This window comes from Wolffia australiana, chromosome 12 (assembly GCF_029677425.1).
Source record: "Wolffia australiana isolate 7733 chromosome 12, ASM2967742v1".
Classification (NCBI taxonomy): domain Eukaryota; kingdom Viridiplantae; phylum Streptophyta; class Magnoliopsida; order Alismatales; family Araceae; genus Wolffia; species Wolffia australiana.
In genome coordinates, this window is record NC_135846.1 from 12199685 (window position 1) to 12271180 (window position 71496).

A 71496-nucleotide genomic window follows, 5' to 3' on the forward strand; every position below is an offset into this window, starting at 1 on the left:
TTCCTCACCATCATTGAGAATATTGTGTTGGGTTTTGGTGCCTTGATTGAATGATATAATACACTTTATGTGCCACAGAAGCATTGATCAATTCCAAATAAATATCTAAAACATAATACATCACATGTACCTTATAGGGAACTTGTTCCACCCTTGACTTGCTCCATTTGATATAACTAAGGGGCTATTCTTGTGCAATCACGTTGCTCTTGGATCTCCACGTATTCTCGACCTCTTCTTGAAAACCTTGTAGACCTTCTAACCATGAAGATACTCAGTTTGGATTATTGGAGAAAGCTAAGAAGGAAGATATGGGGTGGTTGTGCGGGGGGGGGGGGCGGAGGAAGCTTTGGTTGGCTAGTCTAGGTGTCCCGTCCCCTATTTATATTTCACTTGATAGTGTTCCTTAAAAACCCATTTAAGTAAATATATCCACCAATGCCCCTATGATCTTATGTGTGTGACCCTCTAGCCCATATAGTGTTCTAATTAATAAATTTACTAGCCAAAAAAAATTATTAGCCAACCTTATTAATTAACTAACGATCAATTTAACCCAATTGATAGGTTAAGTTTTTACCTTGGGGGGTGCGAAGCTACACCTTGTGCTCTAGAAGATACTGAGTAGTGTTTGAACTCTCTCTTGAAATATTTACCATCATCGGTCAATGGACATGTATATTCCTTCATCCGTGTGAGACTTTCGAATGCTTAGGGTACATAAATGATCATCAAACCCTAATATGACATTCGATTAGTACTGATGCGTTATAGTGATCATTGGAGAGTGCCTTCTCCAATATTCTCACTACCTTGGCCTAGGATTTAGCTGCATTGTCTTCTTTGAGTCAATCTCCTCCTATAACGAGGGAGGGTGATCCCGTCTTGACTACTTAATTATCTCCATGGGCTTCTTCCTATCTCCGAGCTATGACTTGTTTGAATCCCATGGTTAGAGACTCGTAAATCTTTGTCAAAACATAATTGTCCATCTACGAGATGTCCTTGGTGTCTCAGGTCAATGGATCGCTCATACAACCTTGGCATGAATCAACTTGACTAATTTTTAGGTATAATACCATTCAAGGTTCATTCGGACCAACTTAGTAAACTCTTTCTCCAAAGAGCACCCACTATTTGTCCTTAGTGTCGCCACACTAACAGCCATAAGATCAACCATACTTCTCATGCATAATCATAAATATATGCATCTATATGTCCATATTTGCATGTTATCATGCTTTAAAATGATTAAAATTTCCTTAAGTGTGAATGTATGATTTTTCAAGATTTTCTAAAATTTTGACAGATTTATTTGACTTTAGATTCATTAAGAATTTAAGTTTACAAGGCAAATACTACTTGTTCATAATTACTAATGGTGTTTCCTAACTTTTATTAACTTTTTTCCACATTTTCTCACATTTTCCAACACCAGATTTGGAGAGAGATTGTTTCCCTCACGTGGAAGGGAAATTGAGCTGGCGAAAGCTAGAGGAGAGAAAAAATGAAGAATTCAGACGGCCATGATTCAAGAACAATAAAACCTTGATATCTCGATATTCGACTGTCAGATCAACCTGAAATTGTGAGGGTAGTTCTGTATTTTTCTTCTCTTTCAATCAAACTGGAGGGATTTGTAAAATAATGTCAGGAAGGGGGAGAACCACTTCAGACCCCAACCCTAGTTGGCTAGGAAGGACACAACAAGCTTTTGGAGCCAACTATTTCTGCAATTCTTGAGTTCATCTAGTGAGTTTATTCTTCCCTCTTGTTCTACTTCTTGTTTGTTGACAAATTGTCAAGCATGGTTGAAATATTCATGCTCTGGGAGGAGTTATTGAAGGAAGAGCATCACCTTAGTTCAAGACTGCAATCTAAAATCAAAAATAAATTAGATAGGTCATCTACCATTTCTAAGATCTCATTTAGATTGAATATATTAGTAACCGCATCTTTTTTAGCACTTATATTCAGTTTCCCTTTAAGATCTTGTTTCCCTCAAGGGAGAATCAATATCAAGAAGGGGTAGGATTTCTTTCCATCCATTTCTTTAGTTAGGTATTGATCCTTTAAAAAGGATCAATCCCTAAACACTACAATCATTCTTATCATTCATTCAGGTGATCTGAATCTTGAGGAGAAGGTTCCAGTTTCTTTATCCCCTTCTCTCATTTAGCATCATCTCTATATTTAATAGGCATTGCATTAGTTCATACAATTTCTAGCTCCTCAAACCATAAAAAGGATTCAGATTTTAAGGATAGCTGTCTCCCCGTGGATCAACCCCTTTCTCATTGTAGAATTTCAATATTTTGAAAAAAGGAATTTTTTATATTTATTGCCTAAGCTTAAATGCAAACGACACAATTAAAATTGCATTTAATCACACCATTTTTAGGCTTATTGATAAGCCAAAAATAGGGGTAAATTTTATGCAATTTTAAAACCTTGTCGTTGTCAGTTTAGCTTATACAATAAAATCTTCTTGAATAATTTGAACCTAATCGAGGTTAATTTAATCTTCAACAGAGATTAAATCACCCTAATTAGATGAGAAATTTGAAAAGGGGGGTAGAAGAGATGAGAGGAGTAGATGAAACAAGGGCTCTAAGTTGAATTAATTGATCCAATTGAAAGGATCAAAGAATTCAATTAAAGAGATTAAGAAGAAAATTTAGAAGTGTTTTGGTTGGTTCTTTTAGGTTTGACAATTCACTAATAACTACTCTATCGGATAATGAAATGGAAAATTTAATATCCTAGAATGTTAACCCTTTTTATAAGTTTTTTTATAGTTTTCTTTTATATGCACTTGGAATAGCTAAGAAATCTCTCAATTTCTCCTCTAAATCCTAGTCAGGGCTTGTACATTCTGCTCAAGCCAAGCGATTTAGAAGTTCAGACAAGGATCAAGAAGAAATATTAAGAAATTCAACTAACAACATCCAAAATACACCAAAAGTTAAAATACAAAGAAGGAAAAAGTACCAAATAAGTTGATCCAAGCTGGAGCTCCTCTCTATCTTGCAGTTGTGATAGAGCACCATCAAGAATGCCCCCTCCTCTCGAAATTCGGCTTTTATACTTAGGTCAAATGGTAAAAATTACCATTTTACCCTCAATTAGTAATTACTTTTTTATCTATCAATGTAGATATGATCTAAATATTCCAACTATAAAATAGAAAGAGGGGATCAAGATGAGCAAATCCATAAAAAATCCATCTCAATCGGACTTCTGGATCAAAAGTTATGAATAAATGAATTTAAACCAATTTTAGCCATTGGATTTAAATCCATTTATTTATAAATTTTCTTTTAAAACGCGAGCTGAGGTGTCATCCTCTCACTGGCTCGTGACCTTTCAACTTCTAAAGGCGGGTTCATTCTCGTTGTGCCACGTACCCCCCTGGCGAAAATAAAAACAAAGAAAAAACTCATAAGTCGTGAATTGTATACTTTTTGATACGCACGCACGTGTGCGTTTTATCTTCGCCCTAACGACTTGGAGCTCGCCACATCACCGCCCGCGTGTTGTACACACCGTGCGGGCAGTGAGCTTACCTCTCGGCGCTGATCCTCATCAAGCGCCATTGGATTTTCATCCAACGGCCACGATGAGGCCACATCGATTGGTCGAAAACCTCCCTCGCACTTTTGTAATAAAGCTCTTCCTAAAAACTGGAATTGCCGCTTGACGCCGCCCACAGGTAATTGTGTATATGCCTCTTGCACACTCTCTCTCCTCTGGTTTCTCCTAAAAAAATTAAAACAAATATTAAATAATTGCAATAAAACCCTGGAACAGTTTAAATGATATCTTTACGCCTGCAACCACAACCGAGAGCTGTTTTTAAGGGCATCATTGCAACTAAAATTTACGAAAAGCCCCTAGAAGAGTAGAACTTGCTTCAACACTTATTTTCTCATTATAAATATATCCTTTTCCTCTTTAAAAATTCATTTCTCACTTAAATAAATCTCGAAAAATCAAATTAAATCCTAAATAAATTCTAAAAAATTCTTTAAAATTTTAGAAAATTCAGTATTTCATCCCCATAATAATTAAGCTCAAAATTAAAATTTAAACCTGCCATTTTCATTTAAAAAGAATTATTTCAAGCTCAAATGAATCTCAGATATTCATAAAATTAACAGAAAATTAGGGAAAAATCAGAAATCACTTGGAAACATTAAATTTATGTAAATATATGATAACAACCCCATTTTAAGCTCTTTAAATGCATAAAATTGTGCTAATAGCATGAAATAAAGACCGAATTTAGGGTGTTATCGCTTATCACATCTCATCATAATTCACTATGTCATTGCATGTATTAAGTGACTTCATTATAAACATTACTCTGGAATAAAGATGCAATAATATTTCATTCAATGAACTTAAATAAAAACATGGCGGTGTGATCTGTCTTGAGGGCAGCACAATATCCATCGTAATGGTCAAGATATAGTGAAATTCGATGTCCTAGACCCATTTTTTCTAGCTCCTAGATGAACTCCTCAAACCTTAGATGGGGTCATCTGGTCGTTGGGATCCTCTAAGGCCCATTGGATCACCTCTCGTAGGCCCACGTGGCTCGAGATAGCCATCCATTTGACAGAGTCAAAGACCCAGGTCAAAGGTGGACAGATTTCCCTTGGCTAACTATTCACATTAAGAGAATATCCAACGGCTGCGATTAAATCTCAGCTGTGGAATTCCCTTAACTCTCATACACTGACTAGCCATGTCAGTAGGCCCATCGCCATCTAGTCAGTCACCCCTTTAGTGCTTTGTGCTCTGATTCTCTGTCATGTGGCCCCCATGTCCGCAATAGTAGCTGCAGCCAATCACAAACCTAAAAAAAAAGAAACAAGATAAAGAAAAGGTAGATATAACACAAACCGTCTAATCTCCTTACCAAGATTGGATGGTCTTGATTTAATGCAACTTAACTTTTCGCCCCTTATGACATGTATTTTGGTATGGGTCAGATCAAAGCCTAGTCATCTTTGTTGCTTATTATCTTGAGATCGAGGCCAATTAGGCCGTCATCCATCTCCTCATTTGCTGGCCCAGCCTATGCAACCTTAAAAAAACATGAAGATATTTAATCCCATATCGGAGACTTAAAAATAAATTTGTGCTATATAAACACTTAGTCCCAATAAATTATGAATTTACTGACAACTTGGTGTCCTTGTGCTGCCTTGTGCGGTGCTGCTACTTATACACTAGCGCTTTGTAGTGGTAGGTGGGCTTGCCTGCTTGCAAAAAGCTTGAGAGCTACTGTGCCTAAGCGGCTTTGTTGCTGCTTGATAATCTCAAATTTAGGGTTTTAATTCACAATTGGTATTTCAGATTACTCAATAAAATTATAAACTTGTCTATAAGATAGGTACTCTCCCTCAATCTCTGGAGCCCGGGCCCGATGGTGTGAGTCCTTGGCAGGTGTGGCCGAAATCCTGCAAGCGATGCCTGTCCGGTGCTCGTCCCATCAACACGTAGCATCCGCGCAGTCCGAGGTGGAAGGACTGGCCTCTCGTGGCTCGGACTGCCAGATCGTGGAGGTCCGAAGGCTCAGGAGCAAGCGTCCGGTGCCTGTGGCGTAGGTGGCGATATGCCGTGGCGAGGTGGGGCCGGCAAACTCTAGGCCTTGGAGGGTGCTTAGAGAGCAGGGGTGGGAGGAAGAAGGTGTGCTCCGACCACGAGGCACTCGAATTGGCTCGGGTGGAAACAAACCCACGTGGTGGCCGACCCATCCAGCCGGCTGTCGCGGGTCTGTATCTGCCCACGGCAAGCCGGCGCCAAGGAGCATGCAGCCGCGAACATGCGGGTCGAGATGGAGCCTGGAGCTGACCATCACTAGGTCTCCACGCGGCGTGATCTGGCGTTGTCGATGTCTATCTGTTCATTGAGCTCGCGCTGCGGGCAAATGCGCTACTGTCGACCCTGGAGGACATGATCGGCACGAGTCCGACCATGCTGCGAAATGCCGCCAAATGCTTTGGAGGATCTTGGCAAGTCGGCGGCCCCGTAACACCTCCCATTTTACCGTGATCCAGGCGATCCTTATGGGCTTGTTTGTACAATGCATTTTGCCGCGAAGCCCGACGGAAGTGCGGGCTGGAAATGCCCAGGATCCGGCACGAGGAGAGGCCTCCGACCGTGGCGAAGCGGGCGCATGCGCGTGAAAGCCAGGGTCGCCGCTCAACCGCGCCGCTGGCTCACGAGGCGACGGTAGGCCAAGCGCGTCGTATGACACCCCGTCGAGGATCCCGATGTTGCCTACGAGCGCGTAGTAGCGCGGACGAGCCACCGAGGAACCATGGATGGTCGGCCGACCTTTCTGCTCACTGAAACAAATCGCTCCACGAGCCGTGCGATCAGGCTCCGAGATGAGTCGAAGTAGGCCATCTTCGAAAATTGAAAGTCGATGGACCAGATCATCTCACGTCGTGCATGGGGCATCGGATCTCAGCGAAAGAAGATAAAGGCGCTCTTACGCGGCGTCACGCAACTTCTTCGCGAACGCAGCGGGGCGCCATTGAATCGACCAGTAAGCGCTTTAGCGCGGATCGCCAGCTCTTATTCTGTGAGCACATGCCCAAAACGGGCGACATGCTGCGTGAGTCCCCTCGGCGCGTACAGCGTGGCAATGAGAATATCGGCATGACCGCTCGCAAGTGCCCGCTTGGACATTCGCAGCCAAGGAGGCGCGTCCTATCTTTGCCAAGTATGTTTTAAAGCCATCTCTAGGGTGGCCTTACCGGCCTTGAACGACCGAAATCTCGGCAAAAATCGGTACTAAGGCCCCGTGATGACATCCGCAGAGTGAAGTCACGCGGATAAGTGTGCGCGTGAGCGCTCCGGTGGTTCAAAGTCTGAAAATTGAGACCTTGCCTCGCCATATGCACACAGTTGGTGGGGCCGTCTTGCGGATCGCCGACTGCTGGGGCTGTGGCCGTTCTGGACTGCTGATATCGGGCGGTCCGAACCAAAACTCACCTGCCGAAAACGTTGACGCCGATGGCGTTGAGTGGCGTCGAGTCCTCGGCCGAGGGCGCTTAGCACGAAAGTGTCTCCGACTCTTCTTGTGTAGTCACACGCGTGCTATGACCCACAGGGTACTCGAGCGCGCACGGGCCCTGCTTTCTCCGGCACGCCCAAGCCTCGTGATCCTCGTGACCCTCGAACTCCGATGGCCCGATGTAGTGTCTCGAGTCGCCATGCCGCCGGCGCAACGTCCCACCGCCACAGAGAACCTTTGAAAGCAACGCGGCATATCGGTCGCCAAGAACGACTCCACCTTTACCGCAGCCTGACGAGGCGCCTCGTCTGGATGCGGGGCTCGCATGTGGGCAGAAAGTCGCCCGATCTATAATATCCTAGGGTCAGCGCTGTGTCGTCATGAGCCCACGTGAGCTTGCCTGAGACGGCGCTTCGAGCGCGCGCGCCGGGACCTCGCGCTGATTGGATAAAGGCGTGCAACGTCTGAACCCGTATAGATAAAAACCACAAGAGTGTAAGTCTCGGACGCCAGGAAACGTGCGGTTTCCATTCGCCGGCCGGGTAAGCGTCGCGTCGGATGACCCGACCTTCGGGTGGCTACATGCTCGCGGGATCCCCGAACTTCGGGATGGCGAAGGCGGACCCGACCAATGAGGCCCTTGAAGGGTTGGGGCGCCCTTGCTCTGCAGTAGGATGGTACCGGGCGCTGTTGAAGGTATCCTTTATATGTCTCTCATAGGAAGTGACCGAGGCCGGGTTCGGAAATTATGAAGTTCAACCTTCCCTGGTCAGATCGCGGATTTGATGGTACCTCGCGTTGCATCTCACTGAGGTCTTAGGAACCCGCCATCCATAGCTTATGATGTCGGCGGGTACTCCGCTGTCTTAAGTGATGTTTGATCGTCGCCGCCCTTATCATCTTTATCTCGGTACCATCTAAGAGGGTCTATCTTGGCTCATGGCATCTGGCCGAGGGGGTCGAATAGATCCTGCCGCAGGCCCTTGGCGAAAATGCCAGCCCAGTTGCGTGTCACGATCCGCGCAGGGAAGCTTTTATCGGATCAGTGCGGTCCGGAAGATGTTCGGGCAGCTTCGGAGTGCCTCGCGATGTGCACCCTTCGGTTTCCTGAAGCCGTGCTCATCCCCGGGCTATGCACCGGTTCTCTCGCGCAGCTCCATGGTCGCGCGATGGTTGGGCAGCCCGCCGGTCGCGTCGATGGCATCTTGTATCATCGGGATGAAGTGGCGTAGAGTCCCTTCGGGAAGATATTCAGAACCGACCCCAGCGGTCAGCGGGCGGGTGCGAGGGGACACTAAGGCATCGGTCACGTCGTGGCGCCAGTGGCTCGCCTGGCCAGGGTCCTCGCCCTTCACGCGGAAGTGATGGTCAAGGTGTCTCCGCTTAACCTTCCTTCCCTGGTGGTCGCCACGGCTTGTGGCCCCTCGTGGTGGTGTCACCGGGTGCCGCGTAACTCGTGCTGCGCGCGTGCGTACGCACCATCATGCTCGTTCACCGCCGACATGGTGTCAACCATCGGCCATAGCCCGATGGCGTAGTCATGATGCTACCACCGCGCGAGTGAAGGCGATCTCACGACGGCCGACACCTCGTATATAGGCCTCAGATGCCGGCGCTACCCACATTTATGCTTCGATGAAGATGATCACTCGATCTATAAACCTGTATCACCGGTGTGGTCCTGAGATACGGATCGCTGCATCATCCTCATCTCCTCGGGCTGTACAGACGCATGACCGCTCTCCGCGGCCCGCGTACCGCATGATCCGCAGTCTCGCGATCCGCTCGGCGGCCTCACGCATTGGCTATCGCCGAGCGGTCGCAACCCGGCGTGATATGGGGCAGCCGGCCGGAGGGGTCAACCGCGGTGTGTTGGCTATCTCTCTCGACGCACAAAGATCACTGAAAAGCCCGTGTCCAGCGTCCGGGCTCCTCCGCCCGTCTCTATCACTCGTATCCGCGTCGCGCCTCGATGATCTCGCTCAAGTCATCGTGGCCATCGGTGCCCGTGCCAAAGCATTCCTGCGTTGTTCACGGGATGTCGCGGCCACAGAGATGGTCATTAGGCATTGCATCGCCAGCCGAGGCCCATGTTATGGCAAGTGGAAGCATAGATGGGCATTGGGCCTTGGCCCGATGCCCCTAGTCGCACCAGTTTGTAGCACGGTGAGCGTGGTGCGTAGTGCCCGTGAGGCTGCGGCGGGCGGCCTCGGCATGTCTTAACCGCTGAGATAGCGGTGGTGGAATAGGTGGTAGGAACATGTGGCCCGGGGTGCGGGCCGGTGGCAAGGTGTAGGGTGAGACTGTGCCGGGTACGGGCCCACGTGTCCCTTCATCAAATGGGCCGGCGCTGCGCGCGGTCCCTGCACGTAGGACAGGTGGGAGGGCCAAATCCACCGAAGCCTATGCCTCGATGATGACGCCGCGGTTGGCGATCAGGACGCCGCGCCCCTCGGCGTGTCACGACACCGAGGCAAGAAGGCCGATTCGAGCTTCCTTAGCTCGAAGGTCCGGCGGCGGATCCGGCATGTCCATTCTGTTCCGTGTTACCAGCGCACGGTCTGGCTTCTCAAGTCCATTTCTGCCTTGAAAGTGCCCGCTGTCCGTTCGCCGAGAAAAGCTGATCCTCCATCTCCACACCGCTCTGCCCGCTGTTGCCAATGGGCTGCTAGTCAATGAACCTTTGGTCATCCTCGGCCTCGCCTGGAATACGACCGTTGACTTTGATCTCAGCGTGCGCGGCGCGGGTGAAGTCATCCAGTGCCACCGGCGGCGCACTGCCGCTGCGGGAGCGTTCGCCCGGGATCCTTCCGCGGGCGGCTCTCGTCAGAACCCCGGCCGCCTCTCGGGCGACCACGCATCCATGGCGACGGTCCCCAGGCGCCACGCCGTGTGGTGCGGTGCATCATGGGTAACGGGCGTATATGGGCGGGCGGTCATCAGCGGTCGGCATGTGGTCCATGGTGGTGGGATGGAATGGGTGGGCACGGGCCAAACGGGGCCTGGACAGCGACCCGTGCCGGGGTGCTCGGGCGGCGGGACCCGGACGAACCGTGGACAGTCCGATGCACCGGACCGGCCCGCGGACGGGTGGAGCCGCGCGTGCGTCAGTCGCGCGGCTCGTGCGGTGGCTCGTGCGGCGCAGATGGCATCTCGCGTCGAGACCGCAGTCCCGTCATCCACGCGGCCACGGTGTTTCTCACCCGCGTAAGCATCGTCCGCCGAGGCGCCGGACCGTGGTAGCCGCACGTGTCGGTGAGCAGCGAGGGGCGTGCGACCATGTCCCAAGCGCGCGCAGCCTGCGTGGCGGGGTCCGGGCTGGCTCCTCGTCTCCGGGTGGGCGGTGTAGGGCCGGCGCAACCGCTGGAGCATCAGACCTGCGGGGCCCGCCCGCGATCAACTTCGAGGCCCTGAAGCCTTAGCGTCGACGCCGGGGTTCGCCTCAGCTCCGTTCTTTGACACACCGGCTCTTTGAAGCGCTCCTCCGAGTCCCCATCTGGCGCCGGTCGACCGGGCCGTCGCCGCATTCGCCGCGGGTTCTCGCCTTAGGGTATCGGCGGAATTAGCCGGACGATCCGTCTGCGGTGGCGTGGAAGAGTGCTCGGTGGGAAGTGCCGCATGACGAGTGATTTCCAGCGTGATGTCGCCTTACCGTGTGGCCGAGCTGGGTCGTGCGGCCGGGAGTGCGTGGAGGACGGGGATTCGGCGACGGGAGTGCTGTCATGGCGAGAACCGGGGCGCGCGCTCGTGATTCCAGGTCATCGACGCTTCCGTCGGATGGAGTCTCGGCGTTGAGAGCCGATATCGGCGGATGGGTAGGTTACGCCATTCCCTGGCGGCGAAGCCGAGGCGTCCAAGGCGCGTTGCCTCCCTCGTCTCGCTGACGATGCGAACGCCGCCGGGAGAGATCGGCGACCCTCCGCGGCGGCGTCACATGCGGCCGGATCCTCGATCTGATTCCCTGGGATCCGATATGGCCAACCGGAAGAATCCCCGGAGATAAGGAATCTAACTCGGATCGGCTGACGCGAGGCGTCAGCGATCCAGCCACGCCGATGGTGGTAGATGCGCGGACGTGCAGTGCAGCTCGCGCGGGTACGACAGATCCGAGGACCGGCTCGGTGGGCGCGACTCGCCTGTTCGGATTCGTCACGAGGTCCGCCCGAGCCGAATGGCGGTAACCTCCATAGAATGCCTGGGCGGGCCCGGGGCGCCCACACCGCCCGTACAATCGGCGCCACGGCCGCCGGCTCGCCCGGGCGGTTCGCTGGTTCTATCTTTTGTCGCGGGCGCCTCCGAGTGCGACGAGGTGGGTCGAGTAGCACGCCGCCGTCGGGATCTGAGTAAATTGGAAAAGATACCGGGCGTCGGGCGTCGAGGCTCGCACTAACCTTCAAATGGGCTTCGGCTTGATTGCGCCGCCAAGTGGTTGGCTGCGCGGCACACCGGGGCGCGGTAAAATGCGGTGAAGCGGCGCGGGAGCGCGCGTTGCGCCGGGGGCGGCGCGAGGAGATGGGCGGCGGGGCGGCGCGGCTCGCGGCGGGCCGCGCACCACGGTGGGCGCGGTGTGGCTCGCGCGGGCGAGCGCGCGCGGCGCGGAAGCAGCGCGCGCGGCGGCGGGCAGCGCGCGCGGGGCGCGGCGCGCGGGCGCGGTACTTACTTAGTAATTTTTAGCTTGTGACGAGTATGGATCATCTTCACAAAGAGAAAATATTATGGATTTAATATTCTTACTATGGTGACTATTGAGATGAGAAGAGATAATTCTTATTAAGAAGTCAAGTGAAGAGGAAAAACTAAGAGAGATAGTGATATCGAGTCAAGGAGAGTAGTCAGTGATAGTTAAAGCAGTAAGCAGACAGTGATAGCAAGTCATGAAGGGGGTAGTGTAGAGAACTGAGTCGAATACGATAATTAATCAATAAATTAATGGTACGACAATCGCAATCGCATTTGAGATCGTAATTTGAAAATCCAGAGGACTTTCCAGGTCTAAGAATCACGAAATCACCTGAAGATGCTGGTAAGGTAACAGTATGGAGGTGGTGTGACGGCGAGATGCGATTGGAGAACGAATTATGCTACTGATGATGTCTATAAAGAAAAATGTAAGGCGAAGATGCTTACCATAGATCCTAATGTCACGCCAAGATCACGGTGATCTGTGAGTGATGGTAAGCTCCCCCTCTTCTATGTTGCTTATTTCCACACACCTACGGCACCAAGAACACACTTGATGGATATTTAATACTCACTATCTTTCAATCAGCCCACATGAGTAGTAACCAAGTTTAAGGATGACTTTTATAGTGATCCCCACATCTATTTATAAAACAAAGGGAATGTATGAAATCTATTTCTAAATTTCAGCTTAATCAGACATGTGGATTGTCAGACATCACGTTTTGAATTTGGAGCAATCTTAGCCCTTCATTTTTCTCTCTCATCACCATCGTCACTGACGCTTTCTGTTTTTCCATTTTCAATTGAGTTGTCCAATCATCATATATTCGTAATGACTTTGATCCCGTCATCTTCTGTGTTCATGCACTTCAAAAGTTGCCACATGTACCTGCAAGAGAAAAAGACAAAATTCAATTTTTTTTTAATTCCATTATTGTGTGATGTGCATTGCATTACCGCACGCCATGTCACAAGATTCTCTTGTTTTATTTCTTTTTTAGTGAATGATATGTTGTCATGCATTATTCGTATCAGAAAAAAGCGAATATTCATGTATCATTATCTGACATAACATGTGTTTGTGCATGCCACATCAGCACCTTTTTTGCTTTTTAATCGATGGCAAGGGTACACTTGTGCACCACGTGTACTGCCAGAATTTCTGACTTTGTTTTTCCTCTTTTAGATTATTTTCTCCCTCGATTCTCAGATCGCATTTATTGAGAATTCAATTGCTTTTTTCCATTGGTCCGTGTCGCCTCCTGCGAAAAAATGCATCAAAGTATCAGCTAACAATTGGCACATTTGGCATTACTATTCACGATGCCATAATCATGCCTTTTTGCAATGATTAGCACAGCTAATCATAATGGAAGTGCGTTATTGGTCGCCGTTTGAAGAATCGAATGCCGACACATGGTGGTGGCACTTTTAAGCCAAATTGATTGATAAAATATTGTAAAATGAATACTAAGTCATAGAAATATAATAAAAAATATTGATAAAATATTAGATTTACTTAGAAAATTTATATCTCTTTGAATATGAGTTTTAAAAAAATTATGAATAATACACTTGGAATCATAAAATTAAGTTATTTAAGGATACGGTGTCAGAAAAATCCTTCAAATTTTGGTTAAATCCAAAAAAATCAGAATATCAATCTAAAATAGATTTAATACTCTTAATCTTCATAAAATATATTTAATTAATTTCATGCATAAAATATGTCATTTTAATAGAATTAAATCAATATTTTGTTTCTTATCAGTCCTATTAATTAAAAATCATTTTTTATGTTCTCTTATTCTTCCTTCTTTATTTTTTATTTATTTCTTTAAATTTTACTTCAGACCTGAAAATAATAAAATAAACATACTATGTAGAGTATTTAAACTAGTTACCATCATTATATTTAAAACATATTTTCAATGAGAATTAATGGGCCTGTAAAATCTGTAAAAATGTTTTTTAACCAAATGGCACATTTAATGCATGAAATGAGAAGTCATATCAAAATGCAAGACAATATAATTAAAATAATTCCATAAAATTTTAAAATATATCGGATTTAATGCCTCAATTTGGTACATTACTCTTACAAAATTAAATCTTCATTTTGGCCAAAATTCATGTTCCTAAATACTTATCTTTTATTTAGTGATACTTGACAGTGATAGAAATCTTCTTGACAGCCATTCGATGCCATGGATATGGCAATGTACATGTTATTTTTTTTATTGAAGTAATTTAGTAAGAATTATTCTGGATGATGCTCTATCACAGCTGCAAGACAGAGAGGAGCTCCAGCCTGGATCAACCTGTTTGTATCAATGTCCTCAAAGCTTCTCTCTCCTCCGTCATTGGCGATCTGCTCATAACTTTTGCATCTAATCTCCGATTGAGCTGAAATTGGTCCCATTGGATTTGGAAGGGAAAAATCTAAAGGAATTGACACCTCAAACGGATCAGTACAGCTCATTCTAGAGGAGATTTAAGATTCAAGGTGAGTTTTTCTTCTCGAAATTTATTTTCAAAAATTCAAACGTTACAGCAGACCAATCTCCGTCAAATTTGGGCTTGGATTGTTCGTATTGGGGAGCTGAACAGCAAGGTATACTTTATTGTTTATTAATTTATCTGATTCCTTGTTAATTTTGATGTTTCAGAATCCCTTACCGCAAAAAATTGGAAAAAATTGTGGCCTGCAATCCAACGCAGGCCACCGATTCACATGGGTCACCTAGCTGGCCAACTGGCGTGGCATCCACGTCAAACAGCGAGCTAGGGCCACCTGCGCTATTGGCAGCACCAGCGCATGGGATTTCTGACATGTTAAACACGTTAGAGGACCCTGCACTGGACATGTCAGCCGCTTGACACGTCCAAACAATCGGATCCGATAGTCCGGACGGATCTAACGCCCCTATAATTTGAAAAAGCAAAAAAAAAATATTCAAAAAAAAAAAACGATAACCCCGCCCTGACAACATTTAATGTTGTCGGGAAGGAGACTATTTGTCCATCTATCTGGATGGTTGAAAGCCACATAGGTCGTGATCCTGGCCGTCCAAATGATGGACTCAAGGTTCACCCTCCTGTGATTCAAAAAATTGAGCCGTTGGCAGTAAATGCCGACGGCTCAATAACTGCACCTTTACGCATAGGGAGTTATGACATAGCCACGTCAGATCTAACGGCTCTCATTACTCATGAAAATGAGATGGATCTAATGCTGATCGTCGAATCTGACAAGTCAGTGGCACCCAAAATATTTGACTATTCTATGAAACTTGAGCCGTCAAATCCATCAATGGCACACCAAATGCACGGTGCTAATTCGCCGATGCACCCGCCAACTCAGCTGCCAACTCAGCCGTTTGCTCCATATGCTGAGTCAGCTGAGAATGCACACGCTGACTTAGCTGATGCAGCCAAATCTACCCTAGTCGACTCGGCCATTTCATGTCGGGCTAACCCGATCGAAGCGGTCAGCTCCGACCCGGTCGTTTTGGCTGAAACAGATCGGGTCGATCTAGTCGACTCGGCCGGGTCCGACTTGCTCGACCCAGCCAACCCAGTCTAGATCAGCCTGATCAACCCTAATCGAGTCTACTAGGTCCACTCAGTCAACCTTGACCAAGTTGACCAGGTTGACTCGATCAACCTTGACCGAGTCAACCAGGTTGACTTGGTCAACCTGACCAAGTTGAACAGGTAAACTCGGTATACCCTGACCGAGCCGACCCGGCCGGGCCCGACCCATTCAAACCGGCCAAAACTGACTGGGTCAAGCTGGTCGACTCGGTTGGGTCAAAATCGGTCGACCTGGTTGATCCAGCTTGGATCGATCTGATCCTGACCGAGTAAACCAGGTCTACTCGATCAATCCTGACCAAGTTGACCAAGACGACTAGGTCCAGTCGGTCAACCTTGACCGAGTTGACAAGGCTGACTCGATCAACCTTGATCGAGTCGAGCAGGTTGACTCGGTCAACCCTGACCGAGTTGATCAGGTTGACCTAGTCAACCCTGACCAAGTAGACTTAATCCACTCGATCAATTCTGACCATGTTGACCTAGATAAATCACGCGACCGGGGGGGCAGGCGTTGATCGACCCGGAGCAGCCTGAGAGGGCTTGACCAATGAAGGCATGGCTGCTTTGGTGACCCACACTGTGGTTACCCCCCCTACTCTAGACAGAGTCGTACCGCTCAAACTAGAATCCACTAGCTCGGCGGCACATAGAGCACAAAAGGAGCAAGGACAAGCGCATGATGAGACACTACGTGGACGAGCTCCACCGGTGACCTGGGAAGCGAAAGTGGCGGGCACTACACACGGCTATCACTCACCCCTCCCCAAGCCCACACTTCCCCCTCTTTATGATGACACGACCCCCAAACGGGGTTACATTGACTCTGAGGGAATGCGAGTAGTAGCATTCTCCAAGGAGGTCTTGAGGATGGTAGCACCATTTGCTTACACCTTGGTAGGGAGATTTGCTACGAAACGTCCACTTATTGACGATATCATGAGGGTATACTTAACAGCGGGGAATTTCCTCGGATCGGTGGTTATTGGCGCCTGCCACCATCGGAGTGTATTCATTCGCTTCCAATTGGAAGCTGACTATAGGAAGGCTTGGAGTTGAACTACGTGGACAATCCGTGGCTCCACCATGCACATCTGTCGCTGGGCGGCCGAACAGATGAGTACCTCCCGAGAACATTGCCCCCACTCTGCGCCGATATGGATAGGTTTCCCAGGACTACGGCCACATCTCTTCACGCCCACTGCTCTTGAATCTTTAGCTGGTGCAGATGGAACATTTAAACGTCGTGATAAAGATGTACATTTGTTCAATCTCCCCCGATATGCGTGGGTTTGTGTCGAGATAGACCTACTTGAGCCCATTCACAGCATGATCCTCATTCGCAACGGCGATGAGTCGATACGCCAGCCCATTGTGTATGAGAACCTCCCACAATTCTGTACACATTGTATCCTCTTTGGTCATATCCTTCACACGTGTCGCCAAAAGGTGTCGCAAGCCACCTCGACCCTCGCGGAGGAGTACCTTCCCCCTTTCTCGTACAACAATTATATAATAGCAGCAAAATCCCCTACCCATGACCGTCGCCATACCTAGAGGCCACCCCCGAGCACACGTCCCACCCCCGTATCGCAGGGTGTGCCTAGTGCCCTGCCTCCACAAGACTCTCTATCGGCTAAGCCGGACCCTGCCAAACCTGCCCCGCCCGCCTCACAATGGGTGAAGAAGGGTGCTAATACGCGCCCTCTAACCCTATCCCTAACCCTAGAGGCCCCTACTACTAGTACTCGATCGAGCAAAGGTAAAGAGATAAGGGCCCCACCTACCTCAAATACTTTTTCCCTTTTAGATGTGCTTGAGAGACATGATGGAGATTGCATGGAGGTTGAACAGATCCACTCTGGTATATCATCCCCCCATCCTTCATCTTCGCGCCCCTCGCCCTCGACCTACATCTTCACATTCCTCTCCTAGCCCCCGGTCATCCCCCTCCCCCTAACTTGCAAATTAACAAGATTAGTTGATGAATCTTACATTATGTTTATGTGTTTTAATGACCATATTTGCAAGTTATCATATTAAAATGAAGATAAACGACTTACACTTTGATTTTATTATTATTTCTAATTTTTATCATTTTTTATATGGTATTTAACTTCATTTCATTGAAGAAATAGTTTTTATACGGCCTCAAATACTTGGCTAAAGGTTGGTAAGGGTTTCCTAATTTTTCTGGAATTTTTCCATATTTTTTTATATTTTTATGACCAATATTTAGCCTAGAAATGATTTTTTATGAATTTAAATAATACATATCTTTATTTATTTGGCATTTTATTATATATTAATATTTATATCACGTGCATCCACATTATTCGCCCAAAATTTGGGCGAATAAGTGGATGTAAATTTTATACTCAAGAGAGGAGAGAAAGCATTATTGGGTCATTATGGCATCAAGATTTGTGATGCCATAATGAGCAAATTATTGGATCAAATGAAGGTACGTGGCGCAGTCGGCGATAAATTATTTTTTAATTTTATTTTCATGCAATAAATGCATGCAGAGAATCAATCTCCGCGTGCATTTATAATGTACTTCCTCGTACGTATAGTTCGTTAACTGTGTGCATTGATTGCACGCGGTAGCCGACATGCACGTGAATAAATACTTTAAAAAAAAATTCTTCTATACGGCGTCGATTCACCGCATGCATTAAATGCACGCGGAAATCATCACCGCATATATCAAATAAACGGCAGTGACTCACTTTTTTATTTTTTTTATTTTAAAAGGAGTTGACGAAGGTGACGTGGAGCATTTCTGGCCATTTAAATGCAGCAATCATTTCCAATGATTGCGCGCCTTGGACGCGGACAACAAAGCGTCAGTGCACGATCCGAGAAGGTAGAAAACGAGAAAAAATGTTGCAACCAATCAGAAAAATTGATTTTTTAAAAATATAAAATGATCCAATGGCCTAGATTAATCTGCAGTAAAATGACGATATCTAGAGATCTAGATGTCCGATTGGGCTGAAATTTTGAGGGCATGTTTGTCTTTTCCCCGTCTACAATCCCTACAGTTGGATCTTTAAATAGATCTGGAAAAGGGCAAAAATCACTTTTTCAAGCTCTCTCCAAGGATTTGGCCAGGAAGGACACAAGAGTTGCTTTGGAAGTCGACAATCCTTGATTCTGCACTCAAATTTATAACTTTCTGATTTGTATTTCAACCTTCATCTTGAACGATTCTAAAACACCAAGGCATGGGCGAAATGTACATGCCCTAGAAGGGGTTTTGAATGAAATTAGCACTGCATTTTGATTTTGATTCAAGATCTGGTTTTTAATCTTTAATTCTACATCAATTTGAACATTTCTGTATTATTAGACTTTTAATTTAGGGTCGGATTTCACCTCTTCCCCAATTTCTTTGCTTTCTCTCGCTAGGTTAATTTGTCTAGTTTCTCTCTCTAGATTTCAATTTTTATTCTTTGGAAATTTAATTTAATATATAAAAAACCTAAAAACCAAATTTGATTCGAAAATTCATTCATCTTGAAGTCCAATTTAAAAGTCCCTTTCTTGATTATTAAATTCCCAAATTTAATTCATAAAAATTGTCTTAAAATTTTATAATAATTGGGAAATTAATAATCCGAATTAATCTGATCTTATAATTGAAATAATTCTATCTTGAGCTTTTTGACCGAAATAATAAAAATCAAAATTAAGTTTTTTTACTTGATTTTGATTAATTAAAAACATTATTAAGCATAATTAAGGTTTCTTAATTGCAAAATTAATTCAGATTTGAATTAATTTATTAAAATTGGATAAAAATTCTTACTTGCTGCTTCCCTGTGGTTTGACCCCTTGCTTGCTCTATATTCTATATTTAGTGATTAAGGGTATAAAATAAATTTATAGTATAAGTCTAAACGTCAAATCAAGGACATATTTACAAGCAATTTTTAGGCTTATCAACCCCCTCCCCACCTCTCCCCCCTCTAGCACCTTCCCCTCCACCATCCCGCTCTCGCCCCGTCCACCGCCCTCCATCACCACCATCCCCACCACCTCATTCCCCTCCACCTCCATCTTCCCATCCTACCTCCCCTACGCCCCCCACCCTAGTTCCATCCCCATCCCCGAACCTTCTTCCCCCTCGGATTCACTCCTCACTCTACCACACTCTACACCCATCCCTAGCTTACCGCCACACCCTAGCCGCAATCCTACCTCCCTTCCCCCGATATACTCACCTCCCTACCCGACCTTCACCCATCACATATCCCTTTTCAGCGGGAGGATGGCTTGACTAAGTGTCAAGCCTCACTCCCTGATCTGAGGGCACTTGTAGGGACACTAGTGGCCACACTTCTACAGGAGAGGAGGACGATGATGCCTCCATCTCCGAGGAGTCAGACACCGACACCCCATCTCCTTTAGGACATCTCTCGGATGCTCCTCATACATGTCGCATCTATAACACCCGAACGCGGGTGCGTCACGAAAGCCGATAGTTTTATGATTCTGAGTCTTATTTGGAATTGTAGAGGGATCAGCAACCCTCTAACCCAGCCACATCTCCTCTCCCTAATCAATAAACACATCGTAGGGATAGTTGGGCTTATTGAACTGATGACTACATCAGATCACTCCCATTCCATTGCGAGGAAACTCGAAATGCACCATGTTTACTGCCATTCCTTGAATAAGCTCTGGCTTTTTTGAAAGCAAGATTATTCGTTGGAACTACTAGCAGAAGGGACCTAGTACGCCACTTTTGACGTACCGCACTCCATGAAGCTATACACACTTACAGTAGTCTACACATCATAAAGACACCTAGTGCGGGAGGCCCTCTGGGAGGAGCTCACCTTACATATCCATGCCCATCCACGGGTTGTGGACCTACCTTGGTTTATCGTTGGGGATTTCAATAGCATACAGGCACTCCGAGAATGCCAGGGAGGCCGCCCACTTCGGTCATGATTTATGGAAGTGTTTAATGACTTTATCCATCAGGCATCACTCGTGGATCCACCTACCATCCGTGAGAAGTGGACGTGGTGTAATGAGCGTCAAGCAGATGAGCGTACGTATGAGCGGCTCGACCATTGTTTTACTAATATCACTACGCTGATGCATTGCACCATCACGATTGAGATCTTACCAAGATATTACTCATATCACTCACCGATCCTCCGTCTCCCAGACTTGAGTAATCGAGTCCGCCATCATTCATTCCAATTCCAAGCCATGTGGTTAGACCGTAACGACTTCCATCATTTTGTACACGCTCATTGGCATGGAACGATCTCTACGTCGCCTATGGAGAACCTCAGTTTTAGGCTGAGGAATCTCAAGTTCCACCTGAAATGCTGGAATCGACATGTCTTTGGAGACGTACACGCACTGGTCGAAGCACTCAAGAAGGAACTAGCTACTGTTGAGCGATAGCTGCAAGATGGTTGAACGGACGACATGGGAGAGCGCAAACTTCGACTTAGAGAGCAGCTTGAGGATGCTATGCGGCGTCAAGAGATTTTCTACCTCCAGAAATCACGAGATTTTCTACAAAGTTGCATCCAAGATCAATACAAATAGACTAGGGAAACTTCTTGATAAACTTATCTCGCCTGAACAGTGTGGTTTTGTCAAGGGTCGACAGATCCATGACAGTATCATGCTAGTTCACAAGCTAGCACAATCATTAAATGCTCATATTCCGAGCTCAAATATCATTATCAAACTAGATATGGATAAAGCCTTTGATTGAGTTGAATGGAATTTCCTTACCCAAGTGTTACGTCGTTTTGGGTTCACCGATGCGTTCATCAATCTTGTCGATGCCTGCATTAGAGATAATCATTTCTCTCTCCTAATGGATGGAAATTCCACTGGCTTCTTCACGGCCATGAGAGGTCTACGGCAAGGTGATCCTATCTCACCCACCCTTTTTATATTGATGGAGAAGGTCTTCAGCCAATCCTTCACACATGCGATTGACCACAGCCTCATCCAACCGTATTTTACAAAAAGGGGATGCCCGATCCTCTCGCACTCTCTATTTGCAAATGATGTCATCCTTTTCCTCAATGGATCTAAAAAATTCACTAAGGAATTTATGAGTATCCTCACAGCATACGAGCATGCTTCGGGCCAGCTCGTCAATGCCTTAAAGAGTAGTTTTATAGTTGGTCCTTCCACCACTATAAAGCGCTCCCAAATACTCCAACACTATACCCGCTACTCACGAGTTTGCCTTCCTTTCGACTATCTTGGATGCCCTATCTTTCTCGGACCCGCTAGGCTTCATTATTTTGATGCACTGCTTGCTAAACTGAGAAAGAAACTAGAGGCATGGACTTTGTTTTCTATCTTCTGGAGGATGTATCTAACTTATTTGACACGTCCTCCATGAGTATCCCGCTGCATACCCTTGTGGTCCACTCACTATCTCTCACAGTCCTCTGCTCAATGGAACGACTATGCGCACATTTCCTATGGTCTGGTCACCATCAGGGAGAGTGTCACCATCATTGGGTCTCTTGGACGAAAGTTTGTAGGCCGACAATCGAGGGGGGTCTAGGGATCAAACGTCTCTTGGACGTCCAAGACATGCTTCAAAAGAAACTCGTATGGCGTATGCCCACCACATACTTCGTATTAGGAAGGTTTGTGGTGGCGACGACGTCAACGCATCAACAGCGGACGCACCGCCACCGTCATCCGAAGTCAATGCTATTGCTAAGGACATGCCGCCATCGTCACCAGACCAAGTCAACATGCTAGCATCAGGCACGCCTCCACCCACGCACGCCCCTTCACGCGTCCTGACACGTCGCCAAAGACAAATCAAGAACTGCCCCCTGACGTGACACGAAACCACGTCTCTCATTTTAATTTTAATTTTTATTAACTGTATTTTCTCTTTCCTCCAAGGCCTATATGTATAGTCCAATGTTCCAAGAAATAGTTAGGCAAGTCATAATTCAGGAATTGAGTTTTTGTTAACTCTTCTTGGAGGACTTGCCCTAGCCTCCCCTTCTCCTCAGATCACCACCGGCGTCACTGCCCTCGTCGCCGCCTCTAGTTACCACCTACCCTCCTTTCTCTCTTCCTTTCTTCCTCTCTTCTTTCCTTTCTCTCCTTTCCCTCTCTCTTTCTTTCCTTCTCTCTCTCCCGCCAGCACCAGGGCGCCCTGCATCGGCTGCCCCTCTCAGGCTGCCCGCGCCAAGCATCCAGCGCCGCCCGCCCGCCAGGCTGCTGCTGCGCCTAGTGCCCAGCTGGCCGCCCCGCCACTTAGGCCACGGTGCCAGGCGCCTCGCCTGCCGCCTCTCGAGGCCGCGTGCCTAGCGCCCAGCGTCGGTTGCCCCGCTCAGAGCCGCCCACGTTTAGTGCCCGCGCACGCTAGCGCTCACCGGTGCCAACGCACGCCAGCGGCCGCTAGTGCCAACGCACGCCAGCAGCCGCTGGTGCCCACGCACCCAAGCGCCCGTGCACGCCGCGCGCCCAGTCACTCGCACACGCTGCGCGCCCGGCCACCCGTGCCTCCGGACGCCCTCGAAGTAACTTGCCACGCTTCCAGACGCCCTCGAAGCTACTTGCCGCGGCGCATACCAGTTGGATCCGCGACCCCCGCCAACGATGCCCCACGCCCAAGCACTCCGGCCACTGAGCAACCAGGCTTAGTCCGGCCGTCTCGTTGCTAGGGCAGCTCAACGCCAGGAACATCAAGATATTTCATCCAGTGGGCCTTACAACGCCCGGATCGCCCAGTCACGTCACGACCTGAATTTCCCTCAGCCTCATCACGCACCCCGCTGTTGAGGTATGCCTGAACTCTTTAGTGTCGAGTGTTCTCCGTCCAGTATTCCTCGAGAATTCATCCACCGCCATCGAATTTGCTTTGATATCTTGGAATTTCAACGAATAGTGGATTAGGTCTTACCATAAGTTTTCCTTGCGGACGCAATTCGAAGGTATTGGATTTGGTGCTTCGGCATCGTCACGGTGGTTGAAGACAGTACTCCCGCCCTCGACGAGGAAAGGGGCTGCGCCACCATTATTTCATCGGCTTTACGTTTCTGAAATCAATCGTGTGGATTTGTGGACTATTTATCCCACCTTATGCTCAACCCTTCCTACAACTTCCACACGTCGTCGTCATCCCCATCTCCCTTAGTCGTCAGCATCCATTCATCTAGTTGTCCAGCGTCATCCTCGAGTGTCCTACATTATTTTGTTTCTGCCAAGTATGGCGAGTGGGCCTGTCGAGAGATGGATATCCGGGGCCCTCGGTGATGGAGGACTTGGCAAAAACACTGGCTTGAGATAGCTCAGGTCACACGTTAGCAGGTTGGCCGAGGTGCGATCAACGCCTGGTTTGACACTTGGCATGGTGACGAACCCTTAGCTGGCCATCCACACTTTGTACCTCATCGACTAAGACTAATATTGGCCCAACTGCTCATGGACAACAAAGGACACCTATGGGAGCAGCATAGCCTCCCTTCAGACACACTCTCCCAAGTATAGAGTACCCGTATAGGGACCACTCTCGACCGTGCAATTTGGACGCTCACACTTGATGGAACCTTCTCCCATAGATCTTCTTGGGAGTATTTTCATGAGAAATCCCCCACCAGCACTGGGTTCGTCGCATTTAGCATCCAGTGATCCTCACACGTGTCTCCTTTTTCCTATGGAGATTCTTACATCGTGACCTTCCGACTAATGATCAGGTGATCCGAATAGCTCACTCCCTCAATTCGCGTTGTCACTGCTGGCCCGCATCACCACGGGCTGAAACTATGGAACATCTATTCTTCCACAGTGAGACAACCCTAGACTATTGTCGTCACATCACACACCCTTGGCGTCCACTCCTTCCCATCCGACTGACCCCGTTTGAGTGTTTTGGCAAGATATTTCTGTCACCAACACGCTCTAAACGGAGTCCCATCCTACACATCACCATAGCTTACTTACTATGGGAGATATGGAAAGGGCAAAAATTTTCTCCTTATGCAAGAACGCCAATGTGTGCCACAGATATCACGTGTCGAGACAAGCTCTAGATACGGCGCACCCACCATCTCATCTCGCCTCGCGATCGCATCTCAGCCCTCACATGCGGCTTCCTTCACTCTTGGGGCATTTTGGTGACCTTTGCCCCTGTCCGCATTCAGCTATTGGTCGTCTATTGGCTTCCACCGCCACTCGGCATCCTCCAACTGAATGTAGATGGTGTGGCCAAAGGGAGCCCGTGGCCAGCAGTGGGAGGTGGTATCCTCCGTGATCATAAATGGAATATTCTCTTTGCCTTTTCCTCTTTCTATGGCATACAAACTAATACAGTAGCCGAAGCTATGGCGATACGTGATGGTTTACTCCTCTACGAGGAATGAAACCTTTGCCACATCATCGTAGAATCGGACTCACATGCGTTGGTTGACATGCTTCATGCAGGTACACGCTCCCAGTGGCGCCTACATCGCATATGGCAGGAAATCATGCGGTGTCGCCCTTGCACAACTAGTATATGTCACCAGATGCGAGAAGGCAATCAGACAACAGATGCCCTGGCCAACCATGCGGTACATACACGACACCCCTTCTCTCTTTTTCTTTCTTAGCAGGCCCTCCCTCCCTCAGCTCTGGATGCTATCGCGTGGAACGCCTCGGTTTGCCGACTCTCCGTATGCATCACATACTACCGAAGGAGGGCTCACAGGTGTGGCCGATTGAGTGGAACACGCGAGGTGGGTGCGCCCAATCTCTTGCCTGATCAGACGACTTTCACAACGGCGGGGTGGACTGCGCACACTTCCACCATCATAGCTGCTCCCCGGCCACCGCACTCTCCGCCCCCACTTTTACTCGGAGGGAGCATGGACAGGTGAGGTCGGCACGCGCGAACTTCTCCGAGCTCCTGCTAGGTATCATTTATGTATCTTTTTCTCTCATGCACATTGGCGTGGACGAGGGGATCCGAGTGTAATTGGGATATTTATGCTCGCTCCACACCTATAAACAATGATAAACACTCCACTTTATATATAAAATCCCCCTGGGTGGCATCTAGGGCACGACTGGATTGGACTACGGGCACAACCGCAGGGTTGGCCGTACCTAGCACCGTGTTTTTTGCTATAAAAATAATAAATAAATAAAAATTCTTAGACTTAATATACAAGATCATTAGTAGGTTGAAATTTTGGGCCAACAATGAATTGAACATTTGTTTGGAATCTTGATTGATCATTGAGTAGTTGTATATTATTATTTCACTTAGCTTCAGAATTAGTCCCAAAATAAATATTAATCAAAAGCCATAGGTGACATAATTAACCTTAATTTATGGATGATCAGCTATTCTAATAGATCCTAGGAATTCGATAGATAGAGGGGAGACATATAAAGGCACCCTCCAATTTTTATCCCAACACTTCTTATGGATTCTCAAATTTCGGATCTGTAAGTTGGACCACCATTACTCATTGCTTTTTTCATCTCCATATGACCTTGGATTCATTCATCTTATGAAACTTTAAAACATGTGATTCATTCAACTCTTGTTTCAAACTTAAAAAAAATTAATCCATGGCTTTTCTCTTCTCAGATGGCATTTATTGGGATTTTAATCGTAATCTTGTAATGTCTCGCCACATTACTATGTGCACTAAAAAATGAACCAAGACACATGATTGACATATTACCACATCGCAAATCACATTGCCATACACCACTAAATCCGGATATAAGACATTAAATCCATAAAAGCAGGTAGATAAATCCAAAAAAAACATATCCCGACTTGCAAAATATCTCTTTATGATGATTATGGATGATGCGCGTTATCTACTCGGGTCATCTAGTTGACGTCAACTGTCCATGACACCGTCAACGTCAGAGACAACCACTCTGGGAACAGTCAACCGTCAACGATGATCGGTAGCCATTGACATTTACTGATGCTGACCTACACAGAGTTGAACTATCCACTAATATATATATAATTAGGACCCAGCTACATGGGCAACCGGTTGCCCCAAAGGAATCTTGGGCAACCGGGACACGTGGAAAAAAAGCCACGTGTCTTGCAAGGATTGGGCGTGGAAGCCCGGGAACCCCCAAATACGCTCTCTCTGGAAGTTTTTCCGGGCAACCCGTAATCCCCTCTCTCTCTCTCTAACTTTACTCTCTCTCTCTCTATAACTTTACTCTCTCTCTATCTCTCTCTTCCCGGCGATCCTCCGGCGATACTTCGGCGATTCTCCGGCTTCCGGAAAGCCCCGTTAGCGCATATAATCGCCGCCCTGACCATCAACGCCGAGACACGACTACTGGGCTACGCGATGACGGACCGGGAAAGACGAGTCCAGGTAGGACCCTGCTTCGTCCGCATTTTCCGCAATCTCTCCATCTATCTATCTATCTATCTATCCATCCATCTATCTATCCATCTATCTATCTATCCATCTATCTATCTATCCATCTATCTATCTATCCATCTATCTATCCATCCATCCATCTATCTATCTATCCATCTATCTATCTATCCATCCATCTATCTATCTATCCATCTATCTATCTATCCATCTATCTATCTATCCATCCATCTATCTATCCATCCATCTATCTATCCATCTATCTATCTATCCATCTATCTATCTATCCATCCATCTATCTATCCATCCATCTATCTATCCATCTATCTATCTATCCATCTATCTATCTATCCATCTATCTATCTATCCATCTATCTATCTATGAGGGACATGAAGAGAGAGTATAGGAAACCCTACAAATTGATTTTTTTTAAGGAAACACAAAATCAGATAATGAAACATGTTGTCTCCACTATTTTCGGCAATGAAGGGTGTTGAAGCCGCGGTTGCTACGATCTCTGAAGACGCAACTGCTTCATTGCTGCCTCAAGCGATGTTGGTCACCGGTAGCTCCTTGAATGAAGATGTTGGCTGTGCTAGCACGGGAGTATTAGATGTTGCTCCAGTCGTCGAATCGTCAATTGCTCAAGCTTGGCCTGCATCATCTAGTGGTGTTCTAAGGAGTTTGAACAATTGTAGAAACTTGATTTCGGCTTCTGTAGAAACTCAGAAAGTATCCGTTGGAGATGTCTTTGAAACACTCAAGCAAGCACGTGAGAAGTGTACCGAGTACGACAACTGCCCCTTTGGTCAGAAGAGTTCCAAGCACTTGAAATTCATTAGGTTTCTTTGTTTTCGTGGTGGTCAGGCATCGATGAAGCAATCCTCAGTTTCTACAGAGTTCCAAAGAGAGAAGAGGACATTGAAATTTCAATGTCCATTCGTAATTAAGTTACGGTTAAATCAATCCTCGGGCGTCTATGAAGTGTATCAGATAAATAATCAGCACAATCACGATCTTTTTACTGAATTTGAATTGGCCCAAATGCCACAAAATCGCTTCATTCCGGACGAAGTGAAAACAAAAATGCTGGAGTTAAACGAACTTGGCATGCTCAGGTGCTCTCAAATCAAGACATTGATAGAGCAGGAGCATTTCCCAGATGTTCCAGTTACGTGGACAATAAGAGACATACAGAATTTGTTACAAAAATCTTCTAGCAGAGCTCGCGAGACTAATGATTTTGTCAAATTATTGAAAGAGAAGTCCAATCATGGTTGGTCCTTCAATTTCCAATTGAATGATGACACACTTCTCTTGGAGAGAGTTTTCTGGATTTCAGCTAATGGCAAAGAGAAGTATGTGCAGTTCAACGATGTTTTAGAAATCGATGCTACATACAATACGAATCGCTTTGGCATGCCTCTAGTGCTGTTCACAATGATTGATAACCATGGTTTGACAATATTGACTGCTAGTTGTCTTTTGTCCAACGAGCAATTTGACTCCTACTCTTGGGCTCTTCAACAATTTCGATCATATACGAATCTCGATCCCATCGTCTTGTTTGCAGATGGCGATATGGAATTGGCCCGAGCTATTAAGGACATTTGGCCCACTACAGTCCATCTACTGTGCAGATTCCACATTTCCCAGAATATCACTCGTGCGCTAGCTAGCTCTTTGAGGGCCAAACTCAGTGGATTCATGGATGGTTTCTGGAGGGTCAGCTCCATTGAAGATGTTGATGAATTCGAGATGGAATTTTCAACATTGAAGTCAAAATGGCAAGCGGCAGAATCCTATCTTCGAGTTCTCAAGGAAAAAAAGAAGCAGTGGGCATTCGCCTACACCCATAACAACTTCTACACAACGCCAAGAGATGGTCAACTGTCAGATCAAATCCGCGTTATTGTCAAATTCGTCTCTATTGCGCATTATTGATGGTTTCGATGCAGCCAAAACACGATCGTGAGAGAAGTTGTCCCAAGCTAGCCTTTCCACTAAGTTCGCCGCAGCAACAATGGATCCTCTAATTAATGACGCTCTTCAAATACTGACAAATTATGCCCAGGTTCTTCTCAAAGCTGAATCAGGAATGTCGCTTTCATATACCTGTGTTGAAGATGATTCCAAAGATCAAGGATAATTCCTAATCAGTCACAAAGACTTTCCAAACAAATTTCGTGTTGTGAGGATATCCATTGGCTCCATTGAGCAAAGTACGTGCTCCCGTAGGAAGGCAATTGGGCTCAGTATTGTATGCAAACACATGTTGTGTCATTTTCGCCACAATAACATACTATGATGCCCTGTCTCAATGTTTAATTGACACTGGAAAATGGACTGTGAAACTGTGGATATTCAGTCTGTCTTCATCGATACTGCGTTGGCTACGCGACCCAGCTCTGAAGTCAGGGCTACACAAGGAATGACCAAAGATCAACGTCTGTTTGAACTAACGGCTCTGACAAAGCCCATTTTACACCGTTCAATTGGAACTGAGAGCACATTTCAGCTGTACAAGGCATCAATGATTTTTTGGGCGAAACTATTGAAATAAACCTACAGACATCGCACCCTGCGTTGTCTGATTTAGAGGAAGATATTGTTAGAAATCTGTTGAAAGCTCGTTGCAAAGGACGACCCAAAATAGGGAACAAGTGCTACATAAGCATGGTAGAGCAGCTGCAAAGTAAAAAGAAACAGAGGGGTGTCACTTGCTATAGCTGCAAGCAGCAAGGGCACAATGCCAGAACTTGTAAAACAGTTTGATTGTATCTTGGTCAACTCCGTCAACACCTATTCCGTGGGTAATTCAAGAGCAGTCTCGCCTTTCTCAAGAAAGCCATGAAGTCTTGAAGTTACGGGCCCAGGTTAGTGATTACTGGAAAGATGAAATCGACGACTGTTTTAAAGCCAAATAGAGAGAGATAATGTTTGTTATTATGTTGGATTCTGTTAGGTCGAGAGTCTCAAGTAGCGATGCGAGCTACAAGAGCTTGATCTTCAGGCAACCACCAGGAAAGCCAAGGAAGGAGCCGTAATGGCCGCTGAGGAATCTGCCACGTCAAAGGCTGCCAAAGCGGTTATTAAATCTCTAACCTCTCAGTTATCTTTTCATAGCTCTTTTTTTGATGTTGTCTAAGGCAACTATTTTATACTGATTCAACCTTCTCTCTGTTTGTCAGCTCAAGGACATTGCCGAGAGGCTGTGTCATGCGTCATCCTATGCCTACAACGGTGTAGAGCCAAAGTCAACCCTAGAAACTCTGCCATTCATAACAAATTGGAGGCAGATGCAAATGGAGGAGTGCAGAGGAAGAGAGAGATCTCACCTGTTGAGAGTGATCGAGAGGGTGGAGCTTCTTCCAAGAGTCAAGAGAGTGCGATTCAGGTTAATATAATCTTAACCTGAATATCATGGAATAAATGTCTGCTGGCTTTGGTCTTCTCCCATTTTTCTTGTAGTCGGAGAAGGTTCGTGGAGCATCAAGCAAAGGCATGGTGGTCAGAGAACGAAGAGAAGGTTTATCAGATATACAATGTCCGGCGCCTGGATAGACTGCTGCCATGATCATCCAGGAGTTTGGAGAGAATTGTTCATCATCCTCATTTATAAATTCAATTTTTTAATGTCTCTTTGATGTATTCATGGTGTATATAATGAATTAATTATTAGGATTGGAGGAACTTCTGCAGAGATCAAGTCATAATCGATCGAAATTTCACCTTCTATATCAAATAGATAGATAGATAGATAAATGGATAGATAGATAGATAGCTAGATGGATAAATGGATAGATAGATAGATAGATAGCAAAGCATATTGTTTAAAAAAAATTTCATTTGTGTTCATGCTATGGGAAATATGGAAATATCGAAATAAAAGAAAATGGGAAGGTATGACTGTCAATGACCAAACTATTATTCATGCTGTAACCAATATGATGAGACTAACTGAACATACTATCACCCCTACCAAAATAACATCTCCCACTGATTGGAGACGACTATGCAATTGGAATTTTACATTCGGGCATACATTGTATATTTACATGACTCAAATTATTCGTTGGGTATCACCCCCATCTTCAAAATTCAAATTGAATATAGATGGTACTTCTAAAGGTAATCCAGGATTATCATCAGGAGGGGGCATACTTAGAGATCAAAGGGGAAATTTAATTTTTGCGTTTTCAAATTTATATGAACTAGGAACCAACATGGTAGCCGAATGTAGGTCCCTATTGGATGGACTTGAGTTATGTGAACAATTTGGCTTTCATGACATTTGGGTGGAATCAGATTCAAAAGTAATGTGTGATATGATCAATTCACAGAAATACAATATATGGAAACTGAAAAATTGGTGGAATAAAATCCTAACACATATGCATCGAATTAAACATATCTCACATATTTTCCGCGAAGGTAATTCTGTTGCTGATGCTCTTGCTAACCATGCTTTAGTTCAGAAAGAACAATAAGTTTTTTGCACGGAAGCGGACTTGCCCACAATGGTTCGTGGGAAATTAAGGACAGATCGTCTAGGGATGCCCTATCTTAAAATTCGGAAGCACATACAACGAGCGCAAGGGAAGACATGAAGATAGAAAGTGCAATCGTTGAACACTGCAAATTTGAAGTACAGGCCAGCAAGATCATTCCTAAACACCATGTTGAGATAAGCTGAGTCCGGAAGCAAGCGAATCAGGTGCATACTTTCCTTAATCGAATCACCTTACATACAGTATCTACATGATGTTAATTCCTAATATCTAGTATTGCATCATAATTTGAAAACACACGCATTCCAGTAATATTGCATACGCATCATGAAATTCTAATGCATCCATGATCATAATTCTGAATTTAAACTATCCATACATACACAAGAAAGTATCCTTACTATCCTTGATGAGCTAATATTCCATAAAAGATAAGGGAGAACATTGGACTCTTTCATGACCATTATGGAAATAACTGCCCTAGTTTTCAGCATGATACACCAGGTCCTGTATCGTCAGCTACATATAGTGTAAGCTTGTATCCGTAGAGTCTTTGATCAATGCAGCTGAAGGCGACCGGAGGAACCAATACATCAAATGGGGAGAAACAAAGAATTCATGCTATAGAACAGAGTTCAATAACCTAGAAGCAATGGCATCAAAAGAGATGCATGCAAAGTGCAAAACACCAAAAATCTAGAAGCGGTGACATCAAAAGAAATGTAGGAAAAGCCCAAAACACCAAAAATTCAGAAGCGATGGCATTAAAAGAAATGCATGAAAAGCCCAAACAGCAAAAAAACAAAAAAATTATAGCCAACAAGAAGCTGAGGCACAAGATACTATTGATCATACCTGAGGGCAGCATATCAAAGCCGCCCAAGAGCTAAACAATACAGTTCTGCTATCATCATATATCCAATTCACTCCCCAGGCAATTGATGCTAACTCTCATCCAATCCAGCTGTCTTTGGGACTGGCTTTGGGGAAACAGGAGTATACTATGTGCAGCTAATTGGTAACGTATCTGTTGTGTCCTGGAAGCATAGGTTTCAGTCATGACCACTGTGGTTATGATTGTGTCCAGCTATCCCCTGAAAATAATATGGAATATGAAAATCACAAGGATAGTAAGGTCATTTAAACACTACAATCAAATAAAGAGCTAAGAAAGTTTTTCATGGAAAAATATTTTTCCCATATAAACTTTATTCCAAACTCTCTGTTGCAAGATCAACATATACATCTTTACAATTACATAATCATCTTTTTGGTGTAAATGACAGATACACAAGATTACGCCATGGGGGGAACGTGGATCCCAACAGAGCTGCAAGCGCAAAAGCAACAAGATACTAAAAATAGCAAAGGGGATAACGAGAAGAAGTATCACACTATGGACAGCAGGGTCAATGTATCAAGCACTCGCTACCTTCCATACACTTCATGATAAGAAAGATACCACCAAGAAAAGAAGCTACACGCAGAAGATAAACTCCCCACAACAAGTGCTTACAAGGAGGCATTGAAGAAGAAATACAAAAAGCATGAACGAAGCCAATGCAAATTCCCATCAACGAGAATGATAAAGCATGCATATGGTTCAAATTTCAAATTTTACTGATCACAGAAATATTCTATCAATCATGTATGATCATAGGGCATTTTGAACAATGTATCCTCACATTTATATCAATGAGGAATTATTATAAAAAAAAAAGATAGATAGATAGATATATATATAGATAGATAGATAGATAGATAGATAGATAGATTGATAGATAGATAGATAGATAGATAGATAGATAGATAGATAGATAGATAGATAGATAGATAGATAGATAGATAGATAGATAGATAGATAGATAGATAGATAGATAGATAGATAGATAGATAGATAGATAGATAGATAGATAGATAGATAGATAGATAGATAGATAGATAGATAGATAGATAGATAGATAGATGGATAGATAGATAGATGGATAGATAGATGGATAGATAGATTGATGGATAGATAGATGGATAGATGGATAGATAGATAGATGGATAGATAGATAGATGGATAGATAGATAGATGGATAGATAGATAGATGGATAGATAGATAGATGGATAGATAAAAGAAAATAATGTGCTTGAAATCAGAGAGGAAAAAAGATTTTCTAACCTTTTTGGACATGGAAGCTACTTCCACCTTTGGTTTATTAGGACCGAGGATTTTTTGATGCATCTTCTCAAGAAGTTACTAGCTAAGTACTCGATGATGCAACCCACCTATCCGGAAGTGACCAGGAGAACCAATACCAAAGTCGGGGGGGAGAGAGGAGCCAACAACGAGGTCTCACCATAAGCGTTCAAGCAATCAACAAAGGCAAACCAAATGACTTGGAAACAATACTTCACAGTCAAAGTCAATATTGAAAGATATTCAATTGCGGTCAAGAAAGGACAGAACAACAAGGAAACAACAACAAATCAAACTCAAAGCCGAACTTGATTTGGAATTATATTCAGCTATGATCAAGAAAGATCAAGACAACAAGCAGACAACAACAAATGGATAAACTTTTCTACAAAAAGCTTGAAAGTTTGCACCAATAAAAAACAGCAAGAATCAGTACAAGTATCAAAAGATGACAATGAGGGAAATGTACAACGGTTTGTGGATTATTTTCAGAAAAGTGTTGAAACCATCGTATGAAGATTCTCGATCTCCCGAGGAATGTGATGCTAATCTCCATGACCACCGGATAGTGTTGGGCCAAATCAAAGAAGAAAGAGCGACACATCTTTAAGGGTAGTGCATCAACATATCATTGTACCCTAGGAGACCAGTGGAGGTGGTTTGTATTGATCCCGAAGGCATGGAGAAACTATTTTTATCTCAGATTTCAGCACATAAATCATATATTGATGTAAACTTATTATGTTAGCATTTCTTTTAGAAATGATAACATAATTAAATGATACTATAATTTCTTTAAGAAAACCAAAATTAAAAAATGGGATACCTATCTTGCATCTTAAAGATTTTAAATTTTCTTATCTATATTCTTGTTTATGAACTAACCAAAATTTTATTAAAGTTCAAGGTTAGCCTTGAGACATAGCTTGATAATTTCAGAAATAGGTAAGAATTACAGCACCGCAACGTCCCAAGAAGATTTGGTTGAGTCCAAGCATCCGCGGTGATCGAATACACTTTAAATACGAACCATAGGGAACAACCACGACATACGAGAGAAGACAACAGGAAAATAACGTGACAGCCAACAAATGAACCCAAACATCAACAAAATGAGGAAGGAAAATCTGACAAGGAAAATGATTAGATTACTCTACTTTGGTTTTAGCTGAAGGGAAAAGAAACAGGGGAGATGCTGCCAAATATTTTTTGATTTTCTATCCCATCTCTCTCAGGTGCTTGACATCTGGTCAGCTCCAACAAACTGATGTACAAATTTTTATATTTGATGAAATTTGCTTTAAAAAAAAAAAAAAAAAAAGATGGATAGATAGATGGATGGATAGATAGATGGATGGATAGATAGATGGATAGATAGATAGATGGATAGATAGATAGATAGATAGATGGAGAGATTGCGGAAAATGCGGACGAAGCAGGGTCCTACCTGGACTCGTCTTTCCTGGTCCGTCATCGCGTAGCCCAGTAGTCGTGTCTCGGCGTTGATGGTCGGGGCGGCGATTGTATGCGCTAACGGGGCTTTCCGGAAGCCGGAGAATCGCCGGAGTATCGCCGGAGGATCGCCGGGAAGAGAGAGATAGAGAGAGAGAGTAAAGTTAGAGAGAGAGAGAGAGGGGATTACGGGTTGCCCGGGAAAACTTCCAGAGAGAGCATATTTGGGGGTTCCCGGGCTTCCACGCCCAATCCTTGCAAGACACGTGGCTTTTTTTCCACGTGTCCCGGTTGCCCAAGATTCCTTTGGGGCAACCGGTTGCCCATGTAGCTGGGTCCTAATTATAAATAGATATTACTATTTTTGAAAAGTATACTCTATGTACATATTTATATATATATACATTTATCAGATATTTAAAATGCAGGATTTCCAAACAACCGCCGGTGTGGAGCGGCAGTGATTGAGGAACAATGCTCTCGACATTGTACATCGAGAGCCCTCCCTCACAGCTCAAATCCCTCGGAAGAAGAAAACCCTCTTCTCCTGTTCGAAATTTAGGGTTTTGCTCATCGTTCTCTGCTCTGAATTGGGACTTCGGCCCCTGTTCATCATCTCTTGTTTTGAAGCGCGACAATTCTGAGGCGCGGTTTCCAATTTTCTGCCAGAATAAAGAAAACCGTGATGGGTTTTCTTCCAACTCCTTCGATGAAGATCAGCCTTCTACTGTGCGTCAACCCCTCTAATTCCCCAGTTTTGCTGTCTAGGGGAGGACTAATCAGGAATTTGATGATGATTGAGTTGTTATTTTTTGTAGTCAAATTGTATTTCACTAGTTTCGGGGAAGATTTTTCTATGATGATGAAATTCATGTTTGGACTAACTTATGAGAACCGTACCAGGGCTTCTCTATCATCCCATCCGATGTTCCATGGGACAGTGGACGTGTATGGAGCATCATGGGAGGCTACTTCTTTTGCTTGCATATTCCTCTCAGTTTTGGTGGACTTCCTGCCATCTCTGAAATGTTAAATCATCCGACTCTAGATCCACAAACCGAGGTGAGAAGGGTTATTTCAATGGGTTAATCATTTGATCAATTACTCTTATCCAGTGATGGAAAATCTTCCTTTTGAGAGAAGACTGAATGATTATACTTGATCAATTACTCTAAGGAATTTCGAAATACGGCCCATTATAGTTCTGTTATAAACCTCAAAGATGTTGGGAAATATTCATTTTGAAATAAGAAGAATCATTTCTATTTGGTGACAACCGATCAATTACTGGTAAAAAAAGGAATAAGGAAATTCTTCATTTTCTAAAGAAGACTCATGTCGATCAATTTTTCATTTTTAAAGAAGACCTATTTCCATGTAATACTAATCCAACAATTGCTAGTATCCGAAAAGATGAAAGTAAAATTTTCAGTTTGCAGGCTGTCCCCTTTCAATTAGGTAATAATCGAGCAATTGTCCTCTTCCAAAAAAAGGAAGGAAAGGCTTCATTTTAAACTAATCCCCATTTCAACTGGATCATCCTGCGATTAGTTAACTCTTTTCCAATGACGGAAAATCTTAATTTCGAAAAAAGTTTCTTAGGAAAAACAGAGACATCTTCAGACTTATCAACGATTTGGTTTTTTTTTATTTTTTGGTTTCATCTGGGGCAGACATACGCCTTAGTCCTTCTCCAAACGCTGGAGCTCATCGGTGCACTCACGCTTCTGCACTACAGTGCGAAGGAGAAGTACAACATTTCAAGTTTCTTCCTTGATCATCATCATCAAGGAAGGAGCTGGATAAAAGCTTCTGCTCTGGGTCTTGGATTCCTGATCGCCGTAGTCTTTCTCACATCACTTCTCGCCGACCGATTATTTGGATCCAAGGTAATTGCATGTAATTTCAATTCTATACTTAATAATCAGCACTTCCCCTTCAATCACAAGCCAAGAAGTAATCTTTACTCGGATTTTTTTTATCACAGGCAGTGAATAACCAGGATTTGAAGGAAATCTTGGATAATTTTCCTCAATCGGAAGTGGGTTTCTTTCTGATCTACTGCCTGATCACTCCTGTTCTTGAAGAGGGAGTTTATCGCGGATTTCTTCTCAGATCACTTGCTGTCACAAGGGGGTGGCGGTGGGCGGTTTTTATCAGTGCAGTGGTATTTAGCTCAGCCCATCTCTCGTTAGAAAACTCTCCGCAGCTCTTCTTCATTGGCTGTGTTCTTGGGTCTGCGTACTGTTGGAGTGGGAATCTCGCAGCTTCGTTTGTCATCCATTCTCTGTACAATGCTCTAATTCTAATGGCGCACTTAAGTTAATTTTTTTATTTAGAAATATAATAAATTGATACTATATAAATAATAACAATTGACAAGATGGTCCCGTAGCTCAGTTGGTCTAGAGCGTTGGTCTTATGAGCCGAAGGTCGCGGGTTCGAGCCCCGCCGGGACCAATTTGTAATGAAATAAGTCTATGCCCCAATTTTTTATCTATCTCTCAGATTTTAAATATTTTTTAAAATTATATAATTAATAATTTTTTCATCAATTTTTTTTTGCGTCCCATTTATTTAGAGCAATAAAAAACTATTTCCACTTCTAAAATATTTCTAATTATTTCTTTCGTTGTGGCATTCTAATTCTTCCGTCATTGAAATGTTATTGAAGCGACATTTATTTGTGATTCACTCATTTATTTCCATCTAAAAAAAATTAATAGAGCATGAAATCATGTTCAAAGATTTAAAGCAATAAGCGTGAAAAAATATGTCATGAACGTATGTAAAAATGGGAACAAATAGATATTTTATTAAAATAAAACATAGTTTTAGTACATGGTAAGAATGATGTACTATGAAGTAAAAAATAATTCTTAAGAACGTAAATATGCAAGATCTTTCTATTGGATATGAACCATCTTGACTCGCAAATTAAAAAATGCACGCTGATAGAAACCGGGTATTCCCTAAAATTTTGATTTTTTATTATTCATTGCAATTGCAAAATTAAAATGGTATACTTTTCCATGACAGGATGGTGCTTCATATCTTATAAAAATATATTCCATATTTAAGACTCAAAACTCTATTTTTCTTGAAATTTTGAACTTGACCTTTGAATCAGAATCTCAATCCTTCAAAAAAAAATTAACCAAGATTTTTGTAATCGTGAAACTATGCTCAAAATTTTCAATTATCTTCAAAAAACCAAAATCAAGAAATATAGAACATGAAATCATAAGAATGCAATATAGTTTTTTATAATGAAGTCAAGAATTCAAAATAAAGAATACCCTTCTGAGCTCTGATCGCAATTCAAGCAGTGGACTTTGGGAATTACTTTCGTTGCGTTCTTCGCTGCGTTAGTCTCTGGTTCGAGTAGCGCGATGGGTGGCGGCGTTGATGAAATCAGATCCAAGGCGGAGCTTGATGAGGCAATAAGGGGCGGCGATCTTCTAGTTCTTCACTTCTGGGCTGCTTGGTGCGATGCATCGAAGCAGATGGATCAAGTCTTCGCCCATCTCGCCGCTGACTTCCCTTCCGTTCGCTTCTTTAGGGTTTGTTTTCTTTTTTTTCCCGCTTTTAACTATCCAATCATCTTTTCTGAGGATTGTGTATCAACGATATGCATCTGATTATGCGTACCGTTTTGGGGTGCGCTGCGATCAAAGATTTAATCTTTTAGTCTTCTGATTCTGGGTGGGTGTTTCTGTTCGGGGTTCGGTTTTTATTTTGGGGTTGGATTTTGAGACAGGAAGAGCTGAAAACAGTCTGATTATCTTTGTGAAAATTTCGTCAATGCCTAGGATTGGTAGAATTAGAGTGGAGGAATATAAGAGGAGTTTAGGGATTGTTTTTTTTACTCTTATGTCACCTTATTGAAGGATATATCGATGTTACAATTGCTTTGAGAATATTTCTTTTTTGATTTTAACCGTTTTCGAGTTCTTTAACTGGCAATTTTTTTCATTGTCTGCTCAGGTCGAAGCGGAAGAACAACCGGAAATCTCAGAAACTTTTTCAGTCAGCGCTGTACCTTATTTTGTCTTCTTCAAGGTACATTGATAATCTCTTAAAAGACTCATTCACCTTCCATTTAATAATAGTTCCTGAAAATTTATAAATACATGGTTTTAGAACCGATGACCTATGGTCCATGAAATATATAATTTTTGACGCACATCTTTTACATGCACATTGATTTGTCAAAGTCTTTCATAATTCACTAGTTTGCGCGTTTCTTCCACTCTTAGGGTTCCAAAGTCGTCGACTCACTCGAGGGAGCAAGCCCCCCATCCTTAGCCGAAAAGCTCTCAAAATTAGCCGGAACAAATGGTCAAAAGTCAAACCCTGAAGTCAGAGTAGAAGATCAGACCCATCCCCGCGTTGACTGGGGACCAGAGTTGACTCCAGAGAAGCCTCCCCAATCCGCCAGCTCATCCCTAAATTCTCGTTTGGAGGAGCTCATCAACAGAGGGCCAGTGATGTTGTTCATGAAGGGGACGCCGGAGGAGCCGAGATGCGGGTTCAGCAGAAAGGCGGTGGAAATTCTTCGTCAGGAGAAGGTTGACTTTCAGAGCTTTGACATCCTCATCGACGACGAAGTGCGACAGGGGCTGAAAGTCTTCTCGAACTGGTCAAGCTACCCGCAGCTGTACATTAAAGGGGAGCTCATCGGCGGGTCCGACATCATGCTGGAGATGCAGAGGACTGGCGAGCTCGAGAAGACCCTCGTGGAGAAAGGCGTTGACCGTGGTGGGGAACCCGCCGAAGAGCGGCTGAGGAATCTCATCACTTCGTCTCCGGTGATGCTCTTCATGAAGGGCTCGCCTGACACGCCGCGGTGCGGGTTTAGCTCGAAGGTGGTAGGGGCACTCAGAGGGGAAGGAGTTGACTTTGGGCACTTTGACATCTTGGAGGATGAGGAAGTGAGGCAGGGTTTGAAGACTCTATCCAACTGGCCTACTTATCCTCAGCTTTACTACAAAGGAGAGCTCATTGGTGGATGTGATATCATATTGGAGCTGCACAGGAGTGGGGAGCTGAAGGCCACCCTCTCTGAGTAGACGGCCGAGCTATAATTTTTCCATGGATTTTAAGCGTTTGAGCATCTTAAGGTATAACCTGTGTGAGCACATTTATGAATTGTTGGCTGTTTATCTGTGTTTTTCTTCCATTTACATGGCGTTGGGTGCATTTCTAGAATTCTCTGCTATTCGTCTGCATATAAGAGTGAGGATAGATGGTTTATGCGGTGAAAAAGATATCACATAGAGGTTCCTGGGTTATCATTTAAGTTCCCTTGAATGATGGGTACATTTCTAGAATTCTCTGTTTTTGGCGTCTGATTATAGTCTCCATCTTCAAGAAAATATGGACAATTCCTGTAGGTATCGAATTGAAAAATCATGTGGTTGTGGTTTCAGTTTCCATGGATGTGCGAACATTCACATTATACAGCTTTTGATATAGTTAGAAAAAGGGGACATCTCTTTACGGAGATTTCATCGGTGACTATACAATTGTTTTTGAGATGCGAAGGAAGAGAGAGCCAAAGGCCAGCCTCTCTGAGTAGCGGGCTAGCTTATTATCTTTTTCATAGATTGCGCGTTTGATCCTATTATGTTTTAACCTATTTCATCACATTCATGAATTCTCCGTTGTTAACATGTGCATTTAATATACAATTGTCACCTGCCTGGAGTTGATAATCTATGCTTTTATACTTTTTCCCTCTGTGCATTTGATCTACAATTGTCACCTGTCTGGAGTTGATAATCTGTCCATTTAGCGAGAAAGGGAGCTAAATAAAGCTATACTTACGCATTTTAAACCCCTCCAAAACAAGCATGAGCAAAAGCATATAAAAATCTAAGAAACGACTGCTTTGGGATGATAATACATTCATCTCCTCAATTTGCCACATTCCGCGAAGAAAAAGTTAAAATAAATAGTTTGATATATGGTCAGATACAATGTGAGTGGGTAAAGATAAAAATAGTCACATTACGAAATTTCCATCCAACTGTGTAAAACACAAAAATAGCATGTAATAATTGAATGAAAAGATGAGGCAATGGCCAGTTGCGAGGGGGTTGAACCTTCGATCTTACGTTTTATTTTGATATGTTTATTTGATTTTATAATTAATGCAACTATAAAAATAAGAAAAAATATCACCAAAAAGATTAATTTTGGCTGCTCTCCCTGCGTTTGACTATAACTCATCGTTATAGAAATTTAGTATTTTACTATTAACTTTGGACGCGTTATTTTTACTGATGAATAAATATTGGTTCAAATGGTATTAATCATATTTTCACGCATCATTCGGCGGCCATGTCAAGGTGATTTGGGTAAAAAAACTTATGTTTGATCGACTATGATCGCTGAAATTAATCGTGAGAGTATTTTCTGCAAGAGAGGTTTCTGGATCTTTATCTCAATAAACATCATGTACTTTTTACCAGAGTATTTGTGGGGCGTTGTGATTTTTAAATGAAAAATGTTGACTATTAACTCTCCTCAAACCATTTACAAGCAAATGAATATGGAGCTGTATTAATACCGAGACACCTTAAGAACTGAAAACTGGCGTTACCGGTTATTAGACTTGATATGTGAAGTTCCTTTCAGAATAACCTCTTTGCTCCTGATTATAAAGGGTTTAATTTGAATTGAACTCTGAAAACCCTTATACTGAAGTTTAACCATAAACCACTTTTTACTTTCATGCACTCTCATAAATGATTTACTTAATTTATATTTTGTATTATGTATATTAGCATTACCTTATTTTCTTTCTACATCTTTATTAGCTTCTCCTCTGGATAACCTTTATTGACATCACTACTAAAGTTGTGCCCGCTCACTAGCACTATCATCTGCCTTCATATGCATAGTCATTGAACGATTGGAATTGAGAAGGAGAGGTGAACTATGTGAGCAGTCTATTTCATCTTCATTGATTTAGTGAATAAAGTTCCAGAGGTTTTAGTAAGATCCTTTAGATGTATGCGACGATATTAGCTTAAGGCGTAGAGTTCTTAAATAGTACTATTTAAAACACAATTATTTAGTTAAAACTTGAGGTTGGGACATATGTTTAACATGTGCTTCTGAGAACAGAATGACTGAAATCCGATGCTCTGATTTTTAACCGAAATCAAACTGTTTGGTGCTGAAATTTGATTTTTTCGATTGGGCCTTTGATATTAAGGTGATAAAATTAGATAATAAACGTAATATTCTTATTAACTTCTCAAAGTTATTCTTACAAAATTTGGACTAAATCAACCAAAAAAATATTTTTAAAATCATGTTGTTCTAACAAACGTTTTGCACTATCAGTTAAAATAATTTATTGGAATATGGATTACTTGTGCAAGAAAAAAATTTAAAATTACAGAACACTCTTACTCTATTCCAATTTAAATTTCAGTGTTTCAAATTTTACTTATAATGTCACAAATTATTCGCATTTTGGGACAAGGTGTATTCTCATAACCCTCTTTGTTTCCTCGAATTGGTATTGTCATGTATTCTTGTGATAATTAGCATATAATGATCTGTGTATTGATGAAACTATTTTTTTAGAATTTCAGAAAACAGATAAAAAATACAATAAACAGGAATATATATGTTTTTAATTTTATAAAAATATATCTCTGTCTTTAAATATTAACCACGTCTATATTATTATTTCTTACACTACCTCTTAATATGATTCTAAATATTTAAAAGCACTCCTTAAAAATGAATGACATATTTTATCTGTAATGTTCAGTACCACTTAAAAATTAAGTACAATTCTTAACACATACCTTCTCTAATTAATATTATTTACAATATTGATGTATGCCATTTTCTTATTATGTTAAATACAATTCTAAAAGTAATGGACAATCATAAAGAGCAAAAATATTTTATATTCTACATCCTATTACTTTCCGCATCTGGTTTGAAAACTGAAAGAGTATTCTGGTCCCTTACAGACCTCATAGAAAGTAGACATGTTTAAACCATGGGTAGTGTGGTTAAGGTTTGTGGATGAATGATAATCCTTCATCCTCACCTAACCTTTACCATCATCAGCCATGCATCTTGACCTCAGAAAAATAACAAGGTGGAAACCTTTGACCCTTCCATTCTGTTCTGTTTTTCCATCAACTGTTGGTGATTTACTCTAGGTTTACAATAGTCCTCCATACATTTAATCAGTCCATGCAAAATTGTCCAAATCACTGACCAAAATGTCATTATCTCGTCCTCTCCATCATTGAGCCTTAAGTTTAGTCTATACTTGAGACAAATCAGACAAATCAGACTCGTAATTCATTTCTAAGACAAATTCATTTGTAAGACAAATCAGACTCGTAACACAACAAAACATCAAAACAGTTGTGGTCTAACTGCCTTCTAAAACCAAAGCAAAATTGCATTATCTAAATGAGAAAAGATCTCTTGAGCACCTGAAATATATGAGATAATTATAGTACATCATGCAAGTTGATGGATATTATGTGGTTGTTAAGCCAACTCACACCACCATGTTTTATTTAAGTTTATTGAATAAAATACTAGTCCATTATTATTCCAGTGTGATGTTTATAATGAAGTCCATGAATATGTGCAACGACTGTTGGGTTCTAGAGGCCTAGATCTGGATGAAGAAATCATAACGACACGCAGCGAAAAACTTTTACGAAATCGAACTGCACCGATAAAATCATTAAAATGAAGTACCTTTACATGGATCGCATCCGTGATTTATTGGATCCCAGAGCGAGACGAGTCCAGCTGCTCAAGTGTGCAGCCTCTAGGTATCCATGTGGTCCTCGGCATGTCAGATCTCCTCCTTCTTGTTGACGAGCCTAGTTCAATCTCCGTTGTCGTCATTACGCCATCCCGATCGCATCGGGAGTGGAGAGGAGGTGTAGGGAGAAGGGAGAAGAAGGGGAAGGCCCTTATACAATTTTGTTGTGGGTGAATTTCGTTTGGGGCCTTCCCCTACTTATAGTGAGTATTTTTCATAAAAACCCCCAAAACTTAAGTATATCTTCCGACGTCCTAAATACCATTAGCATGTGACCCTCTAGGCCCATGTATCAGTCTAGTTAACGACTCCGCTGGCCCAATAACATTTATTGGCCTTCCAAATTAATTAACTATATCATCATATAGATTAATAAATGTCGGATCCATTTAACATAATCAATAGGTTGAGTCTCCAACACGTGGGGTGCCAAGCTCCACCACGTGATACAAAGGAGTGTGTATCGACTCACTCATGGAACCTATTGGTTATTGATTACTGTGTACGTACAATCCCTCATCCACTTGATGCTCCTTGGATGACTTAATGTATGGTCAACTGTCAAATCCTAATCGGTCATCTAAGTTAGTATTGTTGCATTCAGAAATCATCGGAGAACTCTTCTTCGATATTTCACTACCTAGGCAAAGGACTTCATCGCATCGTCTTCCATGAACTGGCACCTCTTATACCGAAGGTGGATAATCCCATCTTGACCACTCCATCATCTTCGTGTACTTTTGATGCAACCAAACTAAGACCGTTTAGAATCTCATGATTAGAGACTCATTGGTCATCGTCAAAGTACAACCGTTTATCTACAAGACGTCTTTGGTGTCTCAAGTCTAAGGACCATTTACACAACCATGACGTGAATCAACCTGATTGAAAGTTCAGTATAATACCATTTAGGGATTCATACGGATCAATTCGGTGAACTCTTTCCACTAAAGAGCACCCACTATCTATCCCTAGTGTCTCCACACTAATGGCTACGAGAATGACCATACTCATCATATGAGTGAGGTTAGATAGTGCTATTCTATCAGGATACTTCAATGTACTTCTCGCATATCCTTCGAATATGAATATTAACAACACATGCTTAAAGACGAATAATCTCCATATTACAATCACATCATAATTCACTAAGTCAGATCATGCATTCATGGACTTCATTATAAGTATCACACATGCACTATAATGAATATGTTATATTAATGAACAAGGAACGAGATATGGAATTTGTGATCGGCTTGCCAGCCACATATATTTCCATCAATGACATAGTGAATTATGATGATATCATAATATAATGATCGCTAGTCTTTAAACATGCATTCTAAATATTCCCATTCAATGGATAGTCGAGATGGATATCGAATTATTCAGATAGAATAACACTATATTATCCTGCTTATATGATAAGTATAGCTGATCCAATGGCTATTAGTGTGGCGACACTAAGGACAAATAGTAGGTGCTCTTTGGATAAAGAGTTCACTGAATTAATCCGTATGAATCCCTGAATGGTATTATACCTAAACGTCAATCAGGTTGATTTGTGTCACGGTTTTATAAGTGATCTATTGACTAGAGACACCAAAGACATCTCATGGATAGACGACTATGTTTTGTCTAGGACTTATGAGCCTCAAATCACGGGATTCAAATAAGTCATACCTCGGATGTAGTAAGAAGCTCACGGAGATGATTGACTGGTCAAGATGACTTCATCCGCCCTCGGTATAAGAGGAGCTTGACTCAAGGAGGACGATGCAGAAAATCCCTAGCTAGGGTAATGAGGATGTTGGAGAAGGCATTCTCCAATGATCCCCGTTACACATCAGTACTAATCGAATGACAAATTAGGGTTTGACGATCAACCATACCCTAAGTTGTTCGAGAGTCTCGTGCAGATGAAGGATTATACATATATTGTAACCAATGATAGTAAATGCTCCATGAGAGAGTTCAAACACTTCTAGGTATCTTCTAGAGCACAAGGTGTAGCTTGGCACCCCACGAGTTGAAAAGTTAACCTATCAATTGGGTTAAATAAATCTTTGTTGATATATTTAATTAATAAAGTTGGCTAATAATTTTTATTAAGCCACCAAAGTTATTAACTAAAATGATACATGGGCGTAGAGTGTCACACACATAAGATCATAGGGCCATTGGTGAATATATTATACTTATCAGTTTTTGAGAAAAACTTAAGTGAAATACAAATAGGAAGGGCCACTCATTTTACGCACACATGCCAGTATAGTTCTGGATACTCTCGTACGTGGACGATGGACGGACGGGACAAATTTTGTCTCGTACGACGTCCAGAGTCAGTGCAGGGACGAAGGATGTGACGAAGTTTTCGTCCGACGGTACGAGAACCGTCTCGTCCACTCCTCCCAGGGTGATTTTTCATCCCGTTTGGGGAAAAAACCATCCCGTCCCTCGTCTCGGATGAAAAAAACTAGTTTTATTTTTTTAATTTAATTAAAGGTATGTTATCCGTTGAGTCGTTAAGGGTGCAACCTACCAATAGAAAGAAAAAACCTCTCCCGTCTGGTGGCTAACTGGCTATCTGCCCCTCCCCCTCCTCCTTGTCAGCATACGATGCCACCTCTCCCGGGTCTTACTTTCTTCCCTCTCTGGTGCCACCTCGCTTCCTGATAACACCATAAATTCGGTCTTCATTTCATGCTATTAGCACAATTTTATGCATTTAAAGAGCTAAAATGGGTTGTTATCATATATTTTACATAAATTTAATGTTTCCAAGTGATTTCTGATTTTTCCCTAATTTTCTGTTAATTTTATGAATTTATGAGATTTATTTGAGCTTGAAATAAATATTTTTAAATGAAAATGGCAGGTTTAAAATTTAATTTCGAGCTTAATTATTATGGGGATGAAATAATGAATTTTCTAGAATTTTATGGAATTTTCTCGAATTTATTTAGGATTTAATTGGATTTTTTTAATTTATTTAAGTGATAAATGATTTTTTTTAAGAGGAAAAGGATATATTTATAACGAGAAAATGAGTTTTAAAGCAATTTTTACTCTTCTAGGGGCTTTTCATAAATTTTAGTTGCAATGATGCCCTCAAAAACAGCTCTCGGTCGTGGTTTCAAGCGTAAAGATGTTATTTAAACTGTCCCGGGGTTTTATTGCAATTATTTAATACTTGTTTTAATGTCTTTAGGAGAAACCAGAGGAGAGAGAGTGCGCAAGGGGCATATACAAAATTACTTTTGGGCGGCGTCCGGCAGCAATTCCGGCCTTTTTAAAGGAATTTTCTGTAAAAAGGAGAATTCAAAATGCGCCAGCCAATGAGAGAGCGACACGTCATGGCGTGTTAAAAAAAGAAATGAATAAATAAATCAATTTAAATCCAATGGATTAAATTGGTTTAAAATTCATTTATTAATAACTTTTGATCTTGAAGTCCGATTGAGATGATTTTTTAATGGATTTTCTCGTCTTCATTCCCTCTTTCTATCTGTATAGTTGGATCATTCAGGTCCAGCCTACATTGATAGATAAAAATTAATTACTAAACGGGAGTAAAATGGTGATTTTTACCATGTAACCTAAGTATAAAAGCTAAATTTTGAGAGGGGGAGCTCATTCTTGATGGTGCTCTATCACAGCTGCAAGACAGAGAGGATCTCCAGCTTGGATAAACCTATTTTGGTACTTTTGCATTTGAACTTTTGGTGTATTTTTTATGTTGTTAGTTGAATTTCTAATCTTTCTTCTTGATCCCTGTTTGAACTTCTAAATCGCTTCGCTTGAGCGGAATGTACTAGCCATGACTAGGATTTAGAGGAGAAGTTGAGAAATTTCCTAGCTATTCCAAGTGCATATAAAAGAAAACTATAAAAAAAACTTATAAAAAGGGTTAACATTCTAGGATATTAAATTTTCCATTTCATTATCCAATAGAGCAGTTATTACTGAATTGTCAAACCTAAATAACCAACCAAAACACGTCTAAATTTTATTCCTAATCTCTCTAATTGAATTCTTTGATCCTTTCAATTGGATCAATTAATTCAACTTAGAGCCCCTTATTTCATCTACTCCTCTCATCTCTTCTACCCCCCTTCCAAATTTCTCATCTAATTAGGGTAATTTAATCTCTGTTGAAGATTTTATTAACCCCAATTAGGTTCAAATTATTCAAGAAGAACATCAATTGGATTCCTTACTAGCTTCCCTTGGACGACACTTGTACTTATCACTACACATCTTAAGTAGATTTTTATAAATTTTATTGTATAAGCTAAAATTGACAATGACAAGGGTTTAAAATTGCATAAAATTTACCCCTATTTTTGGCTTATCACTTCCCCTATGGACGCCATACTTCCTTCCCCTCTAGTGCCACCTCTCCTGTCCTCGTCATTGGCATACACTTCCCCGACGTCCGCCGTGCCTGTCCTCATCGTCGGAGATCGTGTGGCTAGCGAGGCGGCATGGCTACATCTCAATTATCAGATGTGAATTCGGCGGTTTTTCATCCAGATTCGTCCGTCCATCATCTAAGACCTCCGGACAGATGGTTTTTTCGTCCCACGGGACGAAAATCGTCTCGTCTGGTCGTCCCCGAGATGAATTTTTGTCCCGAATTTTGTACAAACCCTTGGACAGGATGGTTTTTACATCTCAAGACAAAAAAATTGTCCTGTTCGCGTCCCTGCACTATACATGCCAGCCAGAATTGGGAGCCCCCCCCCTTCTCCACTATGATATCTTGTCCACTCAACCAAGGAGAGTGTCTTCATGGTGAGAAGATCTTCAAGATTTTCAAGGAGAGATGGAGAATAAGAAGTGAAGATCCAAGAGCAACATGATCTCATGGACACTTCTAGAGGCCGGACACATGAACAGCTTCAGAACAATCTTTTAAGTGAGCAAGTCAAGGGTAGAACAAGTTTCCCATAAGGTACATGTGATGTATTATGTTAAATATCGATTAAGAATTGAAATCGCTTCCACATCCATGGAAAAACTTGTCTTCCATGATTGAACCAAGTCACAAAACCCAACACAAGTTGGTTAGACTTGTCGCACAACCAAACCATAGAGAAATATCAGTCTTACTGCAACCGAAAACCAAAGCACAAGTGCATTATCTAAATGAGGAAAACTTGAAGACCACCTGAAATATGTGAGATAATTATTATACATCCTGCAAGTTAATCAGACTTGTCAGACAACCAAATCACAGAAAATACTACTCTTACTGTTATCTAAAACCAAATCATTGGTACAACATCTAAATGAAAAAAAAACGATTATACCACCTCAAATACATGACATGATAATTATTCACGATGTTCGGAATTAAATTATGATAAAACAGAGAAGTAAACATAACATTAAAAAATTATCTTAGAAAGCGCTTAGGAGCAAAGTAGAAGCTACTGTATAAGCATAAGGCGCGAGTTTACGAGCAGGCGATGGCATAAGCATTATCCAGCGAATAAACCTTATGCATGTCATAAAACTATAGGAGTGATATTTGTCTTTAAATAAAGTCTATTCTATTTGAGAGTGTGATATTTGCTAGTATCTCAGCCTGAATTTCTTGTAGCGCGAGAGCCACGCAGGCTCACAGTTAGATAAGATCTCGTCTGCTCAGACCAGAGTAGTACAGGCCATGGCGACTGCTCCTCTAGCCCGCTTCCACGGCTGCCCTCCTTCCTCGACTGGGCGTGTTGGTCTCTTGAAATCTTCTGCGCCTCGTCCCCGTCGCCAAATTCGCTTATCCGGTGATCTCCGACGCTCTCTCCCTCTCTCAATCTCTTGTTTTCTCTCGATTAAAATTTTCGCGGCAAATGGTTGCTTCTGGGTCGTCATCCTGAATCGGAGGTTTATTTCTGGGCGAAATCCTGATACATCAGGGATGAGGATCGTGTAATGTAGTGATTTTCTTGTTAGGATTGCGGATTACGTGAATTTGAGCGTTTGGATGAGCAGTTGTGATATTCGTGATCTGGGTAATCGCACATCGGCCGGTAATGGGGGAATTGTGGGGAAATTGTCGATTCTAATGAATCTTCGTTGAGGTAATTTATGTTTGCTGCAATGGCTGCCAAGACTTTTGATGGGAATTCTTCATGCTCGCTGCCAATTGCGCATTATTACTGCTCGCTGATGGGAAGACTAATGAAGAAATATCTTCATTGAGGGGAGAATTGTGGATTATAGTGCATCTTCATCGAGATCATTTATGAATTCCTTCCTCGGTTATCACTTAGAATTTTATGTGATCTGCGATGGCTCTCGAAGATTTTTTATGACTAATGATGATGTTTAACTTCTTAATGCAGCCTCAGGTCCCGATGATGTCAGTAACAGCGGCTTCTCATCCAAGGAAATGAAAAGTCTGACTTGTGGCGTGCTTGCTGCATGGGTCATGGCAACTGCCTCCCCTGTTATCGCTGCTAATCAGGTTAAAGATCTTTCCTCAACCCTCACTTTACTTAGCTAGTTCCAGATCGCCATATGAAAGAAAATCTCATTACTTTGCATTGAAGAAACCAAAGAACACACTTCAGCACCCAAAGCCTGGGCAAAAGAAACTCTTATTTGAGTTTTCCATATTTATCAATGCCAAAATTAAGATTGCGATTATATCTAAAAATTTTAATGGAAATAAATATTTTATTTTATTTATCCATGCTCATAATATTCCTGTCGGGTCGCATTGCAGAGGCTGCCTCCACTCTCAACAGAGGCAAATAGGTGTGAGCGCGCGTTTGTGGGGAACACTATTGGGCAGGCAAACGGTGTTTATGATAAGCCACTGGATCTTAGGTTCTGTGATTATACCAATGAGAAGTCCAATCTGAAGGGGAAATCCCTTGCGGCGGCGCTGATGTCAGATGCCAAATTTGATGGCGCCGACATGACAGAAGTTGTCATGTCCAAAGCATATGCTGTTGGCGCAAGCTTTAAAGGCAAGGGCTTTTCTCTGCTTAAGATCTTACCATTCGATTCAGGCTTGTGATTTTGTTTTAATTTCATGGCAGTTTTTACCGTTGTGTTTATGTTGCCGAAATACGTGCATGGAAATCCAAAGGCTTCTCCTGTTTTTCTCCAAATAATTGCCAATGAATATGAGATGTGCGTAAATGCTTTATTTAGATGGTATTTTTTAAGACCCGGTCGAGAAGGAGGAGAGGGAGAGAGATATAGCTGCAAACTTTAACAAAGAGAGAAAGAGTTCTTCCTCTCCGAAGTCTCTCACTCCTGTTTCACTTTACGGTCAAGACATCTTCTCTGCCCTAAATTCTACTAAGCCTCTTTTTCCTCCCGACCTCCTAACTCCCCTTTTTGCCACCTAGTTCCTCACATGTGACCCCTTTTTCACACGAGGGACCGGTTATGTAGGGCATCCATAGTTTCCTATCAGTCCCTCCTTTGATTTTGCCTTAATCTGCAGCAGCATCTCCAGAAATTGTCCGGTGCAGATGGGAAAATGTTCCCGCGAGTTCTCTACCTCTGGAAGGCCGTGCCCCTTAATCAGCACCTCTGCTTACGCTTGGGACTGCGTGATAATGACCGCATCCTCCAGTTCCAATGTCCTCTCCAGCACCTCAAAATGGCAGGGCAGGTTCGTCTCCACTCCATCCATATCTCCATGGTCCCTTAATAGTTTTGAAAATTGGAATACTGGGTGAATGAGTACATCAGCCGGTAAGTCCAGCTTGTTCACCACTAAGCTAATCTTCTTCATGATCTTGAAGGGTCCATGGTATTTAGGAGCCCGCTTCTCATTCATATGTTTTGCTATGGATTTGATTTGGTACACACACAAGATCAGGCAGACAGCATCTCCTTTCTCGATTGTGACATCCCTCCTTTTCTTGTCTGCCACGGACTTCATCATCATCTGGGCTCTTTGGAGATGCTGGTTCGACAGCTGCAATATCTCGTCCTTGGGGACCAGGATTTGATCGATGATGTCAATTGGGGATGCCAGAGATGCTTGGCATAGTAGGGTGGGAGAACCCATCTTGTAATCTGTGCAGAAATGTATCATGCGCAGTGCTTAATGGTGTGAGGGATTGTGGCAGTACTCTGCTCAATGGCGCGCGTGACTCATGACTTGGGCATGTTACCTGCAAAACATCTGAAGGTCTCGACGCTGCAATGGTTGACCTCCTGTTTGTCCATTGGTCTCTTGGTATTAGGCTGAGCTCATAAGCAACCAAATGTCCGGTAGCTTGTGTGGTTCTTTCCAGACTGCACTCATGAAGATCTGACCCCTATTGGAGATGTTGGTCTTGGGTGTGCCCGGCAGCTTGACAATTTTTATGCTGGATATTGCAGTGATATACCTTGCCCAAAATGGGTGACTCACCAGAATCAAACAAGCGTACTTTCTGAGGTAGTCGACCACTACTAGTATGGCATTGTATTGGTCTGGCGGCATAAATCCCTTGATAAAATCCATTGATAGGCCCTCCCAGATGCTCAGTTGCCCTCTGGTTGTCTTTGTGATCAATTTGTTTCTCTGGCATATGTGACTTGAGTTAACATTTGCCTTGATGTGACTCTTCATGCCAAGATCTGCATTTGCTTCAGGAACCTGCGATGGCCCCTTCATGGTGAATCCTAGAAGTAATGCAGAACTGGGGGAATGAGTTTGGACAGCACTGTGTGCCCTTTATGTAGCAGACGCTCATCGGAGATGTTGTAATTGGGGAAGCTTCTGCATCGTGCCTACAATTGTGTCATAGTATGATGTAACCTGGGGTCCTATAGATTTTCCTTGCACACCTGGATGCCCTCTGCAAAAAATGAAGCCGGTTATTCATGGAGCTGAGGGACATGTGACAGGGCATTTGCTGCCTTGTTCTTGCCACCCGGCCTTATAGGAAACATCAAAATGGAATCCCAAGATCTTTGCCAAACTTTTGTGATACTGGGAGTTTACCTCCCTTGTCTTCTGCAGAAACATTAAGCTGCATCGGTCCGTCTGTGGCACAAACCACTTGAATATGAAATAATGCTCCCACTTGTCGGTCTCTTGCATGCTAGCCATGAGTTCACACTCATATGTCAGTTTTGTGCTGGCGAAAAGTGGGAGTACTTGGTTGAAATAAGCAATTGGTCAGCCTCTCTGCATATGGACTGCTCCCAATACATTGCCTGATGCGTCCATCTCCAATTCTAATGGATCCTGAAAGTTGGGTAGTGGACAGGGCATCTTTGAGAGCATGAAAAGATTTTTGAGCTTCAGTGTTCCAGCTGAACATGACTTTGCTGAGTAGGGCAATGTGTGCGGTGCATAGTGGACGTAATAGCCTGCTAATCCTTAGAAGGCATGCATAGAGATCTGCCGCATTTTGAGGTGGCCGTGTTAGTGAGAGACTAGCTACTATGGGCTAATGGGCCCTATTCTATAAGCCCATTAGCCCATCTATCCTTCTCTCTCTTAGGGTATACATACCCACCTATGTACTCAGTTATGGGTATGTCATTATCTTCCTCTTCTCTTCCACAACATGGTATCAGAGCTCCAGAGCTCCTCACCTAGGGTTTGACATCGCCCGCACATCGCCGCTGCCGCTCTTGCAGCAGCAGCCGCCGCCGCTGTGCGCAAGTGCAGCAACCAGCCACCGCCGCGCGCAAGCGCAGCCGCCCGCCGCGCCGCGCGCAGCAGCCCGCAGCCGCGCGCCGCGCGCAGCAGCCCGCAGCCGCCGCCGCGCGCAGCAGCGCAGCAGCCGCCGCGCGACGCGCAGCAGCCCGCAGCCGCGCGCGACGCGCAGCAGCCCGCAGCCGCCCGCGCACGCGCGCAGCCTGCAGCCGCCAGACGCCGCGCGCCCATGCCGCAGCTGCCAGCTGCCGCGCGCCCGAGCTGCAGCCGCCGCCAGCGCGCGCGCGCGCTGCAGCCTAAGCCGCAGCGCCGCGCGCGCGCCGCCGCGCCGCGCGACGCGCGCAGCTTCAGCCGCAGCGCCCGCGCGCGCAGCCGCCAGCCACTGCGCGCGCGCGCCGCAGCCGCGCGCGCCCCACGCCGCAGCCGCCAGCCGCTGCGCGCACGCGCCGCAGCCCTAGCCGCAGCGCGCCCGCGCCGCAGCCGCCAGCCGCCAGCCGCCGCAGCAACAGCAGCAGTAATCAGCAGCCGCGCGCAGCAACAGCAGCAGCGCAGCGCGCGCAGCCAGCCGCACGCCGCCACCGAAACCAACATGCCGTTCACTGAGACTGACTTCGCCGAGAGGCCCTTGTCCTACAAGGTGGCTCATCCGCTCCCATCGGTCCTGGAGGTGACACTCCTACGGGGCCCAAATCTCCTTCAGTGGATGCGCTTTGTCGAAACCGCCCTGAAGGCACGTGAGCTCTTCAAGCACTTCACTGAAGAGTCCCTTACAGTCGACCACCCACACCATGCGGCGTGGGACGTTGAGGAACAGTTCGTCCTCGGCTGGCTGTATGCGTACACCCTGGCTCCCGACTTCCGCGACCGGTTTCCGCATCAGAAAACGGTCAAAGGATTCTGGGATCAGGCGCGCTCCTTCTGTGGCCGGGACAACGACTGGTGGCGCCTTTATGCTCTTGCATGTCAGGCCAGCAATCTCCGTCAGGGGACGCTGACCATCTCTGAATATGCACTTGCCCACAAGAAGATGTGGGATGAGGTGGACTATTATCTTCCACCCGACGACCCGACGTCGAAGACGTACCAGAATGTGCTCCTCTTGCGGATCATGGGCTTCCTCAGCGGCCTGAACCGCGAGTATGATGACGTCCGTCGTCGTGCTTTGCACTGCAAAGAAGGTCCACCTGCTCTTGAGGAATTGGTGAAGGAGCTCCAAGAGGAGGAAAGTCACTTTCTCCTCCATGGGACTCCCTCCTCCGGTCCTCCGGGCGAGTCGACCGCCCTGCTTTCTGCCCCCACCGCGTCTGCACTTTCTTCTGGAGGCAAGCCCCCGGCGATCCTCCCTACGCCCACATCCGCTGCTCCACCAGCTGGGACGGCGGTTTGCTCATATTGCGGCAAACCGGGCCACGGGAAGAACAAGTGCAAGAAGCGCATGAATGATTGGAGAAAGAAGAAAGAGGCCGCCGATGGCAAGGCCATGGTGGCCCAGTCTGACTCATCCTCCGCCAGCGCCTCCTCAGTGACCATGGATCAGCTCCAGGCAGATTTGGCCCGACTTCGTGACCAGATGGCAGCCCTGCAGAATCCATCCACGGCTTACTTCGGTGGTTTTGGTGCGTCTTTCACTCCTTCCCCTTCCGCTGAATGGTACTGTGGTCATACGGCTTTTCACTCTCCTGTCGTCTCCGATACTACTTGGGTCCTTGACTCGGGGGCCATCGAACATATGACCCCGAGTAATGCCCGGTTTGTGTCCTACGAGCGGCATCAGGGTGGCCGTACTGTTCTCACGGCAGGGGGTGGACGTCTTCGTGTGGCTGGCATCGGGGCAGTCTATGTGGACGGTCTTGGTGTGGTCCACAACATCCTGCATGTTTCCGACCTGCGGGCAGTTCTTATGTCTCCACAGCATTTAGTTGATGTCGTCTCATGTTCATTCCACCTCAGGCCTGACGGTATGTTTCTGTCTGACAAGGTGCGCCGGACTACACCGATTAGGCGGGAGAATGGACTGCTGCTGCTGGATGACGGAGGCCACTCCCAATGCTTCATGGTGCACCGGACTCTACTCTCGGTGGCTGAGCAGTGTCGGGGTCGTCTTCTGATGGAGCATCAGCGTCTTGGACACCCACCTTTCTCTACTTTACAGCGTTTGTTTCCGTCGTTATGTTTGGGCGTGGACCTCAAGACTGTGATTTGTGAAGCTTGTCAGTTGGCCAAGCATCGTAGATCCTCTTTTGCTTCCTCTCCGTCTCACACTACGACCCCGCTGTTCCGTGTCCACAGTGATGTATGGGGGCCGGCCCCACAGCTCAGTCTGAAGGGGCATCGCTACTTCCTACTTTTTGTGGACGAAGCTACCCGCTATACGTGGGTTTACCTTCTGACTGCGAAGTCGGAGGTTGCGCAGAATGTTCGACATTTTTGCACCATGCTCCAGACGCAGTCCAGTCGCGGCATCTAGCGTTTTAGGTCCGACAATGCTCGGGACTTCTTCAACGCTGACCTTGACTCTTTCTTTGCCGACTGGGGCATTCTCCACGAGTCCTCCTGTGTGGCCACCCCCGAGCAGAATGGCATGGCTGAGCGGCGGATCGGCTATGTTACCTCGACAGCGCGCACGTTGCTGTTGGACTCGAAGGTGCCTAGGCGTTTTTGGGGCGATGCGGTTTTGACGAGTACTCATCTCGTTAACTGTATCCCCACCCCACTCCTGGAGTTCTCCAGCCCCTTGGACCGGATGACTGCGGCCTTCCCGGACGCTTCCCTGAGGACAGGGCTCTTGCCTCGTATCTTCGGCTGCACGGCCTACGTCCATGACTCTTCTCCGACGCGCACAAAGCTTGATGCTCGCGCCCTCAGGTGCCTGTTCGTGGGTTACTCTTCCCTCCAAAAAGGGTATCGGTGTTACCATCCGCCCTCTCGGCGTTTCTTCATCTCGGCAAACGTCACCTTTGCCGAGCATGAACCCTACTTTGGGGACTGTTCTACCTCATCACGCCTTCCGCTGGATGAGGCTCCTTCGGCCCCCCCCTTGGGGTCCCGTCTGATCGTGGAGTCTACCACCACCACTCCACCCTCCTCCCTCCATGATCTCTCTCCCCTTGCCTCCTCTTCCTCAGTTCCCCCTGCGGGGTCCTTGGACGTGTCCTCCACTTCGTCTTCGTTTCCTGCCCCTCCCCCCTTGGCAACTCCTCCTCTCCCATTGGTCTCCGGTTCACCATCATCGTCCCCTCCCGGTAAGTGGCCCTTGTCACCCGTCCGTGACCAGCCCTCGTCTCCATCCAACTCATCTTCCCCTCCTACCGCCGACATACACTCCTCATCCGGTGTGTCGTCTCCTGCTCCTCCTGGGGAGTTCCCCCTTGCTTCCGCTCCTTCTGTCGATGGTGACGATCAGTTGGGATGGCCTATTGCTCTACGGAAAGGGGTCCGTCAGTGCACTAAGGCCTCCCTATACCCTCTCTCTCATTTTATCTCCTTTGACCAGTTGAGTCCTCCCTACCAGTTATTTCTTTCCCGCATCGAGTCCGATCCCGTTCCTCGTCGCTTAGCCGATGCTCTCGCCTCTCCCCCTTGGAAAGCGGCGATGGATAAGGAGATGCAGTCTCTCCTCAAGAACCACACGTGGGACGTCGTTCCACTTCCCCCTGGCAAGAGGGCTGTGGACTGCAAGTGGATCCACGCCAAGAAGCATCATGCGGACGGGACTCTCGAACGCCTCAAGTCTCGGCTTGTGGCTCGGGGGTTCACTCAGTCCTATGGCGTAGACTACTTCGAGACGTTCTCACCAGTGGCGAAGATGGAGACTGTCCGTCTTCTTTTGGCTCTTGCGGCCCATTTCCACTGGACCATCCGCCAGTTCGACGTCAAGAATGCCTTCTTGCATGGCGATCTGACGGAAGAGGTTTACATGCAACAGCCGCCGGGCTATTCTCTCGGCCCCCCCGGTCACGTGTGCCGCCTGCGGAAGTCTCTCTATGGACTCAAGCAGTCTCCGCGCATGTGGTTTGGGCGGTTCTCCTCCATTTTGAAGACCGAAGGGTACACTCAGAGTAATGGAGACGCCTCCCTCTTCTTCCGTTACAGCCCGACCGGGATCTCCATTCTTGCCGTGTACGTCGACGACATCCTCATCACGGGGTCTGATGCTGCTGAAGCTGTCCGCCTGAGCGCTGCCTTGGCTAAGGAGTTTGAGATCAAGGCCCTCTGCCTTCTTCGCTACTTCCTTGGTCTCGAGGTGGCCTACTCTCCTCGTGGGATCTTCGTCTCACAGCAGAAATACACCGTCGACTTACTAGCACTGACTGGGATGACCGATTGTGCGCCGGTGAGCACTCCCATTGATCCCAACGTCAAGTTGGGCAAAGGGGAGGATTCACCACTGACGAATTCCCACCGGTATCAGCAACTGGTGGGGAAACTCCTCTACTTGACGCACACTCGGCCTGACATCGCCTTCGCCGTCAACTTGCTCAGTCAGTTGATGCATTCTCCCCGGGAGGTTCACTGTCAGGCCGCCCACCGGGTTCTTGCGTACCTGAAGGGCTGCCCCGGCAAGGGCCTGCTCTTCCCTCGCAGTACTGACCGGACCGTCAAAGTATACACTGATGCTGACTTCGCCGGTTCCGTTGTGGATCATCGGTCTACCACGGGCTACTGCACATTTGTTTTTGGCAGTCTTGTCAGCTGGAAAAGCAGCAAGCAGGACAAAGTGTTCCGTTCTAGTGCCGTTGCCGAGTACCGCGCACTCGCCGATGGGGCCTCCGAGGGCCAGTGGATCTATGGCATCCTTCACGATCTCCGCGTGGAATACGCCGGCCCGATTCACTTCTACTGCGACAACAAGTCGACGATCGCGTTGGCCAAGAACCCTGGACAACAGGGACGTATCAAGCACATGGAGCGCAACCGCTACTTCTTCAAGGAGCGAGTCGACGAAGGGATCTTTGACCTTGATTTTGTTGCCTCCGCCGACCAGGCAGCGGACGTCCTCACTAAGGGCCTCTCCCGCCCACTTCTTCAACGTGCCGTCTCCAAGCTCGGCATGGAAGATATCCATACTTCGCTTGCGGGGGGGTGTTAGTGAGAGACTAGCTACTATGGGCTAATGGGCCCTATTCTATAGGCCCATTAGCCCATCTATCCTTCTCTCTCTTAGGGTATGCATACCCACCTATGTACTCAGTTATGGGTATGTCATTATCTTCCTCTTCTCTTCCACAACAGGCCGCCAGCAATGGATGGACTGATCTTTGAGTCGTCAACCTTGAGTCCCTCTTCAGAGATCCACTGACCCAGGTACTCCACTTGCAACTGCAGGAATCTGCATTTCTTTTGGTAAGCACACAGGTCGTACTGCGTCAGGATGCTGAAGACATGCCTCAGGGGACCTGCATGCATCACAAAATGCTTGCTATTGATTAAAATGTCATCGAAGAAGATATGCAGCACTAGTATCAGCACACTAGTGTACCGGATACCATTAGAACTCTGATGTTAAGCATGCTTCGACGAGAGCAGTACCAGGATGGGTGACCGCCTGGGAAGTCCTCGTTGGTGACCACAGCATGGGCATGTGATCACAGTTCAAAATTTCAAAAAAAAAAAAAGAAGACAAGTATGCACTTGTGAAGCAAGGGCTAGAAGACCTGATTCATCAGGCACTGGAAGGTGGCCGGTGCATTGATGATGCCCAAAGACATAATGAGCTATTCATAGTGTCCATCGTGAGTCTGGAAGGCAGTTTTTGGGATGTAGTTCCCTTCATATGTATCTGGTGTTATCGGAAATCCAGGTCCAACTTTGAGAAGACGATCATCCTTTGCAACTCCTTAAAGAGTTCCTCGACAAATGGAATGGGGTCGCTTGGTTGAGAACACGGTAGTTGACGAGGAAATACCATTTTTGATGAGGAAGTGGGACAGGGCTGTAATATGGACTGTCAGAGTTGTGGATAAGCCCAGCTTTTGCAAGGTCATGCACCAGTTTCTCAATCTCGTTCTTTCGGAAGTAGGAGTAACAGTAGGACCTCGTGTTACCTGATGGAGAGCGATCTGTTGCTCGACCTGGCGCACGGGGGGGTGGGGGGGCTCAGGTGTTAGAAAGGGTTGCACGAGTAGGGTTTTGGAAAGGAAGGGGCCTCAGATGTTAGGGGGGATAGGAGCAACTGCCTCTGGAGAGGGGGGAGTCGCCACCTTGGGCCGTTGCCAAGGTGGGCTCCATTCTGCATTCTTAACCTATTTGTTGAAGCTTAAGGTTATCTCGCTCCCTCTCCTTTTTAGAAGGGTCTTACTAATCTGGTATCAGAGGCAGGCAGTGCTGAGCCAAGCACCCTCCACATCAAGTAGTCAGTGTGGCTGGGTCTTCAGCCATCGATGATGGCCAGCACACTACATTGACTGAACCTATGGCAGGAAATAACTGCCAACTGGAATAACTGGGAGTCTATAAATACCCCTAATGTACCCATACAATGGGAAGGAAAGGATCGAGTGTTGTTTGAGTACGTCAGCTGGCTTCTGGAGTCGTGAAGACCAGAATTACTGATCTGATAATTTTTTAGGGTTCGTTCACATCTTCTCTCTCATCTTCTCTTTTCTCTCTCCCATCCCTCTCTCTTGCCCTACTTCTTGAATTCTAGATATGATCTCTATGAGGATCATATAAGCATGTTGTCCTGAAGGCCCACGGCTATGCCATTTTGGATTCCCTACCTCTCTTCTGTCATGATGTTGTGAATGATCCTAACCCAGAGGCAGTCAAATGGAGTCTCCTGAGAACTAGACAGTGGCAACCCAGACCAGAAACCAAGTCTCAAAGCTCAGATCCTAGCCAACCAAAATTATCAGTCTCTACTGAAGATCTTCCCATTTTTTCAGACTTGGGATTTTGTTCCTTTCTTTTGATTTCATGTTAATTCAAACCGCTGGTTCTTTGCACAAGATAAAATGTTTATGCTGCTGAAGTTAGTCTGTGGTTGATTATTTATGTCGAAAAATTGGTTTTAATTGATTGAAAAACCAAAGATTTTCTTCTTTTTCGCAAGATGAAATCAGAGCTTCATGGCCTATCTGATTTTTCTCCATATGACTGCCTGTAAACTCGTGATGTTACATAGATATTTTATTTATTCTTGCTCTGAGCCCAAAAAATTCGTGTAATTTTTATGGTATTTGATTCCCGACAACGTGATTTATCAATTGATTCAACTTTGCCTGGAATAATACCATGATACAAAAGTCCTCTTAATGGGGTCAGAAAAACGGCCAAAGCAGGAGACGTGATTCAATTTTTTTCCTGTCATGATAAGTGGTGTGTGAGTAGATTTCAAGAACGTTGTTTTTCATATTGTGAATTCCGTGAAATCTGGTTTAGATCGATGAAAACCCAAAAAAATCCCCCTTTATTTATTTGAAAGATGGAATTATAAAGTCTTATGCTATTTTTCTCCCTATGGCAGCCTCGGAACTCGAGAATCTAATTAAATGTTTATTTAATTGTGTGATATACCTGAATCATATATAGTGTCTTAAATGGTATTTGATTCCCAAATTTGTGAATTTCATTTATACTACACTGCCTGGAACAATTCAAATTTTCGTATTCATCCTCAGTCAATATCATGTTCCAAAACCCACATTAGTGGAAATGAAAAAATGGCCGGGAGCAGGAATCATGATTCTGTTTTTCCCCTGTCATGATGGGTGTTTCAGGAGTGGATTTCTCGAACGCTGTTCTTGATAGAGTGAATTTTGGGAAGGCGGATCTTCAGGGTGCGGTCTTCAAGAACACAGTGCTCTCGGGCTCCACCTTCGAAGAAGCCCTGATGCAGGATGTAGTCTTTGAGGACACGATCATCGGATACATCGATCTCCAGAAGCTCTGCAGAAACACCACAATCACTGAAGATGGAAGGGCTGAGCTGGGTTGCAAGTAAGAATTATCAATCTTTGATGATGATGATGACGACGATGGTGTATGGTGTGCATTTTGTAGAGCTGACTGATGAGCATTGATCAATGCGCAGGATGCGTTTTTTAAATGATTTTCAGACCCAATAAACTTCACCTTTTTCTACTTAGAATTATATTTTTGCTTGAAGATAATTAGTTTTAATACGATGATATGCCCCCTGAGGGAATGTTTTTTCCTGTTCACCTGGGAGGTATTTTTGGTCCTTTACCTTGATTTCCTTTAAATATCGCTTTCTTCTTCCTTGGAGCGCAACGACGAATGAACTGAAGGTGGCAGCTCTAACTAGCTCATCACTGACCGATTCCTACCTTATCTCAGATTGATTTCACTTATATTTAACTTTCCTACATCAAGGCTTCTATCAAATTTATTATATTTTTGTTACAATAAATTTTTGAAAAATACAAGTAAAAAATACATTTTTATATGGGAAATAACTTGAAGAGTGCTATGGCTTTATCTATGAACATGTATTTTTTTAAACTCCAATGCCGAAAGTATTATTTTTTATTCACCCTGAAAAGGGTATTTTGGTCATTCTAAGTACAATATACTTTCCTTTAAAAATCTATAGTCTTCTTATTTGGAGGGCAGTGAATAATGAATTAAAGACTGTGGTTTCTACCGTGTCTCCAGCTGCCTCGTCCTTGATCTACCCCTAACACTTCTCCAATTGATCTTTCTCTTTTCCTCGTCTCCCCACAACAAGGTTCATATCATTTTTTTGTATTTTGGTTCAAAGACATTTTCCGAAAAATTATGATTACAGAAAAATATTGCTTGAAAAGTGCTGTGGCTTAATCCGCAAGAAGGCCCGATACTCTTACAGTTGATATACGGCTAATATATATTTGAATTAATATACATACATAGATAAAAACCATACTCTTTGTACTTTTTTGAAAGTATAGACATTTTTTAAAAGTATAGATTAAAACCATACTCCTTATGTAAAATATATTTTTGACAAATATGGTTATAGGAAATATAGCTTGTATCGTGATGTTGCTTTATCTGTAAGAAGTTCCATTATCCCTTTTAGTGGTCATAACGATCATATGTTTTGAATTGGAATACACATTAAAACCATAGTTTCTCTATTTTTTTTTAAAGTTCTGTAGAATTTTAAAGTTATTCCTTTAAAAATAACAAAACTGTTTTGAATATTAGAAAATGTTTGGAAATTTGCAAGGAAGAAAGTGTTTTAAAACTTTCAGGGAAATCCCCTACTCTAGAAAAATCAATTTCTAATTCTCTGAATGCTTAATAGACATTTATAGTAATTGTGTTCAACATCTGGGGACAGATGGCACGCCATCATCTGTTCCGTCCCTTACAGTCATCAGTCATCAATCCTGACCTCATAACAGAAAATGGAACAAAATCCTATGTATCTTATGCTCCATTTTGTCATTGGGTGCCATCATTGGCAAACAAAACCCTAAATCCTAAAATGTCCATCCATCCCATTGTCCGCTCCGTCCCTTACCATCATCGGTCTTCAGTCTAGACCTCAGAACAGAAAAGAAAATAAAATCATTCACACCTTCCGAGAATAAAATCATTGAACAAAACCCTAAACCTTAAACCCTGAATTCTCCTATACCTTCCGGTCATCGGTCTTGTCCATCCATTTGGACGGAGCAGAAGACAGACCGAAAGGCCGTTCCGACCCGTCCGTCATCCGTCCCGAACCTTAATTGTGTTCAGAGACGGTTAGTTAAAAGGCCGAGATTCAGTAGTCTTCTAGCGGATGTGCTCGGCCGCTAGAGAGAGAGAGAGAGCGAGAGAGAGAGAGAGAGAGAGAGAGAGAGAGAGAGGAGGTTGGCCATGGTGGCTGTGGCGAGCTCGGTGGTTCACGAGGTTCTAGGTCGGAATATCATCGATGTGGATAAGCCGATAGTCGATTACATCGTCAACGTGCTGGCGGATGAGGACTTCGACTTCGGTCTTGACGGAGAGGGCGCCTTCGACGCGATTGGAGAGCTTCTGGTCGAATCTGGGTGCGTGACAGATTTCGAGGAGTGTCGTTCGGTGAGATTTTATTTTGATTATTTGGTTGAGTTCGTTGTCTAAAGTTCTCCCTTAATTAATACCCGACCGAACGAATCTTCGAATGTGAATGTCGTCCTTGTCCGAATTCAGTTTCTACTCCGTTTTATTTTGACATTGCGTGCATCTTGTTCGCTTTGGACTTCAAGGAAAAAAGATTTGCAGTTTTCTTAGATATTTAGACTTGCAGGTTTCTGAAATATTTTGATTTGCAGGTTTCTAAAATGTTTAGAACTTCCAGTTTTCTTAAATATAGATATTTTTGTTTTTCTTAATTATTTTGATTTGCAGATTTGTTAAGTATTTAAGTTTTTCTTAATTTTTAAGATTTGCAGGTTTCTTAATTATTTAGATCTGCATATTTCTTAAATATATAGTTTTGTAGATTTCCTAAATAATTTGATTTGTAGTTTTCTTAAATATGTAGACTGACCCTGGGCTATGCTCAAAGTTCTGAAATGAAAAACTGTGTTTTATTGATGGCTGGTAAAATTTTCGAAGAAGACATAAACACAGGAAATAAGTAGCAGTTTTCAGACCGAGAAGCTGCTATTTTTGTTTTTCAAGTCTTTATCAATATTCCACCACTCTTGGGCTTTATCCATTAATCAGTTTTGGGATCCTATTTCTGAAGAAGGTCGTTTACGGAGTTCTGAAATGGAAAGTTTATGGCGCGCTCGCTAGATTCCATTTATCAATTTACATCATGCCTAAGACCTGAAGCATCAGCTGGAATTGGAACAGTATGTTGAATTTTATTTTAGAATGGTTTTGCATGTTTTCTCCTACAGTCCTACGTTTACTGGCGTCCTCTGATACTCCATTTTGACCGTTCCCCCCTATGTTGGATACAATGGAAATTACTATGTTCAATATGCCTCAGTGTTTACACTTTTTTTCTTTTGCGTGCTTGCATTTTTTTGTTGCTTACGTTTTGGCCCGCCCGGTCCTTGAGGAATATGTTAGAAAGTTCAATTCCCTTTAATTGTTTTATGTTTACACAAAAATTAAGATAGAACGTTGCAGATATGTAGGAAAATCTCGGCAAAATTTGGAAAGCATGGTCTTGTTAAACCAAAGCCTTCTGTCCGAAGTCTGGCCAATCCTCTCCGTATGTTTGATGGAATGGATGAAGAAGTAGCACCGAAAAAGCAAGTTGAAGTGATCGATGGACCTGTGTTATCTGAGCGTGATCGATTGAAGATTGAAAGGAAAAAGAGGAAAGATGAACGCCAGAGAGAGGTGCGCAGATTTTATATCAATGAAGTTACTAGTTTTTAGTTTCCAAAATGAACGACCTTTCCCGTTTGTAGATGTTCTCGGCCCTTAAAATTTTAAGTACGCAAATTTTGATGTTTATTAAATGCTTTGGTGTAGATTTGAACTCTTTCTTTTGCTTCGTTTAGGTTCAATATCAAATGCATCTAGCAGAAATGGAGGCTGTTAGAGCTGGGATGCCCGTCATATCCGTAAAACATGATTTCACCGAAGGGGGAGGGGCTGTTAAAGATATCCATTTGGAAAACTTCACTGTCTCTGTTGGTGGTCGTGATCTTATTAGTGATGCTTCATTAACTCTTTCATTTGGTAGACATTACGGTGAGTGGATTGGTCTTTTTCTTTTATAACATCTTTTATTATGAGTTTGTAATCGTTAAGGTTTTGGCGTTTTCAGGTCTCGTTGGTAGGAATGGTACCGGGAAAACTTCTCTTCTCAGACACATGGCGTTGCATGCCATTGATGGAATTCCAAAAAATTGCCAGATCTTACACGTAGAACAAGAAGTTGTAGGTGATGATACAACTGCATTGCAGTGCGTTCTGAACTCTGATGTTGAGCGTAGTAAACTTTTGCTAGAAGAAGCCAACATACTTTCAATACAGGTTATTAAATAGTATTAGAAGAATAAGCTTTCCTGCCTGCTTTGATCTTTATTTATTGACAAACATCTCTTCAACTACTTAAGAGGGATATAGATTTTGATGGGGAGAAGGCTGCAAGTCATGGGAAAATTGACAAAGAAGCTTTGACGCAACGGCTTCAAGAAATATATAAGCGGCTGGAGTACATTGATGCTGACTCTGCCGAGTCACGCGCTGCTTCAATTCTTGCGGTCCATCTTTAGTCCTTATTCCTTTGTTTTTATATGATGTGATAAAATTTCCTCCGTGCTGATACTTCTCGCAGTCATCATCACACAATTTATACATTTTTTAGGGCTTGAGCTTCACACCAGAAATGCAACGGAAGCCCACACGGGCATTCTCTGGTGGTTGGCGCATGAGAATAGCCCTTGCTCGTGCTTTGTTCGTGGAGCCTGATTTGTTGCTTTTAGATGAGCCGACAGTACACCCTCTGTCTTTAAAATTTTTTTTTCACATCAAGCAATTGGCTTATCTTCATTCGGTCTGTTTAGAACCATCTTGATCTTCACGCTGTGCTGTGGCTGGAGACATATCTGGTGAAGTGGCCAAAAACATTTATAGTTGTTTCTCATGCCAGGGAGTTTCTGAATACGGTATGGGTTCTCTCTTTTGTGCATTTCTCTCTTATTTCTTGAAACTGATAAAAAATTATGGTCTGCTTTGTGATCGGATATGAACTCTTTAGGTGGTCACAGATATCATTCATTTACATGGACAAAAGTTGATGACGTACAAAGGCGACTATGATACGTTTGAAAGAACACGTGCTGAAAATCTCAAGAACCAAGAGAAGGCTATCGAAACAAGTGAGAAGGCGAGGGCGCATATGCAGGTATGCAATAATCTCGTTCCTTTTTTTGGGAAACCCAAGAAACCTTTAATATAAAAATTAATATTTTGAGGATTTACCAATGGATCTTGGGAAATGTTTTAAAGGCACGGAATTATTAAGTCTTATTGTCTAGATAGAATGGAGATTGAATTCTGTAATGTCCGCAGGGGATATTCCCCTGTGAGCAGCACTTATTCTCTAGAAGGAAAAAAAAGAATCTCAATTCATTGGGGCATTAACGTCCTCAATGTATAGGACTAAGCTGTTGAGTCCATTGGGAAAAAATAAGAAAAAAAGTAGACGGCAAAGGATTATAAGAAAAATCAGAGAGGACAACAGTATTGTGTAAATGTTTGAAGCATGAAATATCTCGTATATTAATAAAGTAAGTGTTTGAAGATAGTATAAATATCTATCCATTTTTTGTTTGGAAGATCAAAGTGTAATAAGCCTATTGGAATAATTATACGATGACATTATATTTACGATGTCTTACTTTACATTTGGAATGAAATTTGTTTTATTCTAAAATTCGATTTGCATTTAATCTTCATTTTCCGACAGTTATTTGTAAGTAACCATTTAGGTTTCTGTCTCCATATTTACGTGTCTTTTTTTATCCTTCCAGAGTAATATTCTGTGATTTTCCTGTGTCTTTCTCCTGTTTATCTCACGGTTCTTCTATTTTTTACTGTAGCTTTAAAATAATTGTACATTTACCCTTGCCATATTCGCTTTCTCCTTGGACATCTGGCCGTATGTACAAAGGAGGAACACATCCCATGATATTCGTCACAGATTTGACATAATAAATGCGATTCAATTAAATGCTTGATCTGCACACATTTATGAAAATGGAAAAATATGTAAACGAAACATTTAGAAATTTCTAAACTTGTTTCACTACGCCTTTGAAATTTGAGTAGTAAGGTTATGAAGAGACTTCATCATCCCACAATATATTTAAGCCAAGAGAAGCATAAACTCTAATCAACTTGTCATCTTAGGTGGGTGAAATGAAATGTGAATATTCAGTTCTACATCAAATGTATATCTTGTGCGCAGTCTAGTAACAGACTCTGATTCAAAAAATTACTGGATGACTCGTTGAATGCGAGATATTGGCCGTTGAATCTCAATCGAGATGAAAAATGCTACCAGTCGGGTATTTCGGATGGGGGACCATTATTGGACAAGAATATATTAATTGATTGGTTCGATGAAAGAGACGTTACAAAAACAGAGGGAAGTTTCTCCAATAGGACAATTCCCAAAAAGATGTAGCTAAGAAAGAGAAGCGTACTGTTGACATTATCTAGTTTTCTATACGTAGTTTTTTTCCGAACTAAGCATTGGAATTCACAGAGATGTCTTCATTCTGCAACAACTCTTAATTATAATGTCTTCTATTTATCATCTGTTTGTTTCACAGACTGTAAAGCATGTCCTTTTGTTTTGTGCAGGCATTCATTGATAAATTCCGGTATAACGCTAAACGAGCCTCACTTGTTCAATCAAGAATAAAGGTGCGTGTTTCTATATTTCTTAGTTTTCTGGCCCGAATTGCATAATAACCCGTTTGACAATTTACTGTCGTATAATAAAGCAACTTACGCTACTTTAATATTTCCCAGGCGCTGGATCGGATGGGTGGTGTGGAATCAATTGTCAGTGACCCAGAGTGCGCACTGGAATACTTGCCTTTCTTTTTGCTTCACCGTATACTTTTTTGGTTGATTATTTAACTTGACCTGTGTGCGCATTCAGCTACAAGTTCGAGTTCCCCACTCCAGATGATAGACCTGGCCCACCAATTATAAGCTTCAGGTTAGTCTCTTTTTATCCTTCCAAGAGACTTTGTTATTAATCATTTTTGTTTTTTCTCTTTAGTGACCGTAACGATGAATCTTAAGAAACATTGTATCTTTTGATGAGGTTTTTCTTATAGATATGTTTCAGAGGAGAAAAAGGTTTTGACTTTGGCCACCTTTGTCAACAATTTCCAACAGTATATCCTTGGTATCACATATGAATTTTATTGCCTGCCTGACAAAAATTCTGGCCATTTGATTGAGTTGGTAATGAATTGTGGTATTTTTGGAGTTTTATAAAATTGGAATCATCGTTTAATGTATTTTTCTGAAAGAACAATCATCTTTTAATATTGTGAAATAGTGGCTCGTGAAGTCACGAGTTAGAATAAACTTTGTGACTATGTCTTAAAAGAGTTTAATATAATTAGATAATCAGCCTAACTCATTTGAGAATCTGTTGTGGATTTTCTTCAGCGACGTATCTTTTGGTTATCCTGGTGGTCCTATCTTGTTTAAGAATCTGAATTTTGGTATTGATCTTGACAGCCGTGTCGCAAGTAAGATTTCTTAAGTTTTTATTTGATTTTCCTTTTTTCCGACTTTAACAACGATATTTTTTGAAAATTCCAGTGGTGGGGCCGAATGGCATCGGGAAGTCAACCATACTGAAGCTGATATCTGGAGATTTACAACCCAGCTCTGGTACTGTCTACCGCTCAGCCAAGGTGATCAGGCTTTTAAGATTGGGATCCTGTTTTGTTTTCTACATTTGATCAATAAATTAATTAATCTCTTCATCATCGTCTGTACATTTGTGGCTCCTTTGCTTATCCCTATTCTATTTAAAGGTCCGCATGGCTGTCTTCAATCAGCATCATGTTGATGGGCTTGACTTGTCCTCAAATCCTCTTCTTTACATGATGCGCTGCTACCCTGTAAGTACTAGAACATTGATTGGACTCTCGCACCCTATTTCTCAAGGATATATCATCATTAATTAAATACTGAATTATCTCCGTATCCTCTATTCTCCTCCATAGGGGGTGCCTGAACAGAAACTTCGATCCCATCTGGGCTCATTTGGGGTTTCTGGCAATCTGGCTTTGCAACCTATGTACACATTATCTGGTGAATCTCTTTCCCTCTCTCTGTCACAAGAAAAAGGAAAAGATCTAGGGCTAAAAAATAGTATTTTGTGTTACTTAGGAAGCTTCTTTTATACTTGGTTTGATTTTCAGGTGGTCAGAAAAGCAGGGTGGCGTTTGCGAAGATAACGTTCAGGAAACCGCACATAATTTTACTTGATGAGCCTTCAAACCATCTCGTAATTACACCATTTTGATGCTTTTTTTTTTAAAAAAAATTAGCCTATCAAAATCTCATAAAACCCAAAATAAAGAGAACCGCCATACGTAGAAAATCTTCGGTTTACTGTTGATTTGTTTGTGGGATTTTAGGATCTGGATGCAGTGGAAGCTCTCATTCAGGGGCTCGTCCTCTTCCAAGGCGGAGTGCTCATGGTGATCAAGCACCTCTATTACTTCCATGCATCCGAATAGTCTTTATGATTCTCTGCATGTTCATTTTCTTATTATTAATGCTTCGTATTATGTCTGTTTCAGGTGAGCCACGACGAGCATCTAATATCGGGTAGTGTTGGTGAGCTCTGGGCTGTGTCTCAGGGCAGAATCACACCATTCCCTGGTTCCTTCCCAGATTACAAGAAGATACTAAAATCTGGTGGACTCTAAAGCGGAAACGGTATGTGCAAGCTGCTCAACCCAAATGCTGGAAAGGATTGAATGAATTATGAGGGTCAGTACCCTCCCTAAAGTTAAAGAATTTTTTTTAATAAGCTGGTAGGTTTGCTGAGTTTTTCTTATAATTTCATTTTCTCTTACTGGGGTCTGAAGGATCAGGATTTCTAGGGACCTCTTTCCATGGTTGAGTAAATGAGTGAAGTAGAACAACCTTCAATGTTGGGTAATTCATCAGCTGAAATCTGTAAAAAATTGAAAAACGATTTACGAGATTGATTTATCCTGTGTGATGAGGAAGTACTTGTATCCTTGGGTGGAATATGATGAAGGCTGGGAACCACTTTTTTACCATTTGGGCCTTCGATTGATTTCGGTTTCAATCTATTTTAGGAGATTCAAAGAAATTCATTAAGAGGTTTGATCTTGCCAAAGAAAATGTTAATCCCTAATCAACCGTATGATATGGTAATTAATCCGGTGTAGAATCCACTCAACTGCTATCTAATGTTTGCTTTTGTTTTGGCTTAATTCTTACATCTCCCAAGTTTTGTTGGAAACCAGAACAGGAATATAAGTTAAATTTTGTGTGTGTTTCATTTTTCTAATAAATATTTAGGTAGAATTATTAAGTGACAACACTAACTGAAATACGTGTTTTATTTAAAATTCCTATCGCTGAAAACCTTATTGAGAGTGTCCAGAAGTGAGCAAGCTATATTTATTAGTATCTAAGCCATTTCTTGGAGTGGGTTGGAAAAAAAGTCCAACATATTCTCTTGTATTCAGATAACGATGTTTGTTTCTTGGCTGATAATATCTGTGAGGGGGAAGGGGGTTAATTAATCACTATAAAATATCTTTTCTAACTTAAATTATTTTCTGCTTTGAAACTGATTCCTACTCTTAAGTGCTGCTGGAGCTCCTAAACTTTGCTATGATGTTTTCATGTACTTTACACTTAAGGCCTTTTCTTGAGTATCAAGATTTAATTAAGAGTTCGTCCAGAAAGCTTAATTTATATAATCTCCACTTGATCTCTCCCGCTTGTCATTATAAATTGGCCAATAAAGCATCTCCATAGTCCAGCCTTACCTTTTTATATTGTTTAACAACAAAACCCAAATTTTAATGCTTCATAACTCACCTGCACTGCCACATCACCCACTGCAAATGGTCATTAGAATCAAGCAGTTTGACCATTGAACCAAATCCTAGATTTGTAATAAGATAAATGAGTATGACTCTTCCGTCAAAAGTGAGAACTTAGACATGACGTTTATAATTGCAATGCTACATCACATGTAATACTTCTCTAACACAACATAAAATTTTCATTATTGTATATTCCTCAAGTAAATCAAAGCAGGTCGTACTTTAAAAGATGGTCGAATGCATTGACAAGCTCAAATAGGTTTTCAACGTGCTCAAATTTTTTCAAAAATGCAACAAGTAAACATCATGAGCTTCTCATGCTCAAAGTGTGAAACCAAAACCTATGTCTTAATAGTGGTCAAATATCATGTTTTTTAGATTCCCCTTAAGAATGAGTTTCAGATAATGTGATATATCAAGCTAGACATTATCACGATTGAGATCCTAACGAGATATTACTCGGACCACTCACCGATCCTCCTTCCAGACTCGAGTACTCGAGCCACCACCCACCATTTCGATTCCAAGCTATGTGGTTAGAGCATGACGACAATCATCGTTTTGTACACAACCATTGGAATAGAAAGAGCTCTACATCGTCTGTGGAGAACTTTAGCTATAGACTGAGGAACCTCAAGTTCCACCTGAAATGGTGGAATCGACATGCATTCAGAGACTTACGCACCAGTCGAGGCACTCAAGATGGAG

The 71496-nt window shown here is 43.6% G+C and overlaps 4 protein-coding genes, 1 long non-coding RNA gene and 1 other non-coding gene across 7 annotated transcripts; 5 read left to right on the top strand and 1 right to left on the bottom strand.

Moving 5' to 3' along the window:
• Positions 1-27163: 27163 nt before the first annotated feature.
• Positions 27164-28624, top strand: LOC144710091 (protein FAR1-RELATED SEQUENCE 11-like). Its single transcript, XM_078583751.1, has one exon. The coding sequence runs from the start codon at positions 27164-27166 to the stop codon at positions 28622-28624; it is 1461 nt and encodes a 486-aa protein (XP_078439877.1).
• A 2894-nt stretch (positions 28625-31518) lies between these two features.
• LOC144710357 (uncharacterized) lies at positions 31519-35038 on the bottom strand. Its single transcript, XR_013583267.1, has 3 exons — positions 34825-35038; positions 32047-32285; positions 31519-31757 (listed from the first exon to the last, which is right to left on the bottom strand). It is a non-coding gene; the product is annotated as an uncharacterized LOC144710357 (long non-coding RNA).
• A 224-nt stretch (positions 35039-35262) lies between these two features.
• On the top strand, positions 35263-37163 carry LOC144710252 (CAAX amino terminal protease family protein). Its single transcript, XM_078583971.1, has 4 exons — positions 35263-35558; positions 35733-35891; positions 36503-36718; positions 36817-37163. Exons 1-4 carry the CDS (start codon positions 35304-35306, stop codon positions 37153-37155), a joined length of 969 nt encoding a protein of 322 aa, XP_078440097.1. The 5' UTR covers positions 35263-35303; the 3' UTR covers positions 37156-37163.
• Positions 37164-37214: 51 nt separating this feature from the next.
• Positions 37215-37289, top strand: TRNAI-UAU (transfer RNA isoleucine (anticodon UAU)). The gene has a single exon. It is a non-coding gene; the product is annotated as a tRNA-Ile (tRNA).
• Positions 37290-38123: 834 nt separating this feature from the next.
• On the top strand, positions 38124-40011 carry GRXS17 (thioredoxin family protein). Its single transcript, XM_078584138.1, has 3 exons — positions 38124-38392; positions 38817-38891; positions 39089-40011. Exons 1-3 carry the CDS (start codon positions 38222-38224, stop codon positions 39899-39901), a joined length of 1059 nt encoding a protein of 352 aa, XP_078440264.1. The 5' UTR covers positions 38124-38221; the 3' UTR covers positions 39902-40011.
• Positions 40012-62996: 22985 nt separating this feature from the next.
• Positions 62997-69933, top strand: ABCF3 (general control non-repressible 3). 2 transcript variants are annotated; one of them, XR_013583250.1, is made up of 19 exons: positions 62997-63286; positions 64331-64546; positions 64711-64903; positions 64980-65188; positions 65272-65418; positions 65523-65651; positions 65722-65823; positions 65916-66062; positions 67526-67588; positions 67697-67743; positions 67830-67889; positions 68351-68433; positions 68507-68601; positions 68725-68811; positions 68917-69004; positions 69115-69200; positions 69334-69396; positions 69499-69691; positions 69790-69933. XR_013583250.1 is itself a non-coding variant. In XM_078584019.1 (18 exons), exons 1-18 carry the CDS (start codon positions 63083-63085, stop codon positions 69625-69627), a joined length of 2148 nt encoding a protein of 715 aa, XP_078440145.1. In that variant the 5' UTR covers positions 62997-63082; the 3' UTR covers positions 69628-69776. The 2 variants fall into 2 exon arrangements, 1 of the variants encoding a protein (XP_078440145.1); XM_078584019.1 differs by lacking the exon at positions 69790-69933 and having other exon boundaries at positions 69499-69776.
• Positions 69934-71496: the final 1563 nt, after the last annotated feature.

Excerpts from the sequence above, each read along its gene's own strand:
- GRXS17 (XM_078584138.1), top strand. The coding sequence starts at position 38,222 with ATGGGTGGCGGCGTTGATGAAATCAGATCCAAGGCGGAGCTTGATGAG. Across the intron at positions 38,393-38,816 it reads CTTCCGTTCGCTTCTTTAGG|GTCGAAGCGGAAGAACAACC; the intron begins GTTTGTTTTCTT and ends TTGTCTGCTCAG. Across the intron at positions 38,892-39,088 it reads CTTATTTTGTCTTCTTCAAG|GGTTCCAAAGTCGTCGACTC; the intron begins GTACATTGATAA and ends TTCCACTCTTAG.
- LOC144710252 (XM_078583971.1), top strand. The coding sequence starts at position 35,304 with ATGCTCTCGACATTGTACATCGAGAGCCCTCCCTCACAGCTCAAATCC. Across the intron at positions 35,892-36,502 it reads CTCTAGATCCACAAACCGAG|ACATACGCCTTAGTCCTTCT; the intron begins GTGAGAAGGGTT and ends CATCTGGGGCAG. Across the intron at positions 36,719-36,816 it reads ACCGATTATTTGGATCCAAG|GCAGTGAATAACCAGGATTT; the intron begins GTAATTGCATGT and ends TTTTTATCACAG.
- ABCF3 (XM_078584019.1), top strand. The coding sequence starts at position 63,083 with ATGGTGGCTGTGGCGAGCTCGGTGGTTCACGAGGTTCTAGGTCGGAAT. Across the intron at positions 69,201-69,333 it reads ATGAGCCTTCAAACCATCTC|GATCTGGATGCAGTGGAAGC; the intron begins GTAATTACACCA and ends GTGGGATTTTAG. Across the intron at positions 69,397-69,498 it reads TCCAAGGCGGAGTGCTCATG|GTGAGCCACGACGAGCATCT; the intron begins GTGATCAAGCAC and ends TGTCTGTTTCAG.
- LOC144710091 (XM_078583751.1), top strand. The coding sequence starts at position 27,164 with ATGAAGGGTGTTGAAGCCGCGGTTGCTACGATCTCTGAAGACGCAACT.